Raw genomic sequence first — 66,880 nt, 5'->3', positions numbered from 1 at the left:
TGTATTGTTATAGAGGTCGAGTTGTGCGATAGAATATCCGTTTCTTTATTGTCATTATGCATAATCATCTTGGATTTAGAATGTATAGCCTTGTTTCCGTTCGCATGAGATCCTGTCTGTGAGTTGTTACTGCGGTCTTTCTTCGTATCCCCAGTGATAGATGAATTCAAAGCAAGATATGCTTACCCTTCAGTATGATGTTCAGAGCTTTTCAAATCAGCAGAACCCACTTCTGGATTGTAAACTGAGCTATTATATGTTCAGGTTTGGGTGCTGCACCGAAGAGTAATAGTGGTAATTACTCTCCGGGAGATTCCATTTAGTAAGTTTAGTTCGCCTTTACTGTAAGGAATCTGGTGGTGTTAACATATATATTTGTTGTTAAAAGAAGAGTAAAATTCGATACTAATAGTCTTCAAAGATTCAACTAAAAAAAGGATCGATATTGTCATATTTAGCTACGGTAAAGAGTTGTTATTATGACGATCAGGAAATACTGCGCTACCATGTAGAAACCCTAGGAAATAAACGATCTACGCGATGGTCTGATTGAAGGATGGTGTGCCCTCTCTTTAGATTTCTCATACTTCAACGCATGGATAACTACCGTGAACGAAATCATAAGCGTTAGCTATAATATCTACTACGTATTATAATCTCGCACTATTCAGTATAGGAGATATCGGGAAACATAGGATCAATAGATTCAGAGAATGGACATGGTAGACACGGTAAGAGTGGACCGACGTGAACGTCACACATGGTCGAGGGTTCATATGACTATAATCGGCTGTTCAAGGCATAAACGACTCAATGGAAAGCAGGAATGATTCTGGCAGCTGCCATCCGATCAAATGCCACTTGATAACCCTCAACGGTGTCAATACGTTCGGTGAATCCAATCGCGCGGGCCGCGTCAAGTGAGTACTCGCGATCAAAGTCGAAGTCAACAAGCATGAACTGAATGAATGGCCAGTTCTGCGCCTCCAGCAAACCCCCCCGTAATCCATGTGTTTCAACCAAACCATCCCAGGCGCCCTGATTCTCACGGACGAATTCTTCGATTTTCTTCTGATGTTCCTGAGGCTGAACTCCCACCAACCCGAAATACGAACAGAGACCCGGCCAGACTTGTTCCCAGCTGACAACGTCACCGTCTGCAATATTGAACGCTGACCCGTTTGGACACTTATCGCGATTCAGCGCAGTGTAAATTTCCATCTTAGAGAGAATGTCCTGGAAAGTATCGCTATGCGTAGATCGGTAGCCGTGAAGGCTCCCAGGGAAGGGGACCTCGGCTCCTTGACCGTAGACTTCGCGGTACAGGGTCAGGTACAACGCGATACCTTGGGCTATGTTCATTACATTTGTACCGGGAACAAAGCCAACGATTCCGTCCGGTCGAATCTCTGAGAATGACCAGTTCTGACTCTTTGATAGCTCGGAAAGTATGTCATATTGATCATAGTAGAAGACACTGCTCCTCCAGGGCTCCGGGATCCGGGGCATTGACTCGCGAAGTGGGTGCGGGATCTCGAGCTCATTCGAGAATTCCAACCCGTAACCTTTACCACCTGTTTGCAGGATGACCGCTTCTAAGTTGGCAGCAATGCCACTAATTGCTTCAATAGCAGTGCGGAGGAGTGCGGCGTTGACCTTTCGCCTGGCTTGGAAATCACCAGCCTCAATGTAGGCTAGCAGTGTGATAATTTAGAAACCATGGCCATATAAAATAGACAGGCGAGGCTTACCGCAATAAAAGACAACCTCAACTGATTCTACATTATGAACCCTGGCCTTCAGTTGATCAGTGACCGAGGACACTGATTGCGTGAGATCGATTCCCGAAACAATGTCCAGTCGAGAATCCACAGGAAGATATGCGTCTTCCGTTTTGAGAGGTCGATTACAAAGACCAACGACGCGTCGAAAAGAAGAGGATGTGGGGTAGCTAAGACACTGGTTCAAGAGGGACCATCCTGAAATCCCCGATGCCCCAAAGACGAGAGCGTATTTCCCATTCTGCGACATGACGGCGGCAGTATTATCTATCGGAATGAAGCCAGTAGAAGATGAGACAAAAATTGATAGCCAAACTGGCCGTGATTTATAGAAGGATTCGCTCCTCCTTCTACGTCACTGCAGGTTGATATGGATTTGTAATCTCATCCTCGGACATCATTCCGGATGGGCGTACGTGTCGACTAAGGGTGCAACATCATTCATAATTTACCGGCCTCTTTTTGGCATGGAACATTCATATGCCTTAGCTACCACCCAGCCTTCCTAGTAATAGTCTACAGTATGTCTCATATGGAGGCTTATGGACACTCATAAACCCTCAGTCTCAAATATTGGCTACCAAACCAGTCATAGCATCTCAGCTACCGTATGCTGAAATACGGAATACGAACTTATGTATCCGACGGATGATCTAACTCGCGGGACAAGGCCACATTAAGGAACTGCAGGCAAGACTTTTCCCTGATATATGCACATCACTCTTTCGAAGCAAGTACGGCAGACCTTTTATGACGGCGAAGTATGGATATTTGCTTTTAGTTGGAGCATGGAGAAAATTCTCCTAAATTGTGGGACTTATACGGCTATTTATATCTACCGACTGTCCGGCTATTATTACCGCTTTATTGACTACACTTATAACTCGACCGGAAAAAGTGAAATAAACTATACGTAGCCACACGGATAAAGTTCTAGGATTGCCCTAAATGGAGCTACTATAGGCTCTAGATGTCATTATTTCTATAGGTTTAACACTTGGTCGTTGATCTCCAGTGAAAGCTAACTTTCCTTCTCTTTTTCTCTTCCCGTTTCGCGCAAGTCGGAGGTCGGGTGCAAACGTAGACAATATATTCTTATGATAGCTGGTCATATAGGAAAATGCTCTGTAGCATATACGTGAATCCGAACAATGTAGCCTTCGTGTTTTGCTGGGTAATAATGGAAATTTGCTTTAGCAACGTCTTGGTCGCTTATGTTAGGTGGCTTCAGTCTCTTTCTAGGCTGACCGCCTAAAATGGCAGATAGATATGTTCCCTTATTGCATTTTATTCGTCCTGGTTTATACGGTATGGTAACCTGCGTTAAGATGTTTCAATTAATTACTATGGGCTGTTTATCTTCTGCATTGCCGTACACCAGCTCTGCTTGGCCCTGGTCGCAAACCTGTCTGGGACCTTCGGGTCGTCGTGAAACAGCTCATTTGAAAATGTCTCCACTGTAACAATTCCTTCAAATTTTAAAGACATGAAAATGGCATGAACAATAGGTTCAAGGGGCAAGGATCCGTTTTGGGCTTTCTCCCAGGGAAACAGACGAGCATTTCTCGACCAAGACATCCGTGGCGGTTGCTCCATGTTGTAAAAAGGGTGGTCCTCAATAAGAGGTTGGTCCAGCAGCTTAGCATCTGATAGTTGTACGTAGAAGATCTTGTGGACGTCAACCGTCGTGGCCAGCTCTTCCATCGACCTCCTGAGGGCTTCGTCTCCGTCGGAGCGTTTACAGCCTGGGGCTGTTGGATCTCCCCAGACACGTGCAGCGATGTGATAGGTATCCAAGCAAAGCCCAAAGTTGGGCTTGTTCACACGCTTCACAATCTCCCAAGTTCCTTGCCACGTGTCGATATGTGTGCCCCACGCCACGCCCTCATACGCGAAGCACACAGGCGGGTCTTGCTCAAGCCCAATCGAGGCCATCTCCCTGAAGTCCTTGACAATGGCATCAATATCACCCGTCGTGCCGTTCTTCATCCAGTTGGTAGGAACCTGAACAATTCGTATACCGAGAATCTTGACTAGTTGCATCCATAAGCGTAACTTGGAAATCCGAACCGCATGCTGCTGCGGGTCAAGTAGGCCCTCGTAGAACCAAAATGGTTGAAGAACGCAGGGCTTGATATTGAGTCTGTCGCAGATGATCTTGATGTCGATGGCAGCCTGAATGGTGGTGCTCTCGCTGACTTCCCCCAATTGGTCCCTGGCATAGAAGGCCAGATCATCCTCAACCAACTCAATAAGCTTGAAGCCATGCGATGCCGCTGCTTCCAATCTTGAAGTAATCGGATGTACTGTCTGGTGGCCGAGTGAGGGTGAGGCGATAGCCGGCTGGAACGACATCGTTGTCTGTAGCAAACGATAACACATTGAAGTGAACTTGAACGAATACAGATTCATCTCGCGATGGTCTCTTATAATTGTTGTTCCTGTGACTACAACCAGATCGGGTAAATCCACTGACCATTTCAATTCGCATAAACGTCATCGTCAGGCGGTTGATGCATTTCCCGTGCTTGCCGAGGTTGAAGGCAGACAGTCATGTTCTCTGGGTCGAGCTTATATTCAACACCAGGATGACTCGCCTCTTGAGCAATAGCTAGATAAAATACATTTTTCCTTGGACAGCCTCCCAAGCCTTCTACAAACACAACGATTCCCCTGATGCCATCTGTCATGCCTGCTAAATCGGGTCGAGATCGCCTGTATATCGCCGGTGGTCCCGGCGGCAGTTCCATTGGCCCCAAAGTTCACGAATACATAGCTCAGTCGCTGAGACTTTCATGGACATGTGAATTCTTGCAGCTATCCTCCGTCGACGAGGTTATGCGATACTTTCGAGCGCCTGACTTTGCTGGTGGGATCGTAACAATGCCTCATAAAAGAACCATCATTCCTCTGCTCGATCACTGTGATCACTTGGTAAAGATACTGGGGGCATGCAATTTTGTGTATCTTGCAGAAAATGGGCAATTGTGCGGCACCAATACGGACTGGGTGGGCATCTACGATTCTATCCTCGCACACAGTCCCAGCCATGCTCCGGGTATGACAGGCATGGTGTACGGAGCGGGCGGCGCCAGTCGAGCGGCAATCTACGCCTTGTGGGCGAAATTGAAATGCGACAAGATCTATGTGGTTAATCGAGAGAGCCAGGAAGTTGCAGAGTTATTCGATGACATAAAGCGACAAGCTGACTTGTATCGCCCGGAGTTGGTTCATGTGCGGAGCGTGGCAGAGTGCAAAGCCCTCCCTACGCCTTATTTCATTGTGTCTACTATCCCAGACTTCGAGGCAGTCAGCCCAGAGGAACTACAAGCACGGGATATCTTGGTCGAATTTCTATCGCGTAGCTCGTCACCGAGAGGTATCTTACTGGATATGTGCTATCATCCACCCATGACAAGGAACTTAAGGCTCGCAATCCAACACGGCTACAGGGTCATACAAGGCTACACGGTCGTTGCTTCTCAGTTTCCATGCCAATGGAAATTCTGGACAGGGGAGACCATTGAGACGGGGAGGGTGTTTGAAATGACGGAACGATTAGTTCAGGAAGAGGAGGCGGCAGCAGTGGCCCGGACAGTTATCAAATAGGTAAATCAAAAGGGCAGTTTTACTGGGATCATACCACGCATCGTGGATCTCAGATGCGGTGAGGTGGTGTGGGCTGTTTTGCGAGTATTGATTTGACTCTTAGGCTTCTCATGTTCCCTTGAGTTTGTCGTTTTATGTTAACTTTATTAAAGTTCTCATCATCCTTCTCCTGTACACGTAGAATGAAATAGCCTATACGCTCGATGATGATAATGTGCCCGTTCTACTGTGAAGTATAGGACCTCAACCACGTACGGCATTAACCAGCAACAGGTGTTGTTTGTTCACACAAAAGTATATCTGGACCAGTCCGATCTATCCTTCTTGGTACTGACACTGCTGAGCCAATATGCGAAGTCCAAGTAAACTGTGCCAACATCATACAAAGCTCTCTCAGCATGACCTACGGAAAAGGCCGCATCCGATTCGGATGTGAGGTATGGGCGCCTAGGGGTGAAGACGGATATTTCGTTTCCGCCAGGATGTCGGCTGATGAGGGTTACAATCGCTGCCAAAACCTGAAAGAAAGAACGCATCAATTGAACGAAACCTTGTCAGCCGTATACTGGCTCCCATGCAGCGTGGGAAATGACTTATTAAAGCCAGCCATTGTCCTTCCAAGACCCCGCAGGTTCCTCACATACACATTCTACATACTCTTAGCTGAAAATGTCTAGCTCTATTCTCGAATCGTTTTCTCTGAAAGACAAGACCGTGGTTATCACGGGTGCTACAGGAGGAATTGGACTTGAAATTTCCATAGCGCTGGCGGAGGCTGGTGCCAATATTATTTCCATTGAGATACCCCAAGATCCGTCAAGCCCAGAGTTACGTCGTGCCATCGAGGCAACGGACCGTCATATCACTGTGTTTGAGTGCAATCTCAAGGATCACCAGTCCATTCAGGACACCTTTGCTGCCATCTGGGAGTCCGGTGTTGTTCCGGATGTTTTGGTCAACTGCGCCGGCATTACCAGACATATGCTGATTGAGGATACGCCTGTCCAAGACCTGGACGATGTAAGTACTACTTTGTCCCCCCTCGGTAATCGGGCCATGTAGGGTCTAATACTCTTAGGTGATGTCTATTAACTTTCGAGGGACCTATCTATGTATTCAAGAGTTTGGAAGAGAGCTGCTTCGCCTGAAGCGACCAGGGAAGATTATTAACTTTGCCTCTATCGCCTCTTTCCTTGCCCAGACAAATATTTCGGCGTATTGCAGTAGCAAGGCTGCTGTCCAGAATCTGACGAGAGCTGTTAGCAACGAGTGGGCTGGCCGGGGTATAACCTGTAATGCCATTTGTCCAGGGTGAGTAGTACTACGTTCTTGCTCTTGCGCTGTTCCATTAGCTCTAGCTCACCCGTATACTCAGCTTCATTCATACCAAGATGTGCGAGGATTTGTACACCGATAAGGACTTTTCTGCCAGGATCGTGGCGAGAACATCCATGGGCCGATGGGGAGAGCCACAGGACTTGCGCGGTCTAGCTGTCTTCCTTGCGAGTCGTGCTAGTGATTTCATCACTGGGGAGAGCATCTACATTGACGGTGGCATCATGGGTCGGTAGTTCGTTTTATAGGCTTATTTTCGCCACAGGGCCACGACCCGGGAAGTGACATGGGGATCACAGAGCCAACGATAATAAAAAGGAATTTTGACTATTTTACGCCCAGTTCAACCGTACAGGAATGAGGAGATGGAAGCTGCTTGCCTGGACGCAATATCTATTATGTTAGAGCACCCGTCGACCCCTCGCACATATTTCCACCAGTCGTAACCTGTATCTTTGTATTGCCTCCTTCGATACGGGTAACGCTCAGATAATATCACCAAGTAACGCGTTTAGTTCCCAAATAGGGTTTACATTACATTTATCTAGTCCGTGAGCCTCGGTATGGCCCGTCATGTTAGGCGGGAAAATGATTTTAGCCGCCACGCAGGTCGGGCTCGCACCACCACCACACACACCGTGATGCGAAAGTGCCCCGAGTTCTACGATCCAACCTGCAGTATGTAATCGGCACAAGGCTTCCCGTTGTCTGAATCCATTTTCTAGACGTGGAGGGTTGACCTTGGAGGACAAGTGCCCGAGTGGCCGGAAATAATGTCTTTCCGGGGGAGATTTGCAAAGTCGATGTCGCATCGGAATGTGGGGCCGGTGGCTCTGCAGCAGCCTGCCTGGCTGGATTGGTACTTTGCAAATGCATTATCCCACCCAGCTTGCGAGGTCGATCGAGTGTTCTAGGGGATATGGGCTTGTAAAAGGCTTGGTGTGCTGCTACCTCGTACTCTGCTTGTCATCGATAGTCGACTCAGATCGCGATGCCGCCGAGCTTCGCAGAAGATGCATCTCTGGTCTTAGTTGGCATGCGATGCGCGGGAAAGTCATCGCTAGCCACTATAGCCTCCAGAGCCCTGAAGTGGAAGGTCGTTGACGAAAAGCTGCAGTTCGAAAAAGTAACCGGGTATTCAGTCGCTGGGTATATTGAGAAATATGGCCACCATGCCTACTGCGCCCAAGAAGTCTCAGTGCTAAAGGCTATCCTCGCACAACATCAGCGACGCTATATCATCGTGTGTAGTTCGTCCTGTGTCCAGACACAGGCGGGCCAGGATCTACTACGAGAGTATCTTGCTACACTCCCAATAGTGCATGTCATGCGAGACAGGCACGTGCTTCAAGCCAACCTAGAAAGCAAATGGCAAGGGGATGTAATCAAAGTTCTGCGCGAGCAGGAGCCAGTGTATCTGTCTTGTTCGAACCTCACTTTCTTCAATCGAGACGATACAAGTTTGCGATCTGGGGTCGAATCGAATCGCGGGGCGTTCTTCGAGGCCCTGACCCCAACTTCGGGAAGGCCTACCTACAGGTCCCTGTCTCTCAAGCATGTCGAGTCGGACTTCTTACGGTTCCTCAGCAGTATATACGACAAGCGCGAGGAGAAGATCGGCATTGGTACAGACTGGGATATCTTCACCTACTCGCTTCAGCTCCCCTTTCGGGACTTCAAAGCTTGTGGTTTTGAGTTGGATCGAATAGCATGCTGCGCGGATGTGCTACAAGTTCAGGTTGATTTATTACTCCAGGGATATCTGGAAACGGATACTACTCGTCATCACTGGTGGGAATACGTCGTGGATCAACTAGCATTTCTCCGGAGGCACACAACCCAGCCCATATTATACCATGCGACGTCGGGAAATTCACCTCCGTCTCAGCTGAAGCCAGATTACTTTGACCTCATTCAGCTGGGGCTTAGAGTGGGAGCTGAATTCGTCACAGTCGACCTGCGACAAGGGAAGGCTCAAATCCAAGCTGTCACAGACCAAAAGGGCCATTCCAAAATCGTCGGATGGTTTTATGATTCGGACCCTGGGCTGACAGGGGGCTGGACAGGACAACGTCGACTGGAGTGGTATCGTAAAGCAGTTGATGCGGGTTGTGATATTGTGCAACTTACTCAGCCAGCCATTACGCGTTCTGATAATGCTGCCGCTCAGTGCTTTGCCGAAAGTATGAACAACGGGGGACCACTACCGGTGTCTGCATATAACACGAATCGCCTGGGCCGACCATCGCAGTGCTTCAATAAGTTACTTACGCCGGTTGCTCACCCAGATGTCATTAGGGATGAGCCAGGAACAATCACCATACCTCAAGTGCAGGCTGCACTCTTTGCCTCATTCACTTGCGAGCCATTGCGATTCTTCGTTATGGGATCGAACGTGCGATACAGTGTCGCGCCTGTCTTGCACAACTCTGCGTTTGATGTCTACGGCATGCCCCACATCTATTCCATATTACAAACGGACACTTTCGATACACTCAATGACGTATTGCAGGAGGATGACATGGGGGGCTTAGGGCTGTCGTCTCCATTTAAGACGGCTATCATTCCTCGCTTGAAATCTATGAGCTCCGACGCTCGGTTTATTGGGGCCGTCAACACGATTTTGCCTATACGGAACTTGGGGCACGAGAATGCAGCGGACAGCAATCTCCACCGCCAGTTCTCTATAGCTGAGCAACGCAATCGAGCCGGTCCCGTGCTAGCCCTTCATGGAGAAAACACCGATTGGAAGGGTATCAGAGCCTGTGTTATCCGCCATCTGTCTCCTGTAAACGCCGTGACCTCAGTATCTACCGCTCTTGTCATCGGTGCTGGCGGAATGGCGCGGGCTGCCATTTATGCGCTGATACAATCGGGTATCCGGCACATACTTATCTACAATAGAACCCCCGAACACGCCATGGAACTCGTAGACCACTTCGAGAGAATGTATCGCAGCAGTGGCGGCGACCTGACTGATAACACCGAGCACAACCAGGGCAAGCGTGCTACTATATCTATCTTCCAGTCACTGCAGGACCCTTGGCCGAGTAATTTGCGTTTGCCCACAGTAATCGTGAACTGCTCACCGATCCCTGGGGACCGCATTATGCCAGCGCCGCTTCTCCAAGAGAATAGGGTCGAATTCGAGCCGGCGGTGTCGGTGCCTACGGCGTGGTTAAAGAGTCCAACTGGAGGTGTCTACCTGGAGCTCGCTTACAACAGTTCCTTACCGTCTCCGGAGCTTCTTCGTATATGCTCAAATCAAGGCTGGATTGGTGTAGCGGGTTTGGAAATTTTTATTGAAGTAGCCTCTGCCCAATTCGAGTTCTGGACCGGACGCCGGGCTCCGACATATATTATGAAAAGGAAATTGGGCCAATACCTGCGTGAACTACAAGACTCCATGTGAAGTAACCTTCTGTATGAGCCGCACATAATCCCTTTACAATATATGGACCAAGCAATAACCGAATAAATGTTAAATTTGTGATCATTTAGTCGCTTCTAAGTGCATCACGGAGCCTTCTTCTTCAAATTGAGGGGATACTCCGTTGACTCAATCTGCTCGGGGTAGGAATAATTCGCTTGTGCCCGGATCTCATCCACCACCTCCATGATGGCCACGGACTCATCCCAGGGAATTACATCGCTCTGGATCTTTCCGTCCCGAATGCACCGTCCAGCCTCGTCGGCCTCCCAGTACATGCCATGGCCACCAGCCGGAATCTCGAAATGAACTGTCCTGCATTCCCCTTTGCGAATAATCCTCACGGACTCCGGCCGATGAACTGGGCCGACGATCTGAATCTCTCCCTCCAGCCCCTGTATGCGCACTGCGGTACCTGACGACCCCTTCCCATCTGCGTCATTGGAAAGAATCATTGAGGTAGACATGATGCCGTGCGCCACTGAGGTGCCCGACGGTGTCGAAGATGGGAACTCTACCATAACCGATGCCATTTGATCGGTGCCGGAAGCCTTTTCGTATGTGAGCAGACTCACGACTCGGCTAGGCTTCTGTCGCTGATGTTTCTCTCGCGTGTGATACAGAGTCTGAAAGACCCATATCAAAGGATAAATACCAATATCCAAGAGAGCTCCTCCGGCTAGCTCCTTGTCTAGGTATCTGTGAGTAGAGCTCAGCTTGGAAATGTCCACACCAGTCGAATTGTCTACATAGACGCGCAGGACCTCTCCGATCAAGCCGTCTTGGATGTATTGGCGCACTGCAGTACTGAGAGGGAAATACCGCGTCCAAACCGCTTCCATCAAGAAGAGGTTCTGCCGCTGGGCCGTTTCATAGAGCACCCTGGCTTGTTTGGCATTCACCGTGAGGGGTTTCTCACAAAGGATGGGCTTGGAGCTTTCGAGTGCTAGCATGCAATTCTGATAATGGTGCGAATGTGGGCTTGCTATATACAAAACGTCCACGTTGGCGTCTTCCACCAACTCTTCGTATGATCCGTATGCGGTGCAGCTGATACCTTCCGACAGTTTGGAGGCGATATTATGTCGAATAAACCTGTCTGCAGACTCCTTGGATGAGCTGGAAGCCACCGCAGTGACAACATGTCGAATGTCGTGTGTTCCGCGCGTGGCCGGGTCGATCAGGAGGTCCTTGACAAATAGTTTGGCAATCTCCCCCGTTGCTATTTTTGGTAAGCAAGTGCCACGTATCAGATCAGAGGGTTTTGCGCAATCTTTACCCATAATCCCCCAGCGAATTGTCGTGGCGTTGTCTGCTCCCATAGTGAATTGGCGCAGGTTTGGTGGTGGTGTTCTCGCAACGTTCTGAGTCTTGATAATATATATAGAGAAGTCTCCGGGAACATAAACTAAAGCTGCACAAACTCTCGTAAAACGAAACGAAAGAAACACAATAGATCTCCTACCATCCGTATGCCTCAACGACTAGCCAGATAAATACTGACTAACTTAGGGACTCCGCCTGGAATCACAGTCCGGATGTACCCTTTAGCCGGAGCAGTAACCCTAGTCCCCGCGATTGATAAGCATCCCCGCATCGCCCTAGTTAGTATGTCCTTCCATGGGTGATCAAGCAACTCATACACGGATAAGGATATGAGTTGGAACATACCTATAGCACTCAGGCCTTTGCAGTGAAGCCTCCTGGAACTTTCTACCGTCCGGTTAATATTTTAAGGCTTGACATATTGGCTCTCTTGAACCACAAGAGGCAATAAATACATAAATAAATAGATACAGGGCGGGCAACATTGTGGCATACCACGACCAGGCTCCACCCTCCTGTTGCTCTTTACTATTCGGCCTCTATTTTTGACTTTTATAGCGCCATGGCCCCCCAAAAACTTCTTGACGGCCTCGTTGCGCTCGTTACTGGTGGTGGCAGCGGTATGACTACAGCCAGCAACCACCCGTATCTATACCGCTGACTCAGATCTAGGATTCGGAGAGGGTATTGCTCAGCTCTTTGCCGAGGAAGGTGCTAAAGTGGTCATTCTTGATATCAACCAGGAAGGGGGGCAAAGGTATATATCGTCGCATTCCTAACCGAAATGCTCTGGACTTATCTGTGGCAGGGTGGCAACCAATATCACAACAGCTGGCCTTGTAGCCACTTTTGTCAAGGCTGATGTAACAAAGGCAGTTGACTGGCAAGAAGCAGTGGACACAACTCTGACTCAATTCGGCCAAGTGGACATCCTGGTAAACAACGCGGGATGGACCTATCGCCGGAAAGCATCTCTGGATGTGACCGAAGCAGAATATGACCGTGAGAAGAGCAGGGTTTATCATACCCAAGCGAAGATGCTAATGGACAACAGGTATCTTTGATATCAACGTGAAGAGTATCTACCATTCCATAAATGTGGTCTTGCCCCATTTCCTGAAGCAAGGTCGTGGAAGCATTGTCAATATTTCTTCGTGTGTGACGTCCAAGCCGACCAGCGGTTTGCTGTACTATAACGCCACGAAGGGCGCCGTAGACTTGCTGACGCGAGGCCTCGCGGCGGAATACTCCAATCGCGGCATCCGCGTGAATGGCATCTCACCATCTCTAGGCAATACTGCTCTGGTATCCGAGTTCGTGGGCGAAGAGTTCAGTGCTGACATGGCTAAGGTGCAAGCGACAGAAGCTCCAGTGCAACGCATGGTCACACCACTGGACATCGCCAAGGGCTGCCTGTACCTTGTCTCGCCATACTTCAATGATTTCCAGACGTATGTTTCTATCCGATATTCCTAGATGATATGGTAATTACCGTTGGCTTACACGTGGCTTACACGTGGCTTCAGGGGTATAATGCTAAGGGTGGACGGTGGACAATACGTATGTGTCATGCCTTATTCGTACAGAGTCATCTCGACGTTTTACTTACCTGCGGTATAGTGTTAGCCTATGATGGGTAGCAAGGACGCCAAATGGAACTGCAGAGAAATGATAACGGACCACCACATCGATGTGGCTGTTGTTTCACAGTCGGGCGACATGGGACACAGGCAGCAAGCGTATGTAGGTCTGTCAAAAGGGACATGTATGGCATTTGCAGCCAATGCAGGGTTCTATCAAGGAATGAGTCCATCGAGTAAAATCCTCAGAATGTGTCAGCGTAGATACTAAATGCCATAAGAACGAGTTTCAAAGTAGAACTAGACGTGTTTAAGTTTTACTTAAGCTAGTACTATGTTTGTTCTAAAGGGATTCTTCCGTAATCCGACCTCCTTATTAGTGGCAAGTTTGGTAGGCCACCTCACTTCCGATAGTGCATAATCATCCCTTACATTAACTCGAGTTTCCCGCAACGGTGGCAAATCCTATATTAAAAGAGGTCTATACGCATTTTTCAATGATCCCTAGTATGCTCACCATTCCAGATCATCCAGAGCCTCGTAAATCAACTCCCAAGCCCGTGGAGGGAGTTCCCCAATCATCCAGCAGGAATTGCCATTGTAACTTCCTAGGGTGGTAACCCGCATCATGCCGTACGAGTTGGGAGGCAGAGTCAAATAGCACGAGTCGGCAGTCCCCAGCCCGTTCCTTCTCGTCGCCGATATTTCACCCTGGCGAACTACCGCAGAACTGAGATCGAGGTCAATATGGCTGGACAGGCGGACCAAGTTGTTTACCAGAACGGAATCTGCATCCGTGCTGTCCATCAATCTCGTGATGTCGAGCTCGGATTCAATCGCGCCCAATACCGTATGCAGGGACCTCGTTATGCTTTGAGGCTCGGCACATTGCGCGAGGCATTCGCGATGGGCGAGCGCAATTGGACCCATAGGCCCTGTCGCGGCCTCATTAGATAGGGTTTGAGGCGTGAGCAGGACCAGATTCTGGCTATAAATGCCCCTTGCCTTGGCTAAGCGTGGCACAACTAGCCTTGCGTTGAAAACGTTGAGCAACCTCAGTGCGCGTGGTACGGCCTGCGCTCTGGCGATTTGCTGCACAATCAAGGCTAGGAAGAGCTCGTCAAGTTGGTACGTCGACAACACGTCTTCGTCTTCTGTCGGATTCTCTAGGGCAACACGACTATGTAGCCGTTGCATGTTTTCCAACGGAACCCGGATTATACGCTGCTCCAGGGCTGCATTCGGTGCCGGTGGCTGCCCCATCGCCTTTGTCTCTCCTGGTACGGTCAACAATTCAGGGTCACAACCGGAGCCGTCGTAGTGGCTAGTCAGTTCCGATAGTATGTCAGCCTTCGCGCCCAACATTGGTGGCACTTCATCCTCCCGTCCATCTAGCACCAGCCCGAGCGACTTCAGGAAGCCTTGTAGGCCCGATACGTCCCATGTACAGTGAGAAAAGGTGATGGCCAAGATCGTCGCATCGGTATAGGTGATGACTTTGAAAGATAGCTGCGGGGCGTCCCTGTCTACCAGATCGGCCATCGTCATGGGGAACCCAGGGGCGTGGCCGAATGGGCGAAGCTCGTCGAGAGGTGGACTGAGTGCAACTCCATCATGTGAAGCTTGAGGCAGCTGGCGGCCGAAAGGGTGCTCGAAAATGCTTCCATCATATGCTTCCTGAGCGAACTGGATTGCTGGACGTTCGGCAGTGTATTTTCTGGGGACATGGATTTCAAACGCCTTACTTGGCTTCCGGCTGTCTGCTTCGAGCGTACTCGCCTCGTGTACCTTGGTTCTGAATCGGCCACCCAACTTTTTCCAATCGTCAATTTCTAGCAGTCTGGTGAGAGAATCCTTGATTTTCCCAGCATCGAGGATGTCGTTGAATTTAATAAATAACGTGAGAATACAGTGTTGGTACTCGGCGCCGTCTAGTAGGTGCACCGGATATATGTAATCGTCCGCGTGGCCGCGAGAGAGATCGCCAAGAGCTTTGCCAGCATGAGGTGAACAGGTTGCAGAGGGTATTGCCATACTTAAGGAACGCCGCGGACTGTTCCTCAGCCAAAGGCAGAAATGATGTAGAAGTAATTGTAGCCGTCCTCGACTGATCCCATTTGAGTGCGCCTTTGGGCGAGTCGGACTCTTCTAGAAACCCGAAATGAACCATACAAACAACCTCGATGTCGGAATTCCCCCTTGCGTCCGGCAGCTAGGCCCTTGCCAATATGGCTAGCAGCCAACGTCTCAAACTGCAAGGAGAATACGCGGTGCAAGACCCCAAGTTTTTGTTGAATCTAGCCCTAGATAGGCACGCACCCATGAAACTAATCAACCCCTGCCTTTCAGCCATGAATATTTTGACAACAATAAGAATGTGATCGGCATACTTCCTGGCCTTGGAAACTAGACACACGCTGGGCTCTGACACATGTAATACCAATAGAAAACTAAAAACCCCCCGAAGCAGACATTGTGACCGTTATGTGTCTCATCCCTTGTATCCGCTGTATAGGGAAGTCTAGGTTCAGCGTCCTCAAGGCACGGAAATTATCGCCGGCTGACGCAGCCCATTACCCTTGCCAAACTCTGTAGAGCTTGAGCTAAGCCATTGTTTAAACACTTTTCATATAGTCGAGGTACTTAGCAATCACTGAACTCTGTTGGGTCGCAAGCAGCTGGACCCCCCGAGAAGATACAGACTATCGTTAGCGCTTGAAATGACGACCGTCCGATTGCGTGACGATCGGTATTGAAACCTTATAAACACGAGAGAGTAGAATTCTCTCAGTTGTTTATTATGGCCGTTCACGTTCTCGTATCTGTGCATAAAATACGAGCTGGGAATGAGTGTTGGACAAGGACTCCTCGTCGGTCGACCTCATAATCATCCCTGTTCGCTCCTGTGGACCTCTACAGGCGAGTCTGTTACTTTAAACCCGATCTTTGGACAGGCTTCTGTACATTCTTCTTTTGCTTCTTGTCTTTTACTCCTTCCTTTTCTCTTTCAATCTTCCCCCCTCCCCCCCCCCTCCATTTCCTTTTGAGTCGGAAAGTTCCTCACCATGGCATCTGGAGACATCGCAATCATTGGCATGGCATGCCGCTTCGCCGGTGATGCCAAGTCACCAGAGGCCTTCCACGCAATGTTGCAGAAGGGAAAAGATGCTTGGACGAAAATTTCCTCGTCACGCTTCAACGTAGAAGCATTTCGGCACCCATCTAAAGACCGCAGTGGAAGCATAGTAACCAATACCCCACGCCCAAAACAGACCCAAAAGATGTTCCAGCCTTTTACTGACAAGAGCTATCCAGGTCTGCGAAGGTGGTTATTTCTTAGAGCAAGACGTGTCGAAATGGGATGCTCCGTTCTTTACATGCTCCGCGTCCGAAGCCCGGTCCTACGATCCTCAACAGCGCCTGCTTCTTGAGCTTGCGTACGAGAGCTTAGAAAGCGCCGGTATCCCGATCACAGACATTGCCAATACCGATGCTGCCTGCTTTGTGGGTGCATTCTCCGAAGACTACAAGTTGATCGTATCAAGGGATATACATGCCACACCACAATATGCAAAGACGGGCACTTCGCTCTCCATTCTTTCCAATCGCATCAGTTGGTTCTAGTAAGTACTGGCCGTGATGTGTCGAGGTGTCTGTTGAACTCATAGTAATATTGGGTAGTAATTTGCGAGGCCCATCAGTCACTTGCGATACGGCATGCTCCAGTTCCATGGCTGCCCTGCACATAGCTTGCGAGACGATACGGTCCGATCGTAATCCCACCCGCTGCGCGCTGGTAGGCGGAGCAAACCTCATCCTGGATCCCAACGATTATTGCGGGCTCAGTGCCCTTGGATTTCTTAGCCCACAGGGCCGTTGTTTCTCCTTCGACGCACGGGCAGATGGGTATGCGCGGGGAGAAGGGGTAGCCATGATTGTGCTGAAACATATGGACGATGCGCTGCGTGACGGTGACCCCATCCGGGCTGTAATTCGCGGCACTGGCCTCAACTCGGACGGCAGGGTGCGTAAAATGCAGACAGCCTAGCCGTTGTCCAAGTGAAATCAATACTAACGACCCCTTGTTTAGACCGCCGGTATTACCCTGCCAAGCGCCGAAGCCCAAGCGAGGTTGATAGTCAACACCTACCGTATGGCCAATCTCGACCCGGCAGACACCCAGTACGTCGAGCTGCACGGAACTGGCACCAAAGCTGGAGACAGCGCAGAGGTTCGCGCAATTTCCCACACGATTGCTACTGCGCGAAGCCAGCCGCTCTATTGTGGTTCGGTCAAGTCCAGAGTTGGGCACACCGAAGCGGCCGCTGGTATGGCAGCCATCATCAAATCCGTGCTCTGCCTTGAAAACGGTGTGATCACTCCCAATCTCAACCTTGCCACAGTAAACCCTCGTCTCATGCTTGACTCTCACAACATGCTCGTACCCACTTCCTCGATAGCTTGGCCGGACTGTGACGTGCGAAGATGCTCAATCAACAACTTTGGATTCGGCGGTACCAACGCTCATGTCATTCTTGACGACGCGTACAATTATCTTCGGCTGCGAGGGAAACTCCCAAGGACGATACAAGACAGGGCCTTAGTCCAGCCCCGTGTATTTATCCTCTCAGCCCCCGAACAAGCGGCTTTAGCGCGACAACGCTCTGCGCATGCAGACTACGTGGAATCCACATACACAGCCCCCACACTACCACAGCTTGCTAGGACCTTGAGTGAGCGACGATCTGTTTTCCAGTGGAGGCATGCTGTCGTTGCCTCCTCTGCCGAGGAGCTGTCGTCTGCATGGAGAGACGACACAATCAAACCCGTCAAGGCCGCAACCACCCCCAATGTGGCCTTTATCTTTACGGGACAAGGGGCCCAGTGGTACGGGATGGGTCGCGAGCTGGTATGCTTCCCCCCGTTTGCGGACTCGGTTCGACGATCCGCAGCGTGCCTAGCCGATCTGGGCTGTGCCTGGGATGCCTGGGCGGAGCTGATGCTGCCCAAATCTGATGTCGAGTCCAAGGTCAAGCAGGCCGAGTACTCACAGCCACTGTGCCTGATCCTGCAAATTGCCCTTGTGGACCTTGCCGCGTATTGGAACATCAAGCCCATGGCAGTAGTCGGCCACTCTTCGGGGGAAATGGCGGCCGCGTACGCCGCTGGTGCCCTGTCGCGTGAGGACAGCTTGAAGATTGCCTATCACCGCGGCCTCGTATCTAAGATGGCACAAGTGCGCAAACCTGGTGGCGGTATGATGGCAGTTGGGCTGTCGGTAGAAGACGTTCAACCTTATATTGCCCGCACTGGTGGTGCTATTGGTATTGCCTGTGTCAACAGCCCAGACAACGTCACCCTCGCTGGTGACAGGGCAGCTCTGGAGCAACTCAAGGAGGCCTTTGCCCAAGAAAAGACATTTTGCCGCCTGCTACAAGTCGAGAATGCCTACCACAGCTCGCAGATGCTTACTGTCAGTGCTGACTATAAAAAGAGCATTGAGGATATCTCGCCTCGACTCTCTGCCTCGTCTGTCGCATTCTACTCGACTGTATATGGCCGCTGGATACCGACGTCCGAGCTGACTGCAGACTACTGGGTTCAAAATCTGTGTTCAACTGTCCAATTTGTGGATGCTCTTGATGACATGATGTACGCAAGTGTTGGCAACAGACAGCCGAAGGCCAAATCGAAAGCGCCAAGTCTGTTGTTTGAGGTTGGTCCCCATTCTACACTCGCTGGAGCTATCAGGCAGTATAAAGCGAACCGTGATGCTTTGGAGAACTTGATATACGATTCTATTCTTGTGCGAGCGAAGGATGCATCTCGGACGGCAGTTGGTGCCGCTGGCACGCTGTGGACCATGGGAGTTCCGGTCAAGCTGGACAAGGTGAGTCGCACGCACAATGCAACGTTTAAAATTAGATGTGTATTTAACATGTGTCAAAAGGTCAATAACGTGCAAGATTCTGCCGGGGTCCTTACTGACCTGCCAACCTATCAATGGAATCACTCAACATCGTACTGGCACGAGAGCCGACAGTCTAGGAACCACCGTCGGCCCCAGTTTGCCAGACATGACCTGATCGGCTCGCGGTTAGAATCATACAACCCCATCGAGCCAGTATGGAAGAACCATTTGCGTGTTTCGGATCTGCCTTGGCTTCTGGACCACAAAATCCACGGCGATATTGTCTTTCCCGCAGCAGGCATGATCTGCTCTGCCGTTGAGGCTGCCAGGCAAATTGCGGCCACCGAGGGCTCTAGCGCCGATGTTTCAGGCTTCGAATTCCGAGAGCTTTCCGTGTCAAAGGCCCTAGTTATTCCAAACAATGACATTGGGGTAGAAGTTCATATCAACCTCAAGCGCAGAAAGCTCGGGTTGGCAGCGGTGTCGGGACATGGTTTGAGTTTTCCTACTACTCGTGCCAGGACAGTGATACGTTCGTCGAACATGCCGCCGGCCTTCTGCGGATCCAATACTCTAACAAGACCACTGAGGTTGATGGTGGCAGAGAAGACCGGGAGGAGATTGTCGCCTACAATGAGCGATGGAATTCCGAGCGACCATTGTGCCTGACAAGAGTACCACCATCGAGCCACTACAACTTTTGTGAGGAGCAGGGGCTCCAGTTCGGTAATTAATCCCCTGAACCTTTCCATGCGTCGCACAGTGAAACTAAGCATATTGCAACAGGGAAAACCTTCCAGGGTTTACGCAACGCTTACCAAAATGGATTGACGCTTGCCTTTGAGACCATGATTCAGGACACGCGCGCATGCATGCCGGCATTTAAGGAGAGCGACTATGTAATACACCCGGCAACGCTTGATGCCGTCTTTCAGTCCATGATGATCACAGTCCCGAGAATGGACACTGTTGAGAAGCAGGCCTGGGTCCCAACTAGTGCAGGCTATTTATTCGTTTCCAACGGTATTGATCGCAGCTATGGCGCGACATTGAAGGGTCTGGCCGAGTCCTCCCTTACAGGAGTGCGAGAAGTAACGGCATCTATACTCATCAGAGACAGGCAAGAGCAAGCCTTACTTCCTGCCGTCATCATTGACGATTTCAAATTCACCGGACTGGGGTCCATTCAAAAGATGCCTGAATCGTCGGATGTCCTATCCTCAAAGCTATATGCTGCCCCCGTTTGGAAGCCGGACGTGAAACTAATTGACGACCGGATGCTGCGGAAGATGAGTCGGATAGAGGATGATCATGATGGCATGGTCCGATTCTGCGCTATGTCTGACAGTCTTATCAAACAGATGTGCAGGCTTGCACTTGCAAAACTCGGGCCCAGTATCAACGCGCCTTTGCCCCCTCATCTCCTTAAGTATGCTGAGTGGATGGAGCGGCGGTGTGGATATAAGGCAACAGGCATCATAACGCCCCCAAACATTGTTGATATCTGCAAAACTTGTCATCCTTCGCTGGAACTACCTGATTTTGCTAGCTTCATTGAACAATACCCCGTCGATGGCCGACTTGCGCAACGCGTTTATCTTGCTCTGGGTGCCATTTTTGCGCAGGAGACAACCCCAATCGCGACCCTTCGGCAGGACGACTTGCTCGCCAAAGCATACCAAGACACATACGGACTACAACTACATTCTGAGCATATGCAGACATGGTTTGCGCTGAGGGCGCACAAGCAACCGACATTGCGTGTCATTGAAATTGGCGCGGGAACAGCTTCCAGCACACTACCACTACTGCAGCGGCTGAGTCAAGTTGGGAGTGACACGCCTCTCTTCTCGTCCTGGACATTTACCGACATCTCTGCCGGATGGTTCGAGAATGCAAGGACGGTACTTCGTGACTGGGAGGGACGCGTGGAGTACAAGGTGTTGGACATTGACCGGGATCCCATTGAGCAGGGGTTCGAGGCCGGCTCGTACGATGTCGTACTGGCTGTTAATGTACGTGATACTGCCATTACACATTGTACAAAGGAATATTGCTAACTAATCCAGGTCCTGCACGCAACCAAAAGCATCCACAGGACACTGCAACACTGCCATACACTGCTCAAGGCTGATGGCAACCTTGTCCTGGGCGAGTATACCAATCCCAATGACTTGGCCAGCTTCGTCTTCGGAATAATGCCTGGATGGTGGGCCGCTGAAGATGGCCGGCAAGAGGGGCCGTTGCTACGACCGTCTCAATGGCACGAGTCGCTTCTGGCAGCTGGCTTCTCGGGTGCCGACATATCTCTGGGCGATAATGATGATCCGACGGCTTACCGTTTGTCGACAATCATCAGTACGAAGACACACAAGACGTCATGCAGGGATGTGGTGATTGTAGTCCCACCTAGTTGCGGCATCTCTACCAGCACGCTTGCCTCAGACCTCTGCCGGCGCTTCCAACGGCTCGGCAACATGGTAGCCGTCAAGGATCTCACCACAGCAGTAGTCGAGGCAAGTGGTAAGTCAGTAATTTCGCTGCTAGATTACGAGGCGCCGTTCTTTCAGGATGTATCCAAGGATGATTTCGAACACGCCAAGCATCTTTTGCTTCACAGTCAAGAGCTTCTATGGGTTACACGGTCCGACCCGGAGGAGACCCCTGGCCATCCCGCAAAACGGATGATGTCTGGAGTCATGCGCTGCGTGAAAATGGAGGACTCCTCGCGCCTGCTTTACGAATTTCACTTGTCTCGTCTGCTGGACAGTGATATAAAGTCAACAGGTGCCGCAGTTTGCAAACGGCTCTGCACCATCTGGGATACTGCTACGGATGAGAATACAGTCGAGGAAATGGAGACGGAAGAGAGAGAAGGGCTCTTCCACATTCCGCGCCATATGCCATATACAGCTATGAATGATAGTCTCACATGCGCGACCCAGGCAGCAACCGTCAAGGCGCAGATTGGCAACCTTTGCCAGCTCGGCCGGCCGCTGAAACTGAGCATTGGGCATCCCGGCATGCTCGATACCCTTCATTTCGTCGATGATGACGCAGGTCTCCAGCCACTGAAGGAGCAGGAGGTTGAAATAGAAGTCAAAGCCTGCGCGTTGAACTTCTTGTGAGTAGCTAGATATAAGTACCGCGGTACGATTCAGAACTGACAAGAGGGTAGGGACATTATGATCGCGATGGGCCAGATCCAACGCCCTGACATCGGCCACGAAGCTTGTGGTACCGTGACTCGTGTAGGCTCCAAAACGACCGACCTCTCTTGTGGAGACCGTGTGCTCTTTGTCGGGCCTGGGGCGATGAGAACTCATATCCGAGCTCATGAATCGGTCGTTCAGAAGCTGCCTGACAACATGTCGTTTGAAGACGGTGCTTCTATTCCAATCGCATACGCCACCGCCTACCGGTCCCTTGTTGAGGTAGCGAGACTAGAAAAAGGCGAGTCTGTTCTTATTCATGCTGCCGCTGGAGGTAAGATACTTCTCTGACCACGTGGACCAATAAAGTATTGATCCCTCACACAAAATCTAGGTTTGGGCCAAGCCCTCATCCAGATTGCCAAGATGTTGCAAGCAGAGATATATTGTACGGTTGGATCTTCTGCCAAGAAACAGGCAGTTGTGGCTCTGGGAGTCGAACCGGACCGAATCTTCAGCTCGCGTGATCTTTCTTTTGCCAAAGGTATCAAGCGCGTAACAAGAGGTCGCGGTGTGGATGTTGTTGTCAATTCGTTGGCTGGAGAGGCTTTGCGCCAGAGCTGGGACTGCCTTGCACCATATGGTAGATTTATCGAAGTTGGAAAGAAGGATATCCTGGGCAACAGTGGACTGGACATGAAACCGTTTGTCAATAACACCGTCTTTGCCGGCGTGAACCTCGAGGCCATGATGATTGACGAACCTCTCCGCTGCCGCAAGCTAGTAGCGAAGGTACTGAAGCTTTTTGAACAAGGTGCCATCGACTATATCCACCCCATGACTGTTCGTGACTTCACGGAGGTGGAAACCGTTTTCCGCGAAATGCAACGAGGAAGTCATATTGGCAAGCTGATCCTCCAGGCCACTGCCGCATCGCGTGTGCCGATTCGCCAGAGGGCAGAAGTGCCCTTGCGCCTCAAATCAGACGCAACATATCTACTTGTCGGTGGCCTTGGTGGGCTGGGCCGAGCTCAGGCCGTATTTATGGCGGAGAACGGAGCCCGTCATATTGCGTTCATCTCCCGCTCTGGAGCTGCGCGAACGGAGGGGAAAAAGGTCCTGGACACACTGAAACAGGCAGGGGTTGAGGCCAAGGCGTACGCCGGCGATGTCGCTGACAAGGTTCAGCTGAGGAGTATCCTTCATGATATTTCCCATAGTATGCCACCTATCCGAGGTGTTATTCAGGGCGCAATGGTGCTTGCCGACAGTCTTTTCCACAGGATGAGCTATGACCAATGGGTGACTGCAACAAGACCCAAGGTGCAAGGTGGGTGATAATGGTTTTACTATACACACGCGGATACTGACACAGACCCCAGGCACATGGAATCTCCATGAGCTTCTCCCAACGGAGCTTGATTTCTTCATCGTTCTCTCATCGCTTGCCGGCATCATCGGTTCCGTCTCACAGGCCAATTATGCTGCAGGAAATACATTCCAGGACGCTCTAGTGCACTACAGACGGCAAAAAGGCCTCGCGGCCCAAAGTCTTGACCTTGGCATGATGAAGGGCATCGGTTATGTCGAAGAGCACCAGGAGGCCCGAGTGAGAACCAGTCAGGTCAGAGTGGTACGTATCATCCTTTTGGTATTTTCCTCTATTCTCTTGTGTTAACAGGGACATTGCAGACAAGCATTGAAGAGCAGCAGTTTATGCATGCCTTGCGATGTGCACTCTCACGTACGGTTGATGGCAACGAAGCTTTGGCGGCGCAGATCCTCGTCGGCGCAGGTAGCGGAGGCCTCCAGCAGCTAGTCAAGCAGACTGATGACAGTGCCGACTTTTACTGGCTACGGTCTCTGGCGGCGTTTTCTTATCTACAGCAGATGGATATCCAGAGGCAGGATGCAGCCGGTGGCGATGGCCAAGAGGAGACGAGTCACCTTCCCACCCAACTCACTCTCTGCAAATCAATGGATGAGGCCAATGACATGGCACAGCAACTCCTACTTGCCAAAATTGCCAAGCACATCTCGGTTCCCGCCACCGATATTAATACGGACAAGCCGATCCACGCGTACGGCGTTGATAGCCTGGTGGCAGTGGAATTGCGCAACTGGCTATCAATGGAGCTGAAGAGCGAACTGACCATCTTCGACTTGACGGGCAGTGACCCAATAAGTGAGGTGACTAAGAAAATTGCTAGTAGATCCAAGCTTGTGCCTATAGCTACCAAGGCGATGGCGCCAAACGGTTCATAGATTATTGCACAACGCAGCGAAGCGGAGCAAGCCTTCTCTATATATATTTTCACGCTAAGAATTCATGTCCGGTTAATATCCTACTTTCTATAGCAAATCGATGGCATAGGTATCCCCTTTGTTTGCTCAACCTGGGTGTCTGAAAACCCGAGCCAAGTTACCTGATCTATGGCAGCTCTTGCAGTCGCATTTTGACAGAATTATAGTCCCGTGAATATATTGCATACTTCATAATTCCATACAATATATGATTTCTCAACCGAAAGACTGTAATATATAAATCTAAATGTCCGAATATCAGCATGGTAGGCTAAGTAATTCACCGTGAAGAGAATCATTAGCCACTCTATTTGCAACATCATGTTTCATTGTTTGTAAATGAGGTGCTCGAAATCATATAATACGAAGAAGTTCAATCGAACAGAATGATTTAACGGATCCAACAATGCTTTCCCGTTAGCCTTCCTGTACCAACAGCTTCATCTGTTGCTCCAGGGCGTCCCACACTTGCACCGAGAAATTCCCTTGGAGCCAAGTTCCGCCGCTGTGATCTTTTGCAAGTATATACAGCGCGTCCAGGGACGGTACCGGTTCATTTGGGTCTTTGAAAAAGAAGTTTACCATCGTGCCACGAGGGTTTCTCCGCGTTTCCCCATCCTCTCCTACGCGCACCACCGCAGGAGCAAAGTCGGTTACTTTGATGATTTCGGATTTGGTAAAGGAGTTTAACCAAATCATGGTGGAGTCTGGTTCACCACAGAAGCGTACCACACTTTTGCCTGTGTCAATCTGCTTACCGAGCCATTGTACAAAGCTAGCAACTCGTGGCTCTGTCGTTTGCTCCATGACTTGCGCTCGGTGACTCAGAGCGAGCGGTGCAACCGCGCCGCGAGCTTCCTGCGCAGACAAAAGCGTATAGGAGAGCATGAGCATATTTTGCATATACACATCATCCAACCTAAGTAACTCCTTCAGCCGGTAACGATAGTTGATGATGCTCATGATTGTCACGGGCCTCGGCGTCGGCTGCGACAAAGCGACTTGCTGTGTGACCCAGGCTATCAGCGCATCAACTTCACTTATGTAAAGCTTCTTGTTAACGTCTGTCGCAATTCGAGAGACCTGGTCTTTGGCTCTGTTCACTAACAGGTCATACTTCACCTTAGGCATGTACATGGCTCGGAAGACCTTCGTAGGGCCAGTAAGCTTCTCCCATCCCAGCCGGCAGATAAACTTGGCTAACCGCAGGTTACGCAGATGACTGGGGAATAGCTTTTCCTGGTCCGAGTCGCTAGGAGGCAAATAAGAAAGAATATCATGGCGAGCTCCTGCTACAGGAGGCACCTTCTCCACTTGGCCGGCCATGACGAGTGACCAATTCCTTAGCAATGCTGCCCAACCGATACCGTCCATCAATGTGTGAGACCAAGCAAAACCGACAACTGTGGCATCGTGGAACGAGTGAATATGCAATGAAATTTGGGGCAGGTCGGCTGCGATCAAGGCGTCTAATGACGTTGGGAAGTCGTTGCGAACTTGTAGCGTACGGAATTCAGCACTGTCTGGCAGCGTCTGCATGGACGGGTCACCCGTGCGTGTTGGAAGCTGCTTCGCTATTGGATGGTCACTGATTTTCATTTCGGTCAGACAAATGTGCGTGTATGTGATAGCTGGCTGCTCAGCCGTAAACTCTGGCGGGACTTGTATCTGAAGGCGGCCGTCGGCCTGGGGGAGAGATCAGCAACATTGCTCATTCATTCGTCACGTATATAGATAGTACTTACGTCTCTTTTTAGTCGACCTCCCAGTTTTCTCCAGTCACCAATTTCAAGTAGCTTCGATAAGGAGTCGCTAAGCATGTCGGCATCAAGGGCATCATTGAAAACCATGACCATCGCCACGAACGTTTGACAATCTTTAATGTGATCTACGGGATGCACTGGATACATGTCTGGCTCATCCACGGACGGCTTTACCCCGGTGATAGGTTCTCCCTTTCCCTTAGCTCCTAAGAGCCACTCTCGTACATAGTTCATCGCTGGTGACTGAATATCCGGGGCTAAGGGAAGCAAAAGCAAAAACAGTATACCAAGGAAAATAATGTAGACTTGGATACCGCCTGGTAGTATTTGAGGAATTACTGATGCACAGTACAGAAAACTCCTATTATCCCCACGGCCAGGAGGGTGTGGTTATGAAAGTGGTAGTTTCACGGGCTTTGCTAAATTGGAAGGTATGGCGAAAGCAGTGACACCAAATAATCAGGAGACATGGTTTTCCCCTGGCATTTCCGGTAGTACCCAAGGGGGTCAGCATTGGTAGCTGGGGGTCAAGGACTCAGGGAGGGTCTGAGGCCCTCGTATCTCTACTGGGTTGGTGATATAGTAGGGGCAACAAGGGGTCGGAATTTAGGAATTATGCGGCGGAAGACGCCAGATTACAGTCAATATATGACTCCTTACGAACTTCTATCATGTCATACTGTATTTTAGAATACTCCTTACGAGAGTGGCCCGCTGGTCAGGTTCGGGTTTAAATGATATATCCCAGTAACATCCTTCTATTATGATTCACACTATACTCCCGCGAGGTATAGGTCTTCCTATTAGTATTGGCCACAGTATCCTTAACGGCACTTTTACGGAGAATTCTACTAGGATTAGATAAGACTGTTTGTTACTGTAAGAAACTTAACACATTTCCGGACAATTCTGTGTTGTGGTAATGAAGCCCAGCAAGGGATGGCAGATCCCGTCAGAGGCCAAGATGGAATGGAACCCACAGTCATTCAAGGAGGTAGATGCCGTCGACACATAACGGCCCAACGCCCTTTCACCTCAACCCCTACCGCAACCCCTTGCTTGTCCCGCTGTTATGTTCACGCACTTTCGATGTGTTCAGAGTAGGCTAGTCCCACATTCTTGGCAGGTTCGCCTTCATTGTCAAAATGATGCTGTGTGAGCCTAGCCTGTTGGACTGCTCCAAAGAGACCGGATGACTCGCTGAAAATAAGCTCGATTTCTTCCAGGGAGCGATTCCTTGTCTCTGGAAAGCAGCAGTAAGCTATGACCATGAAGAATGCGCTACAACACGCAAAGATAAGGTATGTGCGCCACCCGATACTGTTCAAGGCGATTGGGGTGATCATGACGACGATGAAGACAGAAGTCCAGTTGGTAGCTGTAGACAGTGCATTGGCTTGCACACGGGTTGCCAGAGGGGTGATTTCCGCAGGGTAGATCCAGGGGATCTGCGCAAATCCAAGTCCAAACGATATCATAAAAGTAAAGACAAAGACGGCAGCCACAATCCCTGTCGTGTACCCCTTGATCTTCTCGGTCACCGCGAGTGCAATCATTGACGCACCCATGCCACAGAGGTTGAGTAGCATAACCTGTCGCCGACCGACATATTTGATCAAGGGAATCGACCCCATGGCCGCGATGAATCCAGCGGTGCCGAGGCATCCGGACAGGATTTGGGAGACAAACGGTGTCAAGCCGATTTCGTTTTGGAAAATTGACGTCGCATAGAAAGTAATGACGTTGATCCCCGAAAACTGGCTCATGATTTGAATACTGATTGCCATGAGGGTTCGAGTACGGGCTCTTGCGGGCCCTTCCCGAAACACTGCGAGCCAATCTGTGGAAGCTTCGGCTTCAATAGCTGTATCAATAGCGTTCAGATTCTGCAATATGGCCTCGTCTCGGTCAGAGACGTCGTATAGAGCACCGAGAACTTCCGCAGCCTCCTCTCGTTGGCCCTTGAGTACCAACCACCTGGGTGACTCCGGAAGCCAGAGGATAAAGCCCATAACGAAAAACGCAAACAACAACTGCAAAGCGATGGGGAATCGCCATGCAGCCTGGCTTGGCTCTGCGTAGGAGAGACCAAAGTCGACCCAGTAGCTAACCATGACGCCCGCTGGGACCAGTGAGGTTTCAATTGCCATAATTGGCCCTCTCTGGTGTGGCTTGGTACACTCAGCTTGCCACACAGGCACGGTTGCCGTGTTCAGTCCCGTCCCTAGCCCACATATGACCCGGCCGATAATAAACTGTACGAGAGTCGATGCGGATGCCTGGAGGATGGCGCCAATCGAGACAATTAGGCATCCGAGAAAGAGAGGCTTTCGTCGCCCGAAGCGGTTGCCGAGCTTAAATGTGGATAAGGCGCCAGCCAGGCAACCTAAGTTGTAACAAGCAACCACGATGCCTGGTCAAAGTCACTACCAATAAAACAACTGCCGACGCTTTCACATACCTTGGGTGGTGGATCGGGTGTCCTTCTCTGCAGCTGTCATCCCGTCGAGACAAGCTGCAGTAGTGCATAGGGAAGGGAAGGTGTTTGTAAATGAGGGTAAATTCAGGATTCCCCCAACTACCCCTTGGTCATAGCCAAAAAGGCTACCGGTTCCATGAGTGACAAGCAGTCCAGTAGCGAGCCGTTCTGCACTTACAGAAATTCAGCACCAGCGACCAAGATAATCATTGTGGTCAGGCGAGTGCCTCTCAAGCCAAGGAACGCACGCTTCGTCATTTTTGTCAATGTGATCTGGTAGGTTGACGTTGTTAGAGACAATTGTAATGATGCATTGGAATCTTTTGAAGAGTGGACAGGATCATCTTGCTTGAAAGGTATAGATATATACAGACGTGAGTGAGGTGGATAAAGTCCGGGGGTCCCCACTACCCCAGATTATTTGCAAGGCCGTTAGACGACCCCAGGCTACTAGGGTATTGTATCTTCCGTGATAGTGCAAACTTTCTCTCGGTCGAGCACTGGATAAGTCCTCTCCGGGCAGACAATTTGGGCACAGTCGGATATTAACTACTTCTTAGGTCTTCGGCTTTGCGCCAACTCTCTACTGGTTACCTTTATGAGTCGTGGTCATTCATCAGAAGGACGTCTGTATTTTGAATTATTACGCTTAATCCCGGGGGAAGTGGTCCATCTGGGCAGTCAGAACAGTTTCGATTTTATGATTTACTTTCAATATCGGTGCATACTCTAAGACTCCAGGTTAATCACTCGATAGAATCTATAGAACCTATTCGTTCAGCCAGCCCTTGCAGAGGTGGCTGCCAGAGATCACCACCGTGCATTCGTTGGAGTAGTGGTTGTCCTGAATTGATACTATAACTAGACGATAGAGAACATATACGTGTTGCCCCAGAACAGTCCAGCTGTATCATGATCAGTCTGTAGGAAATGGGTCAAAGGTAACAGAACCAGTGATACATTAGCAATCTATCGGCTTTACTAACAATCTCCTGAGGGCTTTCCGTCAGGGTAGCTAATATGATGAATATAAACAGAATTTCGGTTTTAAAGGTGTTGTGATGTATTTTATATTTAGAGATAGTTACTTCATTTAGTATTTCAAAGAGTATCAATGCTGTGCATTCGCTGTACTCATCATCCATGTGCTTCCAGAGATATATATATTTCGATGCCATACCGGAACTAGCCCTATATCGCAACCCATCCGGCGTCCAAACAAAAAAAAGAAAAAGAGAACGAAAGACAACTCGATACACTCCTGTGGTTTTTCATTTTTATCGTACCAATCCAATACATGCCGACTTTTACCGATTGTTTAAGTGGAACGCCATAATAACAACAAATCCTGTGGACGTCCGCTTATACGGTGGCTACTGACGGCTGCGCTATACCCCAGGCCAAAGGGTTAGTTTGTTACAGAGTTTACCGATTAAATTCCGCTCAATTTATGTTACGGCCATAAACCAGCAAGCGACTGTGGCATCCGAAAGCAGCTGCCGACTGGCAACGATCGCTCGCACTCTTCTCCATATCCCAGATAAAGTTCTCCTACTGAACTTCGTTTTAAATTGACTGTACTGCGAAGTACTCCCTTTTCTGCCGGCTCATGGTGATTTCAACACAGGTCGATTGATCCGCAGTACTCTTATTTTCCATTCCCTTATCCGTTGAGTCGTTGCGCTTGCTCAGTTTTCGCATGACGTACCTGAACAAGACAAACATATAGCCATTCCGTAGAGCGTACCTGAACCATGAATGCTACAATATACAATGGAGATTGCTGTATCTAGGGGTTTATGTGAGCTGTACTATGTGGCTATGCCATGAATGGAATCTCTGATCGAATGAAGTTTGTGCGCGCTTCTATTATGGTCACGTCCATTCCCTACACTTTTAGTCCGGTGTAGTCAATTGAATGTGAAACAGAGTCTTACACAGAATGTGAATAATATATGGTAGAAGCTAAAGGGGCCGTAGTACGGTACCAGGATTATAGGAAGTGTGAGCCTACTAACTCCTAGGCTTGGACGTTAGATTCTCGGCTTCAGATTGGAGAATTCCACTTTCTCGCCGGTAACCAGACTATGTTGCAACGCCTCTGCGATTTGTAGAGATTTGAGCGCATCCTCTAAAGTCACAGGCATGGGGTTGTCGTAGAGGATTGAATCAGTAAATACCTTCACCCCATGCACAAAAGATTCCGCGTAGCGGGAAGACCAGCTGTCAGTCGGTTCGATTCTGATCCCATCTTTGTCGCAGACTCCACCTTATTCTGTCGACAGAGGAGGTTCACGGAGATTTTCCCGGAGGTGCCCACGATCTCAGTCTGGTTGTCAAACCCACGAGGGGAGGTCCTTGAGTTATAGAAGAAGGCGATCTTGCTATCGTGAAACTCGCAAATGCCGACCGCGTTGTCTGCGTCCATAGTCGTCGACAGTTCTTTATGATAGGATCTGAGTCCTGCGGCCCAAACGGCTTTTGGCCGAACATCCCGTCCAAAGAAGGACAGCACCAAGTCGATGTCATGAATGGTTGCATCGAGGAAGATCCCACCGCTTGCTTTGAGGTACTCTTTGTACTGTGGACTCGTGTCGAGCGTGTCGTAGGCCTGAGAACGAATCACTAACGGCTCGCCAATCTCCCCACGCCCAATGCGCGAGAATGCATCCAGGTAATTTTCATCAAATCTGCGCATGAATCCGACCATGACCTTTACAGTCGGATGGGCTCGGGCAACTGTGAGGAGCTCTTCTACCTTTGGCTTGTTAGACATTGCTCTACGGTGGAATTCCTCACATGGGGCCTGGACTTCCTGGGTCATACCTGACTGGTATTCTCAGCGACTGGCTTCTCGCAGAGCACATGGATGCCTCGTCTAATGCACTCAAGTGTTTGAGGCTGGTGAAAGGGTGTGGCGGAAGCTATCACTACCGCTTCCAGTCCCGGGGCATTCAACATATCTTCGAAGGACGACCAGATAGAAACGCCATAGGGGGCCAAGCTCTTGCCAGCCCAGTCCATATCAGCCTGCGCAGGAGAACAGGCGCATATAAGCTTGGCGGACGGTGTTCTGAGTAAATTCAGCGCGTGTTGACGGCCCATTCGGCCGATTCCGATGACCCCGACCCCGACTTGTCGAGGTCTCGCGTCGGATTGTCCAGCCTGTGGAGTCATGATGTACCACAGCTCTGCCTCGTTGAACGTTTTGCTAAATTGTATGGTTCCGGTTCTTCAGTAGATGAGAGAATGTCAGTAAATGCAAGGCCTGAATGACCATCCTTGGCAGTTGCAAGACATTTATGATTTAGTAGTCCCTTGCCATGGCTTGAAAGGCTCCGGATTACATGTAGATGATCGGAAACGTGCTTATCCGATGCTTACATGCGGGGCCATGCGCTAAATATTGGTGGTGTAATAGATTAGCCCTAGCTAGCGGAGAATGATGATTGATGATCTCCACGGTTCTGGCCTTTTACCCGTCACGGAGGCGGGTACAGCTCACTACATTCTATGGTGGATGCAATGATAAAAATTATTAATGGGAACCCTCGTAATTGGATCTTCTCGCTGGTTTAACGAATCTCATCTTATCGAGGAGGCGATGGTACTCTACATTATTTAGTGTTGAGGCGAGGTTGTTGGAGTTCAAAGTAAACAATGCTCAAATTGCAACTTGTGGCACACTCGCCGCAAGTCATCATAGAAGGACACCTCAGACCAAGAGACAGAAAGAAGAATCATACAAGCCTATGTACAGCGGTAAAGGGGCTACGTGCTAACTATGCCGTTCACAGGAGTAATGTCTCCATGGAGTTCAGTTCCTTCTGACATGGTTGCTTTCCCCTACACGGCTTAGCGACAGAGGTTTAGTTGATACCCCAGGAATAGATATACTTAGGCAGCTTAGCTCTACGCAAAGAAATAGCCATTTGAGCACCAAGAACCGGAAGTGCAGTGATATGAGGTAGGTGCGCCCTACTCCGGCAAAAGAACGGAAAACGAAGCACAAGATCAAGGATGATGGATTTGAGATGGTCGCAAAGCGCTCCCCTGTCCCAGTGACTACTATGGCAGGTATACACTAGGCGGAGTGATTGATATACACTGACTTGCCCTGAGTCCATTCTAGGATAGCAGAACTTCCTTTTTGGGATCCAATGCCCGACGCCTTCCAACCACCGAATGGTAGCTCGTAGGCGCCATCTGGCGAGGTGCAATTGACTCCAACATTACCGGCCTCAAGGGCACGCGCCACGCGCAAAGCCCTGCTGACATCCTTTGTGAAGACTGAGGCATACAGACCATCTGTGAGAAGCAAGTTAGACTTGACGGAACACTCGAAGTAATGGGTGAAGTGTTGGGGGTTCACCTACATTCAGTGTCGTTCGCACGCCGGACGGCCTCTTCTTCGGTGTCAAACTCATGTAGCACCAAGACGGGACCGAAGACCTCCTCCATGTCAAGTTTACTCTTATCAGGAATATTGGAGAAAATGGTAGGATGAATAAAGTTCTCCCCTGCATCCAAGGCTCTCTTCCCACCTACCAGCGCCTGACCGTCCTGCAGTCCCGCTTCTAGATACCTTGCCACGGCTGCCGCTTGCTTGCTGTCAGCTTGAGGGCCCATATCAGTGTTCGTTGTCCGAGGGTCCCCAAGCCGCAGGTTCAACATAAGCTGTGAGACCAGCCTTTTGAACTGGTCCGCGGCGGTCTTCTGAACGTACAGGCGAGAGGATGCCGTGCAAACCTGGCCTGAGTCTAGATAGAGAAAGGGGATTTAATTAGGACGGTCCGTAGGAAGCCTTTATGATACTTACTGAAGGTAACTGACTTGACAGCGGCGGCTGCCGTCGCTTCTAGATCAGCATCGTCGAAGACCAACAGTGGAGACTTCCCTCCAAGCTCGAGCGAGACAGTCTTCAGGTTGGACTTCGCGGCAGCCTGCATAATGGCACGACCTGTTCCGGTGGACCCAGTAAAGCTAATCTTCCTATATCGTGAGATGGGTTAATTAAGGTCTGGCTACATAGCTCGAGGCCATGAACCAACCTGATACGCATGTGAGCAGAAAGCAGGGCTCCAGTTTGGCCAGGACCTGACACGACATTGATAATTCCTGGGGGGAACCCAGCTTGATATGCCAGTTGGGCGAGCAGAACTCCCTGCATCCCATCAGCCGTGAGTCCACATAGTTTGTGGAGAAATTTGACACTGGGACACTTACACTCAGCGGGGCCTTTTCTGATGTCTATTTCAGACAGCGTATGATTAGCCAACCAGTTAACCCTCTTTGACTAACTGTTGCCAACGAGTACTAGGTGTTCACCTTCAATATAACTGCATTTCCAGCTCCAGATGCGGGTACAACATCATGACACCACTGTGAACGTAGGATGGTCAGCTTCCATATACGGAAGTTCTTGGATTCTATTCACGGTGGGGAAGGAAAGCGAAACATACGATCATAGTGGGAAAGTTCCAGGGAATGATGGAAGCCACCACGCCAAACGGCTGTCGCATGGAGATGTTAAGGGAGTCTGGCGAGTTTAATGAGGTCTCACCGTCCGCGATCTCAACAAGGCCGGCAAAGTAGTTGGTAATATCGCATGCTTCCTGTACATCACCGAGGCCGTCATGCAGAGGCTTCCCCATACAAATCGAGTCGAGCTATCGAACCGAGGACGGATGTTAGCAATTCTTCCGATCGTTTAGCTAAGACTGTTGCGCAATACCTCACTCAACTTGTGTTTGTTTTCATCCATAAGAGCGGCAAACTTTCTAATAATAGCAGCCCTCTTGCGGGCAGGCAGTCTAGCCCATCCAGGCTGAGCCTTTTCGGCTGCTGCGACTGCTTTGTCAATATCATCCTCCTCGGCGATGGGAATGTTCGCAACCAACTCATTGGTTGCCGGGTTCTGACAATCTAGAATTAGTCTGCCATTCCATCCCTGAAGGATTGGAGGTGACTCACGAGTAGGGGAAACGTGTTTCCCTTGGAGGGCTCCACTAGATCGCCATTAATGAACAATCTCGATTCGTACTTCGACATTGTGATCAGTCTGCGTTTTTCTTTTCGTACGGGATAAAAGACCAATAAAACAAAGAAGACTGTGGGATAGGCAGTATTGTCAACACTTCTCTTAGTCCCTCGCTGTCAGTAGTGTATAAAAGACAGCGAGGGTGTAGATGCAGCTATATAGGTCGTATAGAATTGACAATGCTCGTATACTGTGTACTATCCTGGACTCCACCCGCCTGCAGATCCCGAGATCTTTGCCGACTGGCATTAGTAATGTTAGTGACTGCCGGCTAAGGAGTTTTACCGGCTGATTAAGGACGGGGCCTAATTCCGCGCTGAGTACTAATCCTGATACTAACTAGTAGTTGTCCTAGTATTGTCCAACCAGAAAGACCTGCTTCTAGATGGCAGGACGATGTCACCAAGGGAAATAACGAGTATTCTTCACAGTGACAGTAGGCTGGGCTCTAGTCGACCAAGTAGCCCTCAGCTCCAAGGCAATATCCGTGAGAGAACTGAGATAAGTATGTGCAAAGACCCCTGGAGTTCCCTACGAGAATACTAGCATGGTTTAAAATCGACTCAGTATTCTTACACTCTCTAGCATACAGTTAAGAATTGACATGCAATGCGGTCCAGTCTGACAACTAATTACTCGTCGATGAGCTATGACAAGATATGACACCAGGCATAAATTCATCAATTATCTGGCGTCAGAAGAAGATCGCGTATGGGATGGGATGTCTTTTGTTTCGACCGAGGTGATTACCGTGTATTCTTTTTGCAATAGAGCCGACCGGAACCCTCAGAGAGCACTTACAATACATCAGTTCTCGGTCTAGAAATGTTACTTCAATTAAATTGTAGAACCGAAGAAGTCGAGTTTAAGCATTGGTACACCTAGAGTGCAACAGGTATAACACGTTCCTAGACCAGTTCCCAGTACTACCTGAGAACAGCAAATGATGTTCGGGGTAGGTGTGTCATTTGGTGCGTGGATTGGGCATTGCCCACAAATGCTATTTTCTTCTTATTGTTCTTAAAATATTCTCAACATGATATCTTTGTGGTACAATGCAAGCCATCCGCACTGAATATCGAAGTGGAGTGTTGTTGCTAGAGAGCAACCGGGCTTATGTAAACTGGTAGTAGTAACTTTCAAACCCCTCTTTAGACTTGAACCTGCTATCCTCTGGGAGCTTGCAGCAATTATACCACCCGTCTCGACCATCACAACGAATAGATAGGCCGGTGATCCCTAGCAGCTTAAGCTTAGGTGATCAAAATATGGAGAGCAGGTCTCACAAACGTATCCGGGTACTCCAGGCCTGTGAACCATGTCGGTCAAAGAAAGGCAAATGTGACGGTCAACAACCGGTATGCAAGACTTGCAAAAACCTTGGGATCGACTGCACATATGACCCAAACCCAAAGAAGCGCGGTCTGCGGCCAGGCCAGTGCTCTTCCCTGGAGCGCCGCGCCTTACTCCTGGAATTGCTTACGGCATATTTGATGGCCCGAACACCGGACGCGGAGGAGACCGTTCGTTCGTTCTTCTGCAAACAACCTGACTTCTCGTTTCTCGAGCCAGGAGCCAGGCGGACAGAGCTCGATGAGCTGTTCAATCGATGGAAACAGGGGCCAATATCACAATGGTTGTTCCAAACGGCGAGTGCGACTGATCCAACTCTAGACCGACTATCAAGGTTCCGTTCATCGCAGGAGCCAGGACCTCGACTAGCCAAAGTCACAGGCACAGATCCTCCGCATACACGAGCTATTAATGGTGAGTGCTCATACCGATTGCCATATTCTAGACGCTAGAATAACTCGCTGAGCTCCAAGAAGAAGGTCGTAGCCAAGCCACTCAGAATGACGAGATTGCGATGGGAAACTCTTCTTCAAACGCTACCTCCACCCTCCGGCTTCCCCATGAGACAGAGGATCTATTCGAGATTTATTTTGCGTTCACGCATACATGGCTTCCTTTGATCGACAAGTTTAAAATCACTGCGTTTGCTCGTAGCCTTGCCTCTTCTCCATCATCTTCCGAGCTAGGCGCAAGTCAATCAGCCAATCTCAGTCTAATATGGGCAATGATAGCCTATGCCTCATTGCATGCTCCCGAGTCATACTGGGCCAAAGACAGTGATAACCCCAAAATGACGCCGATAGTGGCTGCCAAACACGCTCTAGTACTTCTTCCGGGGTACGATGCGAAATTCGAACATGAGCACGTACAGGCATTAATTCTGCTGGCATTGTTCCACTTCGAGTATGGAAGTCAGGACGTGTCTTGGCTTCTAATAGGACTTGCGGGTAGAGCTGCTGTGGATCTCAGCACGCTCAATCCAAATCAACACCTATCATCGATCAGTCGACGAACATCACTTGCCTGTTTCGTGGTAGAAGGGATTATTGCAGCCGCCTTGAATCGAAAATCTCAACTCCCTTCCCTCTATAGTGGGGCAACAGAGGGGATGAAAGATACTCTAGCCGGAAATATCTGTCAACTGGAGGAAGAGGGCTGGGAGGAGTGGAGTAGCTGGGAAATGCCCAGTTGTAGTGATACAGCAATGCGCTCCTCAGCGCCGAGCAGGAAAGATCCGTTTCGAGTGCTGTCAACCTTCAATCAGGCAGTGCAATTAGTGGAAATCCTCAATAAGACAACATTGTGCCCGGGCTTGCTAACAGGAACGAATCCTCCTGGGACAGCAGTACAAGATATCCACGGTGGGCCCCCGCAACTGGCGGCTTGGGTACAGCGGATCAGCGATTCCCATCCATTCCTGGCACCACAAAACTTGACACGTCAACCGTCCCTACAGATTATCAACTTGTATTGTATCTATTGGATCATTCGCTGTTTGGTCAGCCAACGACCCAACATAACTGGACACGATAGAGAGCATTGCGAGGAAGATCCGCGAAAGATAGCATCTGCTGTCAGTGATCTGGCGATGAAATATCAATCCGCGTATCCCGCAAGTTCAGCCCCATTCGCACTTGTAGTGTCAATAACAACCGCATTAACCTTATTGTCTGCCAACGATCCCTTGAGTCGGTCGTTGTGGAAGGTATTATCTGCAATACGACAGAATTGGAAGACGAGGATAGAATCTGACGAGACCAATCCGTCTCGCCAGATCGCGGATCTCGAGGCAACCTCCGCCAGAATAAGCGAAACAAGGCAAACGGTAATAATATTCCACTGATCTGTCCTTGCCTTTAAGTCCTTGCTAATACTTCTGGTCGTGGTAGTTTCACCAGAATCCGGGCTATAGTTTCCACACCTTGTCGGACCACCGAGTCCTGGGAAGAAACTACCATGGAATCCATGTATCTCGGCAACCGACATCTAATATCACCGCCATGAATCTGTCCAATACTCTGGAGGTTGATATGGCCGGTGCTGATCCAGACGAGACGGCGTCTCTATCAGCACGGGATTTAACCTCGTTAGATGCTGCAGTGTGGTATGCATTCCGTTGACGGTCCTACGTCGTTTTCTATGATCTAAATTATATCCAGGGACGATGAGCTCTTCACGAGAAACTTGGGTTTCATACATGATTCGCAGTCGGCACTAGACCTGGACTTGAATCATATTTTCGACCCACCTACATGAACTCGGCGACCCATTGCTGCTAGCTGGGAAAGCAGGGTGTTCAGCTTTTGCCTCCGGGGAAGATGGAGAGATAGAGCTGGTGGTGTCCTATACACAACTCTATCATATAATATAAGCTTAGGTCTATTTCGCTACCTCACTGGCCTTCCGGGACCGGCGCAAGAACAACGCCTCGAGTCTTCACCATAACACACAACAGGGGTCGGTCTGCTCACTTAGCATCGTTATGCAATTCGGTTTGAATACGATGAAGCTAAAGATAGAGCCCATAGCATTCATTTCATTTTACGCCTGAACCTACCAGGAGTGACCTCAGCCAACTAGGTAGGCATGCAGATGCCAGTCCTAGTACTACCAGGAACAAGACTGCGATAGAATCATCTTGGTATCCAATAAAAGATGAATCCTTCCTACACTGGGGAAACAGTTATTGGACAGTCTTTGTGCTGCGGCCCTAGTGTCGGAATATGGGCATATCCGGTAAAGAACCGTCGAATAGTGGGAGGACAGATAACCAGGATGAAATTCATACAAGAGCAGTACAGGATGTTTAAAAGTTCCTGCAACCCAAGTATCATGTACTTGTGCAAGTCAAGGTTCTATGAAATGACATGTGTAACCGAGGGAGGAATTTGCAAACAGTACGGATGCTACTCAATATCTATAGTTGAAGGTCATAACCTTGCTCGTCAACGTATTGATCATTCTCTCCTAGTATACACATATGCATTATGCCCTATTGCATGGAGAGTGTTGCCTTGAGCTTGGCTTAATATAAATTTCAGCATACCGCGTAGTCCACGTGCCACTGTTTCATGTCCCCGATAGCGAAAATATGAAGCCAAGGTTTCTTCTGAATTGGTTTTCATCGTGTCTATTCAAGACATTTGGTATTAGCAACCACATCCTAGACAGGAAAGTGGTGATACTTGCATCTCTATATCATCCCAATCATTAGGATACGCTAGTCCTGCATCGTCTGGAAATTCGCCAACCGATGGAAGATCACAACTGTCACTCGTAATAACAGTCGATTGCGCTGCTTCCGGAGATGATTCGTCATTTATATCTCGTTGCTCCGGGAGTGGGTCAGCGTTTATACTTGGCCAGGGCCCTGATATCTCCATTAAAGAGCTGAACTGCTGTTCTGTGCGAAGGCTTGGATGCTGCAGTATGATGTCGGTGCTGTTGTCGATGGCGGGTCCGCTCTTTGACTGCTACGAGACACAAATGTACTTTAGCAATGTGTTGAGTGAATATTAAATCCTGGACAGCGGCTCACGGTGATGCTAAGAGACACTTGCACTTACAGCTTTCCCATTGATAGTGATCTTCTGGCCATAGATATCCGGTCGGGGCTGACATGTCAGCTCTCCACTGTAGGTTTTCTTCAGATCAACCACAAGATCACATATTAGACTGGCCTCTACTATCTGCCGGGGCAGAATAATCTTGAGTAGATTGAATGACGCTGGGATTGCCTGGTTGTCAAACCGACCGAAGAAGCCCTCCATAGCATGAATCAATATCTGCCATTCTTGACCGTGGTTCCAACCCATTGGCAGTCCTGCTGATGTGGGGTAGCAAAGCCTTGTGCGCAAGAAAGCCTGTATGATGTATAGGTTGAGGATATTTGGTGGCAGAGACGCAGAGGCTGTGGAGAACACATCCGCGCCATGGGATTTGATATGCTCTGGCAGGCTCTCGCGCCAGGATCTCAGGGCTTTCTTGCATGCTTTATTCTGTTCCTTTGTGGTAGCGAAAATCCAGTCATTCTTGATACAGAGTAATTCAAGAAGCCTGACAAATACAGTCAATGTATGCGTTGGTGCCGCAAATTCCGCCATATCAGTCCCCACGCCTGGTAAGAGCACGTCTTGAAGGTGCCAGGGCTCCCATTCTTCATTACCTGTTTTGTCGATCGCAAGGAATTCCTGGACATCTCTTGACCGAATCCAAGGACTAGTTTCAGTATGTGCTGATATGAGAGTGTCAAGGGCGAAACATCCGAGCCAGGTGCGTCGATGGTATTCGGGTTGGCACTTGTCGGGCTGATTCAGTCCAATGCGGCTGGCTAGCAAGATGGCCTGTCCAACAACAACGCGAGCAATGTTCCATTCGCAGCAGGAATAGTGAACTAATCCAAGAATAAGAAGGGCTTGTACATGCCCTACTGAATAGTCGTCTTCCTTTTCCAGTGGTATGGCTTTTCGAGCTGCCATGTAGAGCTGATTGGGATACGATGTGTATTTGGGAAAGAGGGTGACTTGATTTGTTGAGTGGTCCTGTATCATACTTGCATAGGTCAATATAGCCCATAGTAGTGCAGTCTCACCAGTTCTCCTTTTCCTAATTGAAAGAATGGATGAAGTTTTATAATAAGCGAAGAGGCTTCTGTACACAGCATGACGCTCAACTATTGGTAGCCAGCTGTGTACCAGGGAGAAATATCGACTCAGCAGCTGCATTGGATTTCGTGGAAGCTCGGGTAGTACATCTTGGGATGGCTGATCAGTAACGATAGACCTCTCTTCCACCTCCTGATTCTGATGGGTAGCAGGACTGCCGATACCCCTCGTCTCATTTCCTGCCTCCTTGGAACATCGTAGGCAAGCAACTCGAACTGTGGCATTGAATTGGCTCTGGGGCGTTGGAGGAGGAAGGTCCAGGGTGCTCCAAGTAAGATTTGTATCTTTCCCCTGTGTAGATAGATTCAACGGTGGTGTTGTGAGGTCGTCATCATCCATATTGTCATGGGCTGATAGTAGAGCGTCTATCGCCTGGGGAATTTTGCTCGACTTCCACCTCTCCCATGGCGTCTCCCCGCCATTGAGATCATCCTGTATGTCCTCTTGGGTCCAGAAGCGCTTCCTCCAGGTGTTTGCAATGAGTTTCTCTACCGTAGTTTCGCTTCCCTCGACCGACTGGAAGACTAGCCCCATCAGGCATTCCAGAGCACGAACGTAGCCGGTTCGAAGTCCCCGCCGTCGTATCGCCGTCCCGTATGAACACGGCTTATCGGCCTTAATACATGTATCGCATTGAGGCAGGGCACCATTGCACTTGAGTTTACCATGGCGGCATCGATCACAAGCCTTCGACACTCTTCGTCTTTTCTGACGGTGTGTTCGCTCGTCCTCGTCGGTTATAGGCATTGCTTCAGCTGTAGTCTGGCGTGTCTGTTCGCGAACGTTTATGTTAACCTAGGAAGACCCGTGATTGTTATGCCCTGGGTTGGCTGTAGCCATCCTCCCGCCGCCGCCCTCCTCGGAAGCTCGCTATACTCTAAAAGTGTACCAGCCATTGCCATTCCATGCTTATCACGCCTTCAGCGAATATACGCGCATTCTCCGCTGCTCCAATGAGGTCACGGCTGAGCCGATGTCCCCACGTTTTCCGCCGTTAGGTCTAATCAGCATCCGTACGGCAAATCAGTATATCCGGAACCTTTGCATGAAATCGACTTGCTCAAGGACATGACAGCCTTGCTAACGGATTCTGGCTTCGGAGACACCAGTTATTGTTGGTAAGCTTTTGAGTGGGAAAAAAAATCCATTATATATACTACCAGTACTATTGGGAACGAGAAATGTTGCAACGGTGTGAAATCCCTAACAAGAATGCAGGCGAACGATATCCAGCATTCCCTTAATGAGGATATTACCCAGCCTATACTGTCACGATCCATGTACTAATACCGTCTTGCATTAGCGCTGTCAACCGATACATAGGATTTCCATGGGAGGAGTGGAGTCCTGCGGACCGGTAAAGCAGAATAGCCGCCCTACACGGTTCCATAAACTTTTAACCATGGATAAAACAACGCATACGGGGCGCCCGAGGAAAACGAAGTTCTTAGCCGTGGCCTTCGGTGCTATATGGAGAATTACCCGCTCCTTGGCGACCAGTATGCTGGAGCTACCTGCGGCTGGTAGGTTGCGTTCCTGCTGAGTGTGCAGGCTTCGTGTCTATGTGTAGTATGGAGTAGGTTAAAAAGTAAACTGCCGTAGGCACCACGTATTTGATACAAACGCAGGTACATATAAGTATATCTGCGTTTTATCTCTCCTCGAAAAGATTCCCTACCACACCTTGTATCAGCATGTCGCAACCAGTGAGTGATTCGGTGTAGTGCACTTGAGGCTAAGCTGCTCATCACAGACTTTTAGACTCATAATCGCGTCTTCAACCATGTTGCCATCTCGGTTCCCGACTGCAAGGCAGCATCAGAGTGGTACAATAAGGTATTCGGTTTTCAGTTAGTCGGCAATCAAATCCACCATATCGCGCGCAGCGAACGACCAAACGATCCCATCTTTAGCATTTACCCTGCATCCCTAAACGAAGTCAACATGGCCTACATGACCACTGGTAACGGCATCGGTTTCGAGATCTTCGAGTTCTGCGACCCGAAAACATATGTACCGGACACAGCGTTCGAATATCATCGAGGGGGCTTCTTCCATGTCTGTGTGACTGATTCAGACCCGGACTCTCTCGCTACTAGGATGGTCCACGCGGGAGGGAAGAGGATCGGGTCCACTGTACACCCGGTCAGAGACGTTATCTGTCTGTATGCATCTGATCCATGGGAGAATGTGGTGGAGATACTCGATGCTAGCTTCGACCGGATGGCGACCCTGGCGTCAGCTGGGAAGAGATGATCGCAAAATGAGGAATAGACGCATGAGGGTTCCTGATATTCCTGCAGAACTGCTCTTCGATGATCTTTGTGTCTGGACATTGGATCTTGCCAGAACATGTCAAGTAGAACGTATGAATACTCTTTAGGCTCATAAGTCGATTATCTTGTGGTTCTGTTCCCTACGTTTTTCGACACTTCCTCATCTCCCGTGTGCCAAGGTGAGAGTGGACAGCTTCAGCAAACAACTAGACAAGCTGGGCAGCCACGACTGGGATTAGATAAACGAAGGTACTATCTATTAATAACCCATGACTAGGTGGTGTGCATTGTTCCACGGACGCAGACCGAGGGACAGATATGTTCTAGATGGCCCTATCAACTCCGGTGGAATTCGTAACACTGGCAATCAAGCAATTGTAGCAATTGCAAGGTTAATGTCCATGCATTCTACACTATGAAAAAAATTCATATACCGGGTTGTGGCATTGTAAATAAGACAATTTTTAATTGTTCTTATCTAAAAGATTCTATCTCGACAGTTACTAATCTAGTACAGGACAAGTACATATTGTAGGCTGTCATTACCGCAAAGGGATAGTAGGGTAAAGCTTGTGTTGAAAGAAACTAGAATGTTGTGTCTTAGTGCTTCCGATACTATTTATATTGAATTGAGTAACGGATTGCTACTAATATTTCTCAAAGAATGGTGGCCATATCATAACGTTAGATGAATATATATCTTAGTATCGGCCGGCGTGTTCAACAGACTGTTTTGACGTCAAACCCTAAAGACTGCTGACCAACTTAAGACGATAGCTGTCAGTACTCATTAGTACTTTTGATTTTAGTTGGATAATCTGGTTAAATTAACCAGCGGTGTGACTCTTCCTTCCCAAATTCTATACATAGATTTTGTTACGCGTTTTATGAGTGAAATAATTGGCCAACCCTTACAGCGCCTTGGTCCACGGTCTCTTGTTCAGTATATCCGTACAACGACGACCAACCTCCTCAATTGCCATGCTGATTACTATACCCTGTAGGGAAGCCGCCCCTTGCATCCACGCGGTGACCATAAAACGCAGATGCTAACTAATAACTCGCTCATGATTGGAATGTCGACGCGTCAGGAATGTTCCACATCGTTGAACTAGACGTCATTGTGTTTATTCCAAATGAGCTCCTATGAATATATTCGGCCGGCCAGCTTCGATTGCGGTGTTCCATTCTGTCACATAACACCGGTGTCCCAACATGACATTAAGAAGCGCCATTATCTCCGCCTTCGTGGCCGTCAGTACATGTATACTAGAGCCCCTTCCAACTGCCTAGGGAAATATCTGACACTATTGCGCCAGTCCTGCCCAGCTGCCACGCACAAGCGCCTGAAGCAGTTGTCTATAACGAGCCAGCTACAGGAATTACCTTCGATACATGGAATGTGCCCTCGAGCTCAAAGGCTGGTGGGCTAACATTCGGCGTAGCGTTGCCTAGCGATGCACTCAAATCAGACGCTACTGATTTCATCGGATACCTAGTAAGCCTTGCTTGTCCCATCTTCCCCATGCTGCAGCGCAAGCTAACTAAAATAGCACTGTGCGGCTACCGATGAGTCTGCGGCAGACGGCTGGTGCGGTATCACACTGGGCGGCTCCATGACGGACGCCTTATTATTCGTTGCGTACCCAGATGGCGACACCGTGCGGACCTCCCTACGTTTCACCTCGGAATACGCAATGCCTGGCGTATACAGCGGCAATGCGACCGTAAAGCCGATTTCCGCCACTGCCAACTCGACAGGTTTCTCGTTGATCTTCCATTGCCAGGACTGTCTGCATTGGTCGCAGGGTGAGACTACTGGTAGCGCATCTACCAGCAGTGGTCTCTTGGACTTAGGTTACGCGCAGTCCGTCAAAGCACCGAGCAATCCATCCTGTGCGGCCGAGCTGAAGCTTGTTAGACACGATCTACAGGGCACGTGGACGGCGATGCTTGATGATCATGCTGCGAGCGATTCCTACGAGAAATGGTCGGCTCAAGCGAAGGATGCAGTTCCTGACAAGTGCTCTGCGTAAACATGTTACATTGTTTCTTCTCAAACAAGTTGTCTGGGTTGCGGCTTGTTCCCATGCGGATTTCTCAGGTTACAGCTGACTCCGATAGCATCGGTATCACGGTTAGTCTGGATATACCGTTCAATTAGCCAGGGGAGAGTAAACTAAATCGGAATATATTATTTTGACTTCATCTTTTGGGGAGTATGCATATGGTCAAATGTAGTATTACATACCTAAATCCAGCTACCATTACTAAGTCTGTTTGTGATGTGTGGTAGAGTGTTTATTAACGCGCCAGCTTTGCTCTGTCCCTCTGGTCTAGGGTTATCATAGCATCTGTAAATAAAAGTCTCGGAGGGTTTTAGGGTTGGAAGGCTAGAACTCTACTGCTGATTCATTGCTCTGTTGATCCCAAGTGTCTCTATGAAATTTCAGACTTAACCTCCTGTCGTAACGTTTGTAGGTCGAATAACCCGATCCAGTGTCCAAGAGGGTCTAGCGAGCCGGAGCTCAGCGGTGCAGCCATTGTACACAGCCGGGGGACTTATACATACAGATAAAATAGTCACCGACTTAAAATCCAAATCAAAGAGCCGCATAAGAAGATAACTGAGATAAGTGACAAGCCGGCAGGTATGGTCCAATAAGGTCCAGTCTGATGTTCTGGTTGGTGTTCTATTTCCATTACAGCTGTTATTGCTTTGCCTGCTGTACCTTGTATACCACCGTACACGTGTCCGATTGAATATATATCCATGGAATTCCCAACATTGAAGCACCAGCAAATGGCAAGCTGAAATTACGAAAGGAACGCAGGGCACATCAATTCTGGAAGCCTACGTAGTGATATGCTACAGCACAAAGGGGGTAATGGCGAAAACCTCCAAGGTTGGCTTTGGGACATGGGGAGGATACGGTGCGGTGGGAAAGAAAAGTTCCACCGACGCCCAAGGCAGACGTTCTGAGGACTCCACTATGATGTCGACTGTTCTCCACATTTGCGCGGTCCCAAACTGGTTTGTAGATCTTGATTCTGAGACGAGGGAGTAGGGAAACTTGGGCTTCCTGGACAGCTTCGACGACAACAACAGTAGTCTATGCATACAGTACAGGTACTTTCGCGAAAGAGGCTTCACTGAGAGGCAGGTGTACATACAGTACGGACAAAGTAGACCGTCATTTACTCAGGGCTATGTTTTATACAATGTCGTAGGGCATCTGGAGGTATAAATCTCGACCCACGCGGATCAGGTGGTCTGTGCATAAGCGCGCGTTGTTTACCAAATGTCCTCAAATGGACCAGTCACACGACCCCCCTATTCCACAATTTCTAGGCCGCCTTGAAGATGTTCCGCCCGTGGATCACACTTCCTCGACTCCCCCTACATTTTCTTGCGAAAGGTTATCCAAGTGCTGTCAGAAACCATGCCTCGTGTCGCCAAAAGGCTTCGGCCAAGACCCCTCGCAATGCCGCAGACCCTAATGGCCGCGTGGTTGTGCCCCAACCTCCTAGCGGCACATCCCACATGCCTGACATGCCTGACATGAGGCCTGGCGATGAAAACACCGATACAGTCATTCTGTCGCCAGGCAAATCTACTCAGCCCATGGTCTCTACGGCAGGGACAAAACGGAAAGCCGACGCGTCAGAGCACAAGGAGATAGAGATAGACGATGAAGACCCGCGTCTTGATGTGATGAAATGGGACTGCAACCAGATTCGGCGCAAAATCAAGAACTTCATTGAATCCAAGGAGATGAAAATCGGCGAGTTCCAAGATACGATCAGGGTTTCGTCACGGAGCTATAATGCATTCCTCAACTTGAGTGGCAAAATGAGAGGGAGCGAGTCCAATACATACGCCTACGCGCACCGGTTCTTTGCCAAACGGGAGCTGCAGGGCATTAAGGAGCGCAAGAACAAGCGAATCAGCAAGCAGGCGAAATTGGACAGCGAGAAGAGGTACGATGTCAGCGGTATCCACCTTCCCGGGGAAGAGGAATGCAAGGTAATGGTCTTCGATACATGCGACGAGGTCCGGAAGAAGATCCGTGCTTATCTGCGGAATCCTAATGTTACTAAAGCCGGCTTTCTCCGGGAGATTGTGAAGGCATACCCGCCAGAACAAGATGTGAAGTTGCAAGGCAACTCTTTGACCCGGTTTCTGAATATGGCCGGTCCCAATGCGGGCAACACGAACGCGGTCTTCTACGCCGCTTATGTTTTTTTTGAGAAGTTGCGTATTCGTGATGACCGGCCCAAGACCAAGTTTCGGGAAGAGATGGAAAAGATCTGGGGCCGTCAGGGTGGATTCGATACCACAACCGCTCGCCATAGGGGAGTTTGGTGCCATGAGAGCGAATTTGAGTATGTCGATAAGTACGGTCGGGGGTTCGGCAGGAGGAAATGATCCATACCTATGCTCAGATGTATGAGACTCCATACTATATTTTCATTTTTTGTACTTTTATCTCTGTACAATTCGTTAGGATTATGTGTCTCGGGACCCATGGAATGTACACGCTACCATTGACTCTGGCCTTTTTTTCAATTTTTATTTTGCTTTCCTTCTTCATTTTCAATTTTTCCCCTCCGAGCAGAGTCTTTATATGGTATGATGGTCTACGAATTTAACCTCTTGTCAACCCCATACTTTCCTCCAGCTCGCTACAATTCTGGGCCAAGGACTGACCGGGCTATGCTTAACGATCGAGCCTATGTTCCTATATCGTGGTGCAATGCAACGCCTTCGTACATCACTTCAAGTTGTCAAAATCTATTGTGGCAATATATATTTGTAGCCGACACCAAGCAACCGGGACAAACATTTGTCTGATATTAACTACACGTAAATCCTCAGTCTTCTTCACGACTGGTTTTATAACCATCAGCCACTTGTCTTCTTTCCTTTCCATATCTTAAGCAGTACCGACATCGATGCTTGCATCCGGTAAAGCGAAGGTCACATGATGAGCTATATAGACTAGGAAATGTTCCAGAAGGTTGCCTATTCTGGCAAGATTATGGCACCGCTGAAAACGTGGCCTTAGAAGGCAGCTTCTATGAAGGCTAACAACGTCTTTTAGATCGTAATCATGTACCAAGATTGGTAAGATGTTCTGTTTGATCAGAACACGAATGCTATGCTACGTGCTACTCTATACCATGTGAGGGCTTAGGGCAACGAGCGAAGATTAGTGGAGTGTTCTGCAAAGTCCTCAGCTATGAGGGAGAGTTTGTTGGTTTGCTGATTGATAAACACGAGTCCCTAGAGGTCCTTCACCTGCCAATCCGAGGAGTGGGTTCTGGGATCTACAACGATACGAGGATTATCCACTTTTCACGGCACAATCTGCCTACCTCGTCGACTTGGCAGACACATTCTTCCCGTATAGACATGAGATGCCAAGGATCTAACGGGGGAGATGAGGCATATACGAGGAGATCATGGGGATCATGGACACCCGGTATGCTATAAATACTCAGCATGATTCCCATTCAAACCTACTCTGCTATGGTCACTGGTCCCCTTCACCCTTGCCGTTTCACCTACCATGGCTTCCCATATGGATATTCACAGGGCAGTCCGCTCTCCCGTGACTTTGTTCATTCTACTGTCGTATCTCATGATGATCCCAGGCGTCTTGGCGATGAATTTTGTGTCCCGTGAAGAGTGGAAGGCACGCGCGCCAAAGGAAGCCTACAAACCAATCACGGATGCCAAGGGCGTGAAGGTACACTATCTGGGGCCAGTTCAGTGGAAAGCAGCACTCAGAGTGCGACGACTTCATGAGATCCGTACAGAACCAACACATGGACGAATCGCCAGAGGATTACTTTGACATTGCCTACAATCTTGCAGTTTGCGAACATGGCTACATTTTCGATGGCCGTGGAAAGGGCCATCGCAGTGGCGCCAATGGAAATGTCCAGTTGAACTCGGATCATTATGCTGTTCTCGCCTTTCTGGGAAAGCAAGGTGTCACGGAGCCTAGCGATGCGCAGATTACTGGGCTGCAGGATTCGATCGCATACCTTCGACGCGCTGGGGCGGGTGATGAGATTAAGGGTCACCGAGATGGTTACAATACCGAATGTCCTGGCGGTCCGCTATACAAATTGGTTATTGATGGTAGCCTGGACCCTGGTACACTGTGGGATGGAGGGTCTCATACAGTCCAGAAGGGAGAGGACTTGGATACTATAAGCTCCAAGTACAATGTGCCGAAGCAGCATATCATTTCCGCGAATGATCTTCAGTCCCCCTACCATCTTACTGTCAATCAGACCATAGAGGTTCCTGCTCGCGGTGTGCCGCTCCCCCAGAGTGACAATCGATAAGCGAGTGTATCCCCATCAGGTCGTTCGTTTCTATATCCTATGTAGCTATTATGGAAGCTTTCATGAGAGTTAGAAACGCGCCTGCGATCTGGCTTTACGAATATCACAGCCACAGGCAACTAATTCCAAATCTGATGGACCATGAGAATGGGAGACTGATGTGTAGCTTGCTCTGGAGTATACCGTTCATGATGATAAGGAAAGTCAGTGTCACGTCTGCACCTACTGGAAATCATGAATGAAATATTCTACTTTATATTGGCATTGCAGTTGCTTATGATCCAGGTATTCTAGTTTTAGCCACTATCTATGTTTCCCTGTCACATAACCTGCCTACGGCATATGAATTAAGGGACACGTGAAGCATTCCCCAACTCCTCTAGAACAAGACATTGCAGCTGTATATGAACGCAGGGCTTCGCAAGCAGGACACATGTTACGGCTACTCGCATCGGCTATTTCTATGAACGGAACGCATGTATTGTAGCCTTAGCAATGGTCGATGTACAATTCAGCTGAAAAACTCGTCTCTGTATATCTTCCATCTCTTGACCGCTGTTCTGCTTTAACATCGAACATCTAATCCCATAGTTCGGTTTATTGTGACCAATCTCCGCTTTCCGTGCTATGAAGGGATAGAAGGAATGATCTATCATTCCTTGCAGTCACCCTGAACTATCATATGGCTAGCCAGAGTGGCCTCACACGAGTTTCCCTTTACTAACCGCAGCCTCGAACACATTTATTACCAGTCGGGCGGAAACTACTTAACTTCGCATATAGGAAGAGGTGTCCAAAGGGATTCTTGGGCATATTGGGCATGAGAAGCGGTCTTTTCCGCGCTTAGGAGCTGTCGCGAAAGGTTTTACGGCAGGGAATTCAAGGCTACCTTTTCATTATTACGACCGCAAGACAAGCGCTTCCGCGCCACTACTTGCATCACAACGGTTGATGATCCAATCAGTCTCTCAAAGTTTGAATTGTCCATACGGTAACCGTCAACAGGACCTCTGTGCGGACCTGCTTCTTCGGTAAACTATGAGTGGAGTGTATTGTTTAAAGCAGGTAGCCTGGCCTTTTTGTTACTGAATTGAGAACAAAAACTGAATCGACGCGAACTTTATGTGCTGTCTTCTGATTGGCTCACGGCCGATCTCGGGCATTCGTGAGTGTCTGCGGTGGAAGTGGAACCAAGATATATACCGACAATACAGGATGTACAGCGTATGCGCTTGTTTATGATCTTACTAAGTCAATGATAGTCAATCATTGACCAACTGATATGCACATTCCGGTCAATACACTTTCATTTTTGCCCCTGACACGCCAGCGCGCTAGTGCCAATAGTTCGCTGATCTGTAGAGTATATTCATCGCGTCTTACATCTCAAGGAATCAAGTATTAAAACATCGAATCCCCCGGAGCTAAGCCGGTTATTCTAAGTCTGCGCGTGTATCTATCCTGTGGTATTCCAACTTATCTGCCACCACCCCGAAACAAAACAGTGCACAAAATGAAAGCAGGGCCTACATCAATCCTGTTCACCCTGCTTGGTCTGTCACAGGCCTTGCAGCTTACGGCTACTTCATGGAGCATCTGTCGTAAGTGATTGATGATCTGCTCTTGACAAATGATGGTATCCTTTCCGGTTAATTCTAACCCGTTTTAGAGGGCCACCCTGGTATAAATATTGTCGACATCAGTCCCTGTGATGCGGAGCCTTGTGTCCTCGCGCAAGGAGAGGAATATACAGTCTCCATGTCCGGAGAAAATGGCGAAACCGCTGTTGACAACGTCCACTTGACTATCGAGGGAGCCCTTGGGGCGTGGGTCCCTGTTGCAGATGTGTCAGTCTGTGGGGCGAGTCTCGCTTGTCCTGTCGAACCACTTGGTAAATGGACTTTGGACCACACTTGGGCGATTGACAGTTTATTGCCTACTGGACAGGTTCTGACCAGATGGAAATTGGTCGAAACTAATGGGGTTGCTGAGCTTGGGTGCGCAGAGATCGTCGTTACTATTGAATAGATTAGAGTGGGCCTGATCTGCCCCTGGGCCCGTGGACTGATTCCCAGAGTCACGTTTTTCTGCCTCAGGGGATCAGCTGGTGTATTTATGGACTCGATAATTTTCTCAAGTAAAATCAAAGCCATCAGCGTGAAACTGGGTTGATGTTGACAGACGTCTGCTAGGGTATTATCTTGTAGGAAGTGGCTCTGTGAGTCAACATCCCAACACATACGGGGTACGCATCCTTTACTGCTGGAGAGTGGAGCAGGCTGCAAGGTCAGTCCGCCTCCTTGCATCTCACCCGTTGCTGCCTTTGCGCGTGTGTCTGGCAGTGATACTCAGACCTGTCGCTCTTTTAAATACAGGGACAGTGAGGTAAATAAGTGGGCACCATCCATCAGACTATGGAACAGGCATAGAGGGTTCAACGCGTGACTCTGGGCCCCGTCGATTGGTGTTCATGGTCGTCAGAAGCAACTAAGGCTTTATCTAACAGCACGGAGAACAACTCCTGGACATTCCGACAATGTACTCGTCATAATCATGATCCTTATAATCTTGGACCTCGCTGTGCTACTGAATTCTAAGCTGGACATTCCGGTGTCACATTTAGTATCGAGCGACATCGCTTTCAATGCCCCCGAACTACGTGTACATAGTAGTGAAAGAAGTGTGAGCTATTCCACACTGGCCAAGGTACTATCCAAGTAATAATTCGAGTCCATCGCAAATAACTATGTCGACGTTGATTCATATCAATATTAAATATACTGATATAGTTAAGTGTAGCGGCGGTATACTATATAGGTGCCCCCAGGGCATTTAGGATTTTGGCCTTGTGCAATGTAGAGCCTTGGCTGTATCTCCTACCTTAAGAGAGCTATTATTTAAATATTTATGCTGAAAGAGCGGTATTATTCTTATGGATATCTATAATATAAGTAGAATATTTGAATTTCTGGTATAGCGTACAATAGATCCTTTTTTATAGTTAATTAGCCTGCAACAGGTGCCGTGAGGCATCTACCAAGGGATCAATTCCAAAGATGGATTGCCTCACATGTATCTCTCTACAACAGTGGATGCTCAATAGCCATCTTCCCAAATCCCCGCCTACCATCACCAATCGCTTGTAGTTCCTCCAGAGCAGTTTCCGCTGTTCCGCTAACTACATCAACACATGGGAATTTGAATCCCGCACCGTAGTTCGCAACCGCCCATTGTAAAGCTTGCCATGCACGCACATAATCAGAGGGCCGAGCTGGAATCGTAATAGGCTGAGGAGCCCCATGAACCCGGATAGTAACGTCACGGTTGGGGGTAGCGAAGGGCATCTTAAACCGAGGGTCGTGCTGAATGACAACAGAGACAAGACTGGCATCATCTGAAACACACCCCGCCATCAGCTTTGCTGAGCCGGTTTCTCCGTAACTTCCCACCGTGTCGAAAGCATAGCCGATGGAACCCCATTGTCCCTCTTCTACTGCTGATTGAAGTTGCGAAGCCACATCCGGGGATCTGTAGTCAAAGCATTTTGTTGCGCCGAGCTCCAGTAATAGTGAGTGTCTGCTTGGGGACGCAGTGACGAAGATCGGATAGATCCCGCTTGCCCGAGCGAGCTGCACTGCGCAGAGACCGACACTGCTTGATGCGCCCCAGATCAACACTGGTCTTCCTGCCTTCTCTGTGGTTTCGGTGTCTGGTAGGGGAAACCTGAAAAGGTTATAGAGCGTATCAGCAGCGGTCATGGCCACGACGCTAAGGCATGCCGCATGATGCGGTGGAAGGTTTGCCGGCACATGGAAGGCCATTTCTTCCGGACAGACTAGGTATCGCTGATGGGTCCCATATCGCGCTGGCCTGTTGAGGCCGGTAGGAGTATACCCGGCAACAGTGTCACCGGGACGAAAAGAAGACTGGGGCGGCGCCTGCAGGACTTTCCCACAGAAGTCGTAGCCCAACACGGCCGGGTAAATTCCCAGGAGCGTGGCATGTTTGACATCGGCCGGATTTGCCCCCGAGAACTGCGTCTCAATCAAGAGTTCCCCATCTCCCGGCACTGGAGATGCTAGACCTCGGCGAACTCGGAAGATGGCCTGTTCATCGGCATATAAACCGGTATTTGTGTTTGGCTGGCTCATGGTTGGCAAATGCTGAGTAGAAAGAAGAGAGACGACAGGAATAGCATTAGGGAAGAGGAGATACCAAGATCGACACCCCTTCTGGTCATATATAGACTATGTATGACGGAGTAAGTTCGCAGTAAGCGCGGAGCACCTCGGAGACATGGCATGGTCTTCAATTTGTCCTTCCTTACGGAAGCTGCAAAACACTTCCGATTCCGCTTAATAACCAACTTTATCCCCACACGGTTGTGGGGGCTTCTTATGCAGTATGTAAATCAGCCTCGACCAGGCTTGTGCCCGATGTATATATACCGATCACTTATGGCCCAAGGTAATCATGCTGTTGCTCCTAAGCCACTGTTTCTAATTGCTCAGTTTGAATTTGTCAACCCGTTCCTGAAAAGACCACCGCCATTATGTCCGTGGAAGAGAAGCTCAGAACTCAATTTCCAGAGACCGTTTACACGGCATTGGCACCACCGGACCGTCATCCTGGGTTCAACTACAAGGGCTTCCATCCAGGCCGGGTTACTCGACTCCCAAGGGGTCATGTAAAGGAGCCTGGGTATCAGGCGTTCCCGGTGGATGTGACTTGGGACGAAGACCAAGCAATTGTCATGCGTGACGGCGTCAAGCTATATGCAGACGTATTTCGCCCCACGGATGAGAGTGAGAAGGTACCTGCAATCCTACCCTGGAGCCCATATGGAAAGGTCGGGACCAGTACTTTAAGCTACGATAATATGGGGCCATGGCGAATTGGTATTCCATATCAGAATCTGAGCGGATACGAGACCTTCGAAGTGAGTTATCGCCAGGCCTCGTTCATACCAGTTCGCAACAGAACCAACTGACTATGTGAAGGGTCCAAACCCGGCGGAATGGTGTTCCCGGGGCTATGCAGTTGTAGATGTCGACGCCAGAGGGGCGGGTCATTCAGAGGGGAACCTCATGTTCTGGGGCGAACAGGCAGGTCCAAGATGTTATGACGACGGCGGATGCAATGGCTAATGGGTCAACTAGGAAGCGGTTGATATCTACGATACGATCAGCTGGATAGCCCAGCAACCATGGTGCAACGGATCGGTAGTTATGGCGTATGTTTTATGATACAACCCTCTGGGAGTCGTCTGACAGCTTGAAAGGGGAAATTCGTGGTTGGCTATCTCACAACTCAACTTTGCGTCGCGATTCCAGCACCCGAACCTGAAAGCGATTGCCCCTTGGGAAGGATTGACGGACCTCTATGATCATCAGATATGCCGCGGAGGAATCCCGAAACCTGCGTTTGGTGAATTGATCCTGAGAGGGTTTGCAGGTGCGTTATAGCTAGCACCCTCCCCACAAAGGCTTGCCAAAATGCGTTATAGGAAATACGTTTCTAAAGATATCTCAGGGATGGGAAAGGCAGAGAATATCGGTGCCATGGTAAAGTCCTACCCATTGTTTGACGAATACTGGGAGGAAAAGCGAATCAAACCAGAAGACATCAAGGACATTCCGATGTATCTTACAGCCTCCTACTCGACTGGCCTACATTGTGAGGGCTCCTTCAGAGCGTTTGAAATCGCACAGACATCTCGGAAGTGGCTACGCGTGCACTCTACGCAGGAGTGGCATGACCTATACCGACCAGAAGCTACAGACGATCTGCAGCGCTTCTACGATTACTACGCTAAAGGTATCCAAAACGGCTGGGAGGCGGAAACACCCCGTGTACGACTGAGCCTATTGGGGTATGATGGTAGTATGGTGAAAACGATTGTGGAGCGCCCTGAAGAGCAGTGGCCTCCAGCACGGCAGCACATCCGTCGCTATTATCTGGATGCTGCAACTCAATCGTTGAGTACAGTGCGGCCTGTGAGTTCTGCCAGGATTACGCACGAAGGGCATTCATTGATTGCTTCGTCGGTATGTTTCATGAGTACAGCCACCATTGGTTATTGGTTAATGATGGGTCTTGTAGGATTTCACTCTGTTCTTCGATAGATATACCGAGCTATGCGGGCGTCCCTTTGTGAATCTATACATGTCTTGCAATGTGAAGGACGACTTTGATGTTGTGGTGCAGATCCGCAAGATCTCTGCGTCTGGAGAGCCTCTTGAATCTTTGAACTGGTCACCGATGCCTGTACCACGACCCGAGGTCCCGAATGTCAATGTCGCAAAGCATTTAGGTCAGCAGGGTATGCTCCGAGCCTCACACCGCGTGAGCCTACAGCCGCGAGCCAGCGAAGATGAGGTGCCCGTGTATGATCACCGCAGCCGCAAAGCGATCGCTCCGGGAGAGATCGTCCCTCTGCTGATCCCAATATGGCCCCTGGGCGTGGCTTTCGAGGCCGGTGAAGGTTTGATGCTACGAATTGCCGGTCATGATATGTCACTCCCGGAAGCAGAATCGTTGAGGTTAACAGCCCCAATCGATGATAATGAAGGGCAACACACGGTGTACACCGGTGGAGAGTATGACAGCCATCTTGTACTCCCGGTGATCACCGAATAGGTATTATTTGGAATGGGTATTATACTGAGGAATAGCGGGCCCTGTGGCTTAAGTCTTGCAGTCGACGACGGGTAGTAATGTTACATTCTGTACTACCTCTTGGGCTTGCATAAAGAAATAAGATTCACGGATGCGAATTATCTGAATGGGATCGTTACAAAGAATGCTTGCCTTTCAAAGTCGACAGTCTCGATAACAGGAGGTTGTTTTAGATCCAGAGCAACTACCTGTAGAAGCTATCTTAGAAGTTCCAAAGCTGGTGATCTGACCTGGAGCCTTACGGTTTCTGTGAAATACTGAAAGCAATAAAAATGGCTCTAGTACAAGACTGCACTGGGTCTGTCTTGAGGTAGACGAAGGATGACGGATATACATATATACAGTGCTATTAGAACGGAGTACAATATTATCGAACCTAACTTACTAGAAGGTGCGACAAACCCTTTCAATGTTCCTGAAGCCCCATTCCAGCCCTTTTGCGTATACATCCACAGGTGTATAAGGCGGCAAGAGACGGTATACTTCGCACAAGAGGACATACTATCGCCCATAAGCCAGGGCAACATCATTAATCAACGCAATGCCTTCCTTCCGCCAATCGTCCACCTCAGTATAACTCGTAACATTTGCAACCCAAACCATGATCAGGGGCCTGTCAACTGTATAAAGCGGCCAATCCGCCCGAGTGGAATTCCTGCCCCCTCCACTCCACCTATTCGGATCCAAAATCCGCCACAAAGCTCACCCACGACCCAGCCATCACATAACTCAACAGAATGTAACTCTCCGTCAGATTCCCCATATCAAATGGATTGGGACTATACCCGTAGCCGCCAAGGTTGTTGAAGATGAAGGCTAAGTCAGAGAAGTGCGCAACGCCCTCGGCCCAGGTGGAGGTTGCGGGCTTGGTATTGAAGCGATAGCAGTAAGCGGAGATGTTGTGGGAGGATTCGATGCCGGCCTATGTTCCGGGGAGGTTTCTTTAGTTTCTATTTTCTTTTGTTCAGTGGATGACTGAGTACTGGCTAGCTAACATATAGACTCATTGACCCAGATAGTGCGCAGCTTTGCAACTGCTGGAAATATTATACCTCGTAGCGTTGCGTGATTGATATCGACACGCTTCCACGCAAGACGAGCAAACCATCCTAGGGATGCCACAACCCTTATAGATCGAGCTATTGAGAGGACTGGAGATCGATTGACAGTTCTCGGATGTTTGGGCTATTTACAGAGGCCAACTATCTCCTGGATGGCCTAACATGAATCTACCAGTATTCAAATAGTGTCTTGTTCTACTTTGATATGCAAAGATATATATTTTTCTGGTGTCTGATCAGTTGGATATCTCCCCGTTTGAAATTCCAGATAAATATTTACAAACTGCTTGAATCATACCTCAGAACTTGGCAATTTATAATATATCTGCTCAATGCGTAACCCTACCTACTTGCATAATATTATCATGTGTGTTATGTGTCTTGAACATGCCCAAAACGCCAGGCACCAAACTCATGAGTCACACTTCCGGGTAGGTAGCCAACATTTTCAGGCAGCCATGGCCCGTTGCCTAAAAGATGCCTAAATAACTAACCATATATCTTCCACTGATGTCTCTACTGGATTGGGTGTCTCATTCTTCATTCCGCTATTATACATCGGGCGACAATTCTTCAACAGGTAGTGACAATGACGAAACGCTCACTAAGCCCTGACCCAGTGTCCACGACACGTCGCATCAAGCCCATCTCCATCGAAGAGAGACCGTTCAGAATCATTAATCTTAATGACGGTGACCTCGTACACCAAACCTGTGTTGCGGTCCATGGCGAGTGCCAGGATTTTGACTATGCTGCGGATACCAATTGCGTGTCTGTCTCGTCTTCTAACATGCTGAACCAGACACAGACAGTCAATCACTGGCCGTTGCACCAAGGCCAATGGAAGGCGCTTGTGATGCTTACACCGGGGACCAATACCCTCGTCTTCAAGCTACATCACGCCGGGGGTATTTCCGCTTCCTTGCAGATCACAGTAACCTATATTCCTCTGCTACAACTGCCTCCTCTCCATCTCGCGGTGCTTGTGGCGAAGGATTCACCGCTGCTCATCGATTGCCCACCAGGCAAATATGGAGGCATCTCAACTGCCCACAGCGCCATCGACGCCGCCATCGCTAAACTGCGGATGTCAGCATACATGTGGCAGGCTCTCACAGCAGAGGACTTCCGTCAAAAGGGATTGGGTAGACGTTCATTTCGCCTGGAGGAGGAGTGGTCCGCCAACACAACCATGCAAACGGGGCATCAAGTGACCCCTGGCACTAGTAGGCATATGGGGGCTGTTCCAAAAGTCCACATTATCCGGTCGGATAAGACGGTCGCAGAGCTCAGGGATGCCAATGTTGCCCAGCAGAATCCTCGAGGGCGGGATCGGGACGCCTTGCATCGGTACTTCGAGGCAGCCCTTGCTAAGTCAGGGCCGCCGTTCGAGTCAAGCTGCCGTCCAGTCGTGGCCGGCTTGCTTCTGGACGCACATTACTCTACCGAGCAATCCATGATCCTGGGACATGCCGCCTTGGGTTGCCACAAACCCAATGGCATCTCCCTGGGCATCTTTGGTAGTCATCTTACTTATTCCTGGCCACGCTTCCTCGAGGAAGTCCCTGCCTGCCTGACAGATACGACACTCACGGGTGATACCGTCGGCAACGACAACGGTGAATGCGACACCATGCGCGGCGCGTGTTTTGTCGGCCAAGGGGCTTTTCTGCACGAGGTCGGTCATGCTTTCGGCGCCGGACATACGACGGGGATCATGGCGAGAGGGTACAGCCAAACATGGGCGATGAACTTCATGGCACACGAGACAAACGGCACGATGGAAAACGATGCTAAGTGGGATCTGCAAGATGCGCTCAAGTTCAAGTTGCAGCCGCACTTCGCACTTCCTGGCGATGAACCCATGTCAAAGGACCTTCGCGTTGCTAGCGTCAAATTTGATGTTGACTTCGGCTTGAATGACCAAGATGTTATGAATATAGAGGGGGAGCAGCCCAAGGAGAGCCTCAAGGTGTCTTGTAAGGCAGGCCTCGCGCAAGTGAAAATTGAGAACGGGACAAACGATCCCGTTATCCATGATTTTATAGGGGATGCCTATCACAAGGGTGCTTGTACACTTCTCTCCATCGATAATGTTCAGGACGAGTTCGATCACAATGAACCGGTGAAAATCACTGCCATCGGTGTGAATGGGAAGGTAGGCGTCGTCAAGGATTTGTGGGCGATGCTCAAAGAGAGGCCCTATATCATGATCCCGGGCAGCAATGTCACTCTTCGCAAACAATCCATTCGGTCTGGGGATTTTGCTGCAAACAGCAATGAGGACAAGTTTATCAAATGGGCTATGCTCCTTCACCGCCGCGGCCAAGATGGCAAATTGCATCGTGCGACCTCGATCGACCTTCGGGTGGGATGTACTATGGATGGGGCAATCGTGTACTACGCTGATGGGTCGCAATCGAATTGTGGTCCCGGCCATCCTCATCGATTTGGTGGACACGCGTCAGAACGCCATGAGATCCCCGTCGGGGAGACCATCACCAAAGTCAGGATATGCCGGAATGATGACGGATGGGGGAGCTTGTCAGGCGTCCGAATGGCTCTGAGCAATGGAGATGAGTGGGGTCATCTCAACCGCTATGACGGCGACAGCGACAGTGACGATGAGGAGGATGGGGAGGATGGGGAAGACGATGAGTCGGTTTTGACTCTCGAGCCAGCCGAGGATGAGGTCGTTGTCGGCTTTTACGGCCAGAGTGACTCGACTCGTGGTTACACCTTCGAGTTCGGAATTTTGACAGCTCCTCTGGGGGTGGATCTGCCAGAGAACGTTTATGATTTGCCGGAATTCAGGAATAACGAATGAAATGGTCATGATGAAACAGATCTGACGGAACCCCTGTTCCCCCTTGTTCAGCTGATGGATGAATTACGGATCAAAAGGCTCACTAGACATGCAGCCGTGCGAACTACACAGGTAGAGACGGCCTACTGCAGGTGGTGACCAAGAGCACGGATGTACTATATCGGGAACACAAACCCAATCCAATGAATGTATATATTGATGATCAGAATACTGTCTGAAGCTGACGGAAAACACTTCCACTATCCCTTTGCTATTGCAATCTGCCAACCGGAAATGCGAACCTAAATGTTGTATGTTCAATAGATAGTCATACTGGGTCAACGGTTATAGTTTTAACCACGGCGGCTCGCAAGATACGGCGCAACTCTAGGTCGGGCCTCGAATGCTGCTCTGAACCTGGCGAGAGGCTCTGGTAGAGAAGCCTTATTCTCCACGAGTAAGTGATGAGTGCGTATAATATGAAGTTGGGAAGGGATTTACCGGCAATGTTCCAATCTGTGAGTCGTTGTCGATCGACTGGTAGACGACAAAATCTGTATAGGTGATCGTTTCACCCAAGAGATAAGGGCCCTCCTTCTGAGCATAAAATGTAGCTAGGACGTTGTAATAGTTCGGCACAAACTCGTTCTTAAACTTCTCCGTGACATTGCCCAGGTTACTCACCCATTGGACCTAACACATGCATTAGCTGAATCACGAAATCCTACTTCTGCTTGTAAAGGTGTTCACGATGGTATGCTTACTCGCCAGTCATTATACACGTCAGCGACTGCATCCAGAAGATACTTCTCCAGGCTCGTATTTCCGTCATACTCGCCAAGCTCTCTAGCTAGATACCTCAGAATTGGTAGATGCTGTCATACCGTTAGTAGGATTCAGATTATTATGGACACCGTAGAAGTACCTGTGAGAGGATGTGCCCTTCATACTCTAGGACCGGTACCTGGCCAGTCACCGATAATCCCTTCTGCTTGAGTTCTGCGCTGGCCTTGGGCCAAGTATCGTCGTACGGATATCGGACATCATTGAACTCTACCCCTGCATCTTTCAAGAACAGTCTAATCGATCATGTTATAAGCGATCACTTGTCCTTTTCCTTCATCACGGTTGCTCTCACCGGATAACCTCTCCACGACCCAGGCTACCGATATCGAGGTAATAGAGCGTTGGCTTCGTCGATGGCAGCGGCATCTCTATTTTGTCTTCAAATCTTTCTAACCGACACCTTGCTATCACTATGAAGCTATTGACGGTAATGCCTTTAGTGCGGTGCAGTGCGTTACAACAAGGAAAGGAAGACGGAGGGGAAAGGTGGGATTGCTTACCAATGCGGGGCATGAAGTGTCTCCCGCAATGATGGGAAGAGATCTCTCTAAACCGTTCTAGGAAACCGAAAGTAAATTTAGTGGGCTATTATGGCAACTTAATAATCACCGTCCTACGGCTTTAGGCTCTCGACTACAATCTTACAACAAGGTAACCGGCTTCTACGGATATAAGCATGATTTACTCGAGCCTTACTATTGCAAGTTACGTACTAGAGACCCTGAATAAACTAACAGTCTCCCAAGACGCAGCATTGAGCCCCTATATCAAATGTAATCTATGCCTTAGGTAGATCTAAACAATCCAGGTTGTCAGACCCGACGAAGGGGTCAATTGCAGTAAATTGGCCATTGGCGCTGCATCTAATACAGCTACTGTCGCTAAGCGTTTATATGATGTATGCGAACCTGTTCGACATAACCAGGTTATAGAGAACGCGATGGCCCACAATGGGAGAGGGCAGCATGTTCAAACCGGCTTCCACTTTAAGGATAGCCTACTCTTCCGTCCCTATGCTCCTCTGAGACCACTCTTGGATCACGAAGAGGACGGAACTTTGGACCTCGTGCTCAAGACATGTTTCTTCCATAGGAACCGACCGGGCGGTACTATGAGTAATATTTTGGACTGTCTGCCGGAAGGGGAAGAGGTCGAAGTCAAGAGTCCATCGGGTGCGATCCACGACCAAGGCCACGGCTGCTTCTCTATCAATGACGAGACATATACCTTCGACGAAGTTTCTTTAATTCTGGGAGGATCCAGCGTTACGCCAGGATACTGGATTATTGCACGATTTTTGGGAGACAAAAGTGACAAGACTAAACTTCGAGTAATGGGCGCCAGCACGTCAGAGAACGATGGACTGATGAAAGACGAGCTTGAGTAACCATCAAAAATACACAAGGGCCAGTTTGAGATTATCTGCGTGGTATTCCATCCCGGGGAAGACCGGATTGGCCATAAGGGGCGTGTGGACGACGGTATTATCAAGAACCATGCCTTTAAACCCGGGACCACACTGTGGCACTTCTCTGTGGTCAGCCAGCCCTTCCCGTTTTACTAGCCTGAAGGTATGATGAAGATAGGAGCTTGCTCGGTTTCTGAATCAAACCTAGTATTGGAGATTCAAAACTACATAATACATAGAAGAACAAAAATAAAACAACCATTATACAAAAATACTTTTCCGAAAAATGTAGACGACTTGAGCCACTCCATCAAAGCCCAGCGGTCGGATATGAATATCTTTCGCTTGCCACGTATGGCACAGTATAGCGAATAGAACAACCAGTGTAGCCCAATATGAGGAGCAGGACCGCCGCTATTCAATGCCACCGTTTCGCAAGCCATTGTACATATATCCTTTGAAACAGACGTGAGACCATTATCGTACCACCATAACAGCAGGAGCCCATCTTCAAGGCATGTCGACTTCAAAGATTCCGGAACAAGTAACCCCGATCTAAGCCCGTTGTGAAGCAGCCCTCCCTCCAAGCACACTTTGTCGATTTCTTCTTTTCTCGGTGTCTGGATGCAGTATCGGGCGGGCGTGCAGCGTGATTTATCAAGCCTCTCTCGGACCTGAAGTGAAAGCAAACCCATTATCAGTATGGACGGATATGAGCGATGTCGGGGTGCTCACGAGCAGGAGATGGGCGGTTTTTCAGCCAGTACAGAAAGACAATCAGGCTCAGAACGAACTTCGCGATGCGGGTGACGAGATGGGCCAACTCGAAGAATATATCAAGGATTTCGTTTGTCGCGCAATCCATAGTTGCAGAGGCTCTCGACACGTAGTCTGTATGGGAAGTGTGAATGATGCGGTGGCAATGGATGGGAAGAGTTCGGGGCGATGGCCAGTTATATACGTCTCGCAGGCGTACAGGTTCCCTTGATGATTGTAGCTCGCTACCCTGATCGCTCATCTCACTAGCTGCGATTAGGAATAGCGGACTTGGTGCAGTTACTGTTGATCCACATCTCTAATTTGGAATTCTCGTTTCAGTGTGGTTGAGAGGAACTTTGGGATGGTAGTTCTGCTATACCAAACGGCTCTGATGAATGGTGCAATCTCCGATGGCGAAGCAGTAGGCATCCACAATTCCGAAAAAAAAAAAAAAAAAAATAGAAAATCGAGACTGGCTTAAGTTGCGGCAGTGTCCAACTCTGGTAGGGACTCTATGGGATAGGGGAATTCGGCTGCTCTCGAGCTGTGCTCAGATCCACGATTCCACCAGTCGGTGTGCAGCTGTACGAAATAGGAATGGGAAATGCAGTAATATAACGGTATAGCTCCACTCGCTTTAACGCATCATAACGAATAGAAGACGGCGCCGACAATGAAGAGTGATATGTTGCCGGTGCCTGGTGGTATATACATACATTATGATGGAGAGACGCATCGCCAACCCGCTAGAATGAAAGACTCCGGACTTGCATTGGATTGATCATGGAAAACAGCCGGCTAGGTTGTCAAAGCAAATTTGCCAGCGACATGTTGCGCCAGGGGGGCCGTCATGATGCAGGCTGAATACAAGAGATGTGAGTAAAGACACCGAATAGGGTTTGATCCACCGTGCAACCCTTTCTGTAGTATTATTATCATTATTAATATTATTGTCTTGGCTATCAGTTTTCATTTCTGCACTTTGCTTTTCTCCATTGTGCATCTGCGGGGATCATCAGGGACAATGACGATAAAGGCCTGTCGCACAATGTTGTGGCTTGGAATAAGCTAAGTCTGCCACCCTGTATTAATGGGATTTCGTTCGGGTTTGCCCTTTCTGCCGCTAGGTTAATTTAGTCGGATGACTTTAAGTATTTCTGTTTTATTTTAGGTAGGTTCTCTAAAAACCTTGTTTAGTCTGCTTAACCAACTCGGTACAGGGATTGCTTGAAGTGCTTATTACGTTTACTAGGTCCGCTTAGAGAGGCTTACCCTAGCTCTCCACTGTTGATAAAGGAAGTCCAGGTGATGAACTAGGTAGTGAGAATCCCGACTCGGCACCGAAGGAAGACGAATTCATGTGGAGTGACAGCATGCCCTTGCTCCTCCCTGCCCTAACCCACTCAACGTACACAGGATCATTTATCCGAGCCATTGTGTTTCCAACCTTTTTCTTTTGAAAGCTTTAATTCATCGCTGTTTTCTTGGCATGTAGAGCAACCCGATCCTCGTGTGGACATGACCTGAACAGAATGTCCTTGACCATGGATTTGTAGTTTAGCGGGTTCGCCAATGTCTTGGAGGGGCTCACCAGGTACGGAGGAGATTGGCTATAATTAGCTTTCCGGTATTTTGCGAGAATGATCCCACCGCTCATCACCGGGATGCAATCCCTCTGGAATCGCAGATGATCTCCCGGGGAGAGTTAAACGTTGCTCGTTTTGCGGCGGGTCCGTCTCACATCAGTGGAAGCTAGCATATCTTGCGCGAAGACAGCAGGTACCGGTGGCCAGATTGACTGCACAACTGAACATCCAATAGGAGATCAACACCGACCTTGACGGAGGCTGGGGTCCGAACAGGGAAGATCCTAGACTCGGATGTTAGTCTTCGTCCGAGCTACTGCAGCGACTTGACCCAATGAAAGCGTTCCTCTCCGCCAAGATGGCACGCACATCAATCCGCTGTGATTAAGGGGTAGTCAATTATGTTCGATCCTATTAGATAGGTCCTACAATGGGGTCCACAGCACCAAGGTGTGTCGGCGATGTGAATCAAATCGTGGCTGTCCAGGGCGTGCCAATTTCAGTGACGTTTTTCAATAGGTCCGCAGGCTTAAACTTTCCACACGTGGGCTATACACCAGTAGTCCCCTCATATCCATGCAGGCCATGGGACTGATCGGTCTGTCGAGTAAATACATACTACTCATAATCACAGACATGGGGAAGCTGGCTTGGTGTCGGCGGCGGTCGGTCTCGTAGAATCATACGTAATCCCTGCATCTACTTGAGTCTACGAATTCTAGAGGCTTTCTCTCTCATCTCAACCCCGAGTGCAGTCAGCTGCTAGGGTACTTGTAACCGGTACCATATTGGGAGGTACATATTGATGTGATTATCTCCAACGCAAGCGGGTATGGCTGCGCGGCATGCGCATTTCTCTTTTATTCTCCCAGAATCTGCAGGAGACACCAAGAGATGTGGGCCGACTCTCGGCTCTCAGATGTCTGATCGCGGGTTAACGTAACCGGTAAGCAACTCGGTAGCACTGTATTCCATATAAAATAGCATACTTTCACTATCAATATCTCAACAACTTTATATTCTATCTATTTATAATTTTATTTGCAGTCTACTATATACTATAACAATACTCTGTGAAATATATAGATTCTAATAATTTTTTATTATCAGAGTAATATAAATTACTGTGTATTTTATAGTATATAGCTATAATTTATATTTCTAGAACTTTATTTTTATAGATACTTAATATATATATTACATATACCTGTAATAATACTGTGTCAAACTATAAAACAGATAGAATATACACTTGTTGAGATATTGATATTGAAAATATGCTATTTTATATGGAATACAGTGCTTACCGGTTATGTTATTTGACTTGGCCCACAGAGCGTGTAACTTAGGTACGACTTGGCCGTCCCTTTGTGGTTCTTACATGACTCGGGGCCCATTGCGCGAGTTGGGGGCCAGTTCTATCATCAAGTGGCATTGATTAATGCTAAAAGTACCGCTCTGCCTCGTCTGTAATACCGCTTTGGAACCGAATAAAGTACCTTCCATGCTGTTGGAAGTGCTCACTGCGCCACAGCCTCTCTCTGTTGCACCGTCTAACCCTAACCCTTGTCCCCAAAATGCGCCCGCAGCATGCAACGAACCTAAACGAAATTGGACCACCCGTCTCGAACAAATAGGTAGGTAGTTCATGGATGGATCTGTCCTCGGGTGAGAGACGGCTCCACCAACAGCGAAAATATATATAAATAAATTAGAATAAATAAAATGTAGATCAAGTGATTCTGAGCAGGCCAAAAAAAAAAAAAAAAAAAACAAAAAATAAAAAAAAAAAGAGACAGACATAAATAAAACTATAACGATAGGAACCGTCATTTGGACCTATGTTATAACCCATTTACCGACGTACGCCGTGGAATCGTAGACCCTCCCCAGTGTCCTCCCCACATTCGACCGTCGACACGCACCCACCTCGTTAGCCTCCCAGGTCGCGGTAGTTAGTTAAACGAACGCGAGGCTTAAGTTGATGTCTTCCAGAAAGCACTGTCTCAATGTCATCATATTAACTTTCGACCTCGAGACACCATCATTTGGCGAACCGTACATTGCATGGCCCGACTATCCTACGTGGCGTATCTGCATGGGAGCCCGTAATACAGTACATGATAGCACCAACAAGGATAAAACTAGAACAAATGTCTTTCCACAGAGATTTACGCCGCACATGAGTTCATCAATTCAACATGGGAATTGTGTCTGCCTTCGTGCAGCCTCGCGGGCCCCAGCCACCGGACAGGGGAAGCGACTGGCAGCCCCTTCTGGATGACGACTTGCTGGCCAAATAGTAATTTCCCGTCGCAATGGGATCCTGCACCAGTTTCAACCTCAACTTCTAGGGCATCTGCATATCATAGG

At 49.1% G+C, this 66,880-nt stretch overlaps 25 protein-coding genes across 25 annotated transcripts; 14 read left to right on the top strand and 11 right to left on the bottom strand.

Annotated features, from left to right (window-relative positions):
* Positions 1-810: 810 nt before the first annotated feature.
* Positions 811-2,031, bottom strand: ABOM_007883 (SDR family oxidoreductase; the record flags this gene model as incomplete). Its single annotated transcript, XM_022535012.1, has 2 exons — positions 811-1,694; positions 1,752-2,031. 2 exons carry the CDS (start codon positions 2,029-2,031, stop codon positions 811-813), a joined length of 1,164 nt encoding a protein of 387 aa, XP_022386043.1.
* A 1,094-nt stretch (positions 2,032-3,125) lies between these two features.
* ABOM_007882 (sugar phosphate isomerase/epimerase family protein) lies at positions 3,126-4,136 on the bottom strand (the record flags this gene model as incomplete). The annotated part of the gene is made up of 1 exon (XM_022535011.1): positions 3,126-4,136. One exon carries the CDS (start codon positions 4,134-4,136, stop codon positions 3,126-3,128), a length of 1,011 nt encoding a protein of 336 aa, XP_022386042.1.
* A 333-nt stretch (positions 4,137-4,469) lies between these two features.
* Positions 4,470-5,390, top strand: ABOM_007881 (shikimate dehydrogenase family protein; the record flags this gene model as incomplete). Its single annotated transcript, XM_022535010.1, has 1 exon — positions 4,470-5,390. The coding sequence occupies one exon, from the start codon at positions 4,470-4,472 to the stop codon at positions 5,388-5,390; it is 921 nt and encodes a 306-aa protein (XP_022386070.1).
* A 669-nt stretch (positions 5,391-6,059) lies between these two features.
* On the top strand, positions 6,060-6,961 carry ABOM_007880 (SDR family NAD(P)-dependent oxidoreductase; the record flags this gene model as incomplete). The annotated part of the gene is made up of 3 exons (XM_022535009.1): positions 6,060-6,410; positions 6,469-6,701; positions 6,766-6,961. The coding sequence occupies 3 exons, from the start codon at positions 6,060-6,062 to the stop codon at positions 6,959-6,961; spliced, it is 780 nt and encodes a 259-aa protein (XP_022386069.1).
* A 755-nt stretch (positions 6,962-7,716) lies between these two features.
* ABOM_007879 (uncharacterized protein) lies at positions 7,717-10,137 on the top strand (the record flags this gene model as incomplete). Its single annotated transcript, XM_022535008.1, has 1 exon — positions 7,717-10,137. The coding sequence occupies one exon, from the start codon at positions 7,717-7,719 to the stop codon at positions 10,135-10,137; it is 2,421 nt and encodes an 806-aa protein (XP_022386048.1).
* Positions 10,138-10,241: 104 nt separating this feature from the next.
* Positions 10,242-11,477, bottom strand: ABOM_007878 (Gfo/Idh/MocA family protein; the record flags this gene model as incomplete). Its single annotated transcript, XM_022535007.1, has 1 exon — positions 10,242-11,477. The coding sequence occupies one exon, from the start codon at positions 11,475-11,477 to the stop codon at positions 10,242-10,244; it is 1,236 nt and encodes a 411-aa protein (XP_022386049.1).
* Positions 11,478-12,043: 566 nt separating this feature from the next.
* On the top strand, positions 12,044-12,957 carry ABOM_007877 (uncharacterized protein; the record flags this gene model as incomplete). The annotated part of the gene is made up of 4 exons (XM_022535006.1): positions 12,044-12,101; positions 12,154-12,238; positions 12,290-12,483; positions 12,536-12,957. 4 exons carry the CDS (start codon positions 12,044-12,046, stop codon positions 12,955-12,957), a joined length of 759 nt encoding a protein of 252 aa, XP_022386050.1.
* Positions 12,958-13,574: 617 nt separating this feature from the next.
* Positions 13,575-15,095, bottom strand: ABOM_007876 (uncharacterized protein; the record flags this gene model as incomplete). Its single annotated transcript, XM_022535005.1, has 1 exon — positions 13,575-15,095. The coding sequence occupies one exon, from the start codon at positions 15,093-15,095 to the stop codon at positions 13,575-13,577; it is 1,521 nt and encodes a 506-aa protein (XP_022386051.1).
* A 1,031-nt stretch (positions 15,096-16,126) lies between these two features.
* Positions 16,127-24,389, top strand: ABOM_007875 (type I polyketide synthase; the record flags this gene model as incomplete). Its single annotated transcript, XM_022535004.1, has 12 exons — positions 16,127-16,306; positions 16,377-16,684; positions 16,743-17,085; positions 17,152-18,951; positions 19,012-19,442; positions 19,499-19,698; positions 19,759-20,987; positions 21,042-22,096; positions 22,151-22,458; positions 22,519-23,454; positions 23,507-23,757; positions 23,817-24,389. The coding sequence occupies 12 exons, from the start codon at positions 16,127-16,129 to the stop codon at positions 24,387-24,389; spliced, it is 7,614 nt and encodes a 2,537-aa protein (XP_022386052.1).
* Positions 24,390-24,845: 456 nt separating this feature from the next.
* Positions 24,846-26,425, bottom strand: ABOM_007874 (uncharacterized protein; the record flags this gene model as incomplete). The annotated part of the gene is made up of 2 exons (XM_022535003.1): positions 24,846-26,114; positions 26,174-26,425. 2 exons carry the CDS (start codon positions 26,423-26,425, stop codon positions 24,846-24,848), a joined length of 1,521 nt encoding a protein of 506 aa, XP_022386053.1.
* An 842-nt stretch (positions 26,426-27,267) lies between these two features.
* ABOM_007873 (sugar porter family MFS transporter) lies at positions 27,268-28,928 on the bottom strand (the record flags this gene model as incomplete). Its single annotated transcript, XM_022535002.1, has 3 exons — positions 27,268-28,604; positions 28,653-28,795; positions 28,849-28,928. 3 exons carry the CDS (start codon positions 28,926-28,928, stop codon positions 27,268-27,270), a joined length of 1,560 nt encoding a protein of 519 aa, XP_022386054.1.
* A 1,775-nt stretch (positions 28,929-30,703) lies between these two features.
* ABOM_007872 (uncharacterized protein) lies at positions 30,704-31,847 on the bottom strand (the record flags this gene model as incomplete). The annotated part of the gene is made up of 3 exons (XM_022535001.1): positions 30,704-30,801; positions 30,891-31,428; positions 31,497-31,847. The coding sequence occupies 3 exons, from the start codon at positions 31,845-31,847 to the stop codon at positions 30,704-30,706; spliced, it is 987 nt and encodes a 328-aa protein (XP_022386055.1).
* A 907-nt stretch (positions 31,848-32,754) lies between these two features.
* Positions 32,755-34,721, bottom strand: ABOM_007871 (aldehyde dehydrogenase family protein; the record flags this gene model as incomplete). Its single annotated transcript, XM_022535000.1, has 9 exons — positions 32,755-32,978; positions 33,047-33,430; positions 33,490-33,662; positions 33,722-33,834; positions 33,897-33,920; positions 33,999-34,052; positions 34,133-34,339; positions 34,405-34,587; positions 34,644-34,721. The coding sequence occupies 9 exons, from the start codon at positions 34,719-34,721 to the stop codon at positions 32,755-32,757; spliced, it is 1,440 nt and encodes a 479-aa protein (XP_022386056.1).
* A 1,257-nt stretch (positions 34,722-35,978) lies between these two features.
* ABOM_007870 (uncharacterized protein) lies at positions 35,979-38,319 on the top strand (the record flags this gene model as incomplete). The annotated part of the gene is made up of 4 exons (XM_022534999.1): positions 35,979-36,477; positions 36,540-37,888; positions 37,953-38,167; positions 38,223-38,319. 4 exons carry the CDS (start codon positions 35,979-35,981, stop codon positions 38,317-38,319), a joined length of 2,160 nt encoding a protein of 719 aa, XP_022386057.1.
* Positions 38,320-39,212: 893 nt separating this feature from the next.
* On the bottom strand, positions 39,213-41,474 carry ABOM_007869 (Zn(II)2Cys6 transcription factor; the record flags this gene model as incomplete). Its single annotated transcript, XM_022534998.1, has 2 exons — positions 39,213-39,536; positions 39,630-41,474. 2 exons carry the CDS (start codon positions 41,472-41,474, stop codon positions 39,213-39,215), a joined length of 2,169 nt encoding a protein of 722 aa, XP_022386074.1.
* Positions 41,475-42,421: 947 nt separating this feature from the next.
* ABOM_007868 (uncharacterized protein) lies at positions 42,422-42,983 on the top strand (the record flags this gene model as incomplete). Its single annotated transcript, XM_022534997.1, has 2 exons — positions 42,422-42,433; positions 42,489-42,983. 2 exons carry the CDS (start codon positions 42,422-42,424, stop codon positions 42,981-42,983), a joined length of 507 nt encoding a protein of 168 aa, XP_022386073.1.
* Positions 42,984-44,218: 1,235 nt separating this feature from the next.
* On the top strand, positions 44,219-45,039 carry ABOM_007867 (uncharacterized protein; the record flags this gene model as incomplete). Its single annotated transcript, XM_022534996.1, has 3 exons — positions 44,219-44,261; positions 44,323-44,501; positions 44,557-45,039. The coding sequence occupies 3 exons, from the start codon at positions 44,219-44,221 to the stop codon at positions 45,037-45,039; spliced, it is 705 nt and encodes a 234-aa protein (XP_022386078.1).
* A 1,328-nt stretch (positions 45,040-46,367) lies between these two features.
* On the top strand, positions 46,368-47,432 carry ABOM_007866 (uncharacterized protein; the record flags this gene model as incomplete). The annotated part of the gene is made up of 1 exon (XM_022534995.1): positions 46,368-47,432. One exon carries the CDS (start codon positions 46,368-46,370, stop codon positions 47,430-47,432), a length of 1,065 nt encoding a protein of 354 aa, XP_022386077.1.
* Positions 47,433-48,576: 1,144 nt separating this feature from the next.
* On the top strand, positions 48,577-49,363 carry ABOM_007865 (N-acetylmuramoyl-L-alanine amidase; the record flags this gene model as incomplete). Its single annotated transcript, XM_022534994.1, has 2 exons — positions 48,577-48,756; positions 48,827-49,363. The coding sequence occupies 2 exons, from the start codon at positions 48,577-48,579 to the stop codon at positions 49,361-49,363; spliced, it is 717 nt and encodes a 238-aa protein (XP_022386076.1).
* A 1,513-nt stretch (positions 49,364-50,876) lies between these two features.
* ABOM_007864 (uncharacterized protein) lies at positions 50,877-51,391 on the top strand (the record flags this gene model as incomplete). Its single annotated transcript, XM_022534993.1, has 2 exons — positions 50,877-50,964; positions 51,033-51,391. The coding sequence occupies 2 exons, from the start codon at positions 50,877-50,879 to the stop codon at positions 51,389-51,391; spliced, it is 447 nt and encodes a 148-aa protein (XP_022386075.1).
* Positions 51,392-52,443: 1,052 nt separating this feature from the next.
* Positions 52,444-53,514, bottom strand: ABOM_007863 (zinc-binding alcohol dehydrogenase family protein; the record flags this gene model as incomplete). Its single annotated transcript, XM_022534992.1, has 1 exon — positions 52,444-53,514. The coding sequence occupies one exon, from the start codon at positions 53,512-53,514 to the stop codon at positions 52,444-52,446; it is 1,071 nt and encodes a 356-aa protein (XP_022386082.1).
* A 401-nt stretch (positions 53,515-53,915) lies between these two features.
* ABOM_007862 (uncharacterized protein) lies at positions 53,916-56,002 on the top strand (the record flags this gene model as incomplete). The annotated part of the gene is made up of 6 exons (XM_022534991.1): positions 53,916-54,302; positions 54,364-54,472; positions 54,527-54,596; positions 54,645-54,817; positions 54,896-55,410; positions 55,466-56,002. The coding sequence occupies 6 exons, from the start codon at positions 53,916-53,918 to the stop codon at positions 56,000-56,002; spliced, it is 1,791 nt and encodes a 596-aa protein (XP_022386081.1).
* A 1,689-nt stretch (positions 56,003-57,691) lies between these two features.
* ABOM_007861 (uncharacterized protein) lies at positions 57,692-59,929 on the top strand (the record flags this gene model as incomplete). The annotated part of the gene is made up of 1 exon (XM_022534990.1): positions 57,692-59,929. The coding sequence occupies one exon, from the start codon at positions 57,692-57,694 to the stop codon at positions 59,927-59,929; it is 2,238 nt and encodes a 745-aa protein (XP_022386080.1).
* Positions 59,930-60,261: 332 nt separating this feature from the next.
* ABOM_007860 (glutathione S-transferase) lies at positions 60,262-61,120 on the bottom strand (the record flags this gene model as incomplete). Its single annotated transcript, XM_022534989.1, has 5 exons — positions 60,262-60,351; positions 60,410-60,601; positions 60,673-60,783; positions 60,834-60,987; positions 61,047-61,120. 5 exons carry the CDS (start codon positions 61,118-61,120, stop codon positions 60,262-60,264), a joined length of 621 nt encoding a protein of 206 aa, XP_022386079.1.
* A 574-nt stretch (positions 61,121-61,694) lies between these two features.
* On the top strand, positions 61,695-62,141 carry ABOM_007859 (flavohemoprotein B5/b5r; the record flags this gene model as incomplete). Its single annotated transcript, XM_022534988.1, has 1 exon — positions 61,695-62,141. One exon carries the CDS (start codon positions 61,695-61,697, stop codon positions 62,139-62,141), a length of 447 nt encoding a protein of 148 aa, XP_022386058.1.
* Between the last annotated feature and the right edge of the window lie 4,739 nt (positions 62,142-66,880).

This window comes from Aspergillus bombycis (genome assembly GCF_001792695.1).
Source record: "Aspergillus bombycis strain NRRL26010 chromosome Unknown contig00091, whole genome shotgun sequence".
Classification (NCBI taxonomy): Eukaryota; Fungi; Ascomycota; class Eurotiomycetes; order Eurotiales; family Aspergillaceae; genus Aspergillus; species Aspergillus bombycis.
Note: the sequence above shows the minus strand (reverse complement) of the source record. Positions and strands in the feature narration are given on the sequence as shown.